Raw genomic sequence first — 72,089 nt, 5'->3', positions numbered from 1 at the left:
ATATATCAATTCAGGAAACTATACTCAATTGTATTTTGTATATTGAAACGTAGGGGACAATATTTAAGTCAGCCATGGCAGATTTCCTACTGTTGTTCTCCTAGCCTTTTCTTAAATGATTGCAAAGAAATTGGAAATTTATTGAACATCTCCTTTGGTAAGTTACTCCAATCCCTAACTCCTCTTCCGATAAACTAATATTTGCCCAAATTTGTCCTCTTGAATTCCAACGTTATCTTCATATTGTGATCTTTCCTAATTTTAAAGACACAATCCAAACTTATTCATCTACTGATGTCCTCCCACGCCATCTCTCCACTGACAGCTGGTAACATACCATTTAGTCGAGCAGCTTGTCTCCTTTCTCCCAAGTCCTCCCAGCCCAAACTTTGCAACATTTTTACACGCCACTCTTTTGTCGAAAATCGCCCAGAACAAATCGAGCTGCTTTTCTTTGGATTTTTTCCAGTTCCTGAATCAAGTAATCCTGGTAAGGGTCCCATACACTGGAACCATACTCTAGTTGGGGTCTCACCAGGGACAAATAAAGCTCTCTCCTTTACATCCTTACTACAACCCCTACATACTCTCATAACCATGTGCAGAGATCTGTACCCTTTATTTACAATCATATTTATGTGATTAGCCCAATGAAGATCTTTCCTTATATTAATACCTAGGTATTTACAATGATCCCCAAAAGGAACTTTCACCCCATCAATGCAGTAATTAAAACTCAGAGGACTTTTCCTATTTGTGAAACTCACAGCCTGACATTTATCCTGGTTTATCATCATACCATTGCCTACCGTCCATCTCACAACATTATCGAGGTCATTCTGCAGTTGCTCACAATCTTGTAACTTATTTATTACTCTGTACAGAATAATATCATCTGCAAAATCATTATCTCTGATTCCACTTCTTTACACATATCATTGATATATATAAGAAAACATAAAGGTCCAATCATACTGCCTTGAGGAATTCCCCTCTTAATTTTTACAGGGACAGATAAAGCTTCACCTACTCTAATTCTCTGAGTTCTGTTTTCATTTTTTTGCTAGGGGCTTTACGTCGCACCGACACAGATAGGTCTTATGGCGATGATGGGATAGGAAAGGCTTAGGAGTTGGAAGGAAGCGGCCGTGGCCTTAATTAAGGTACAGCCCAAGCATTTGCCTGGTGTGAAAAAGGGAAACCAAGGAAAACCATTTTCAGGGCTGCCGATAGTGGGATTTGAACCTACTATCTCCCGGATGCAAGCTCACAGCCGCGCGCCTCTACGCGCACGGCCAACTCGCCCGGTGTTCTGTTTTCTAGAAACAGAGCCACCCATTCAGTCATTCTTTTGTCAAGTCCAATTGCACTCATTTTTGCCAATAGTCTCCCATGATCTACCCTATCAAATGCCTTAGACAGATCAATTGCCATACACTCCAATTGACGTCCTGAATCCAGGATATCTGCTATATCTTGCTGGAATCCTACAAGTAGGGCTTCAGTAGAAAAACCTTTCCTAAACCCAAACTGCCTTCTATCAAACCAGTTATTAATTTTGCAAACATGTCTTATATAATCAGAAAGAATGCTTTCCCAAAACTTACATACAATGCACGTCAAACTGACTGACCTGTAATTTTCAGCTTTATGTCTATCACCCTTTCCTTTATATACAGGGGCTACTATAGCAACTCTCCATTCATTTGGTAAAGTTCCTTCATGCAACCAATAATCAAACAAGTACTTCAGATATGGTACTATATCCCAACCCATTGTCTTTAGTATATCCCCGAAACCTTATCAAATCCAGCTGCTTTTCTAGTTTTCAACTTTTGTATCTTACTGTAAATGTCATTGCTGTCATAGGTAAATTTTAATACTTCTTTAGTATTAGTAACCTTCTCTATCTGGACATTATCCTTGTAACCAACAATCTTTACATACTGCTGACTGAATACTTCTGCCTTTTGAAGATCCTTGCATACACACTCCCCTTGTTCATTAATGATTCCTGGAATTTCCTTCTTGGTACCTGTTTCTGCCTTAAAGTACATATACATACTCTTCCATTTTTCACTAAAATTAGTACGGCCACCAATTATGCTTGCCATCATGTTATCTTTTTTTTTTTTTTTTTGTTATTTGCTTTACGTCGCACCAGCACAGAAAGGTCTTATGGCGACGATGGGACAGGGAAGGGCTAGGAGTGGGAAGGAAGCGGCCGTGGCCTTAATTAAGGTACAGCCCCAGCATTTGCCTGGTGTGAAAATGGGAAACCACGGAAAACCATCTTCAGGGCTGCCGACAGTGGGGTTCGAACCCACGATCTCCCGAATACTGGATACTGACCGCAATTAAGCGACTGCAGCTATCGAGCTCAGTCATGTTATCCTTAGCTGACTTCTTTGCTAGATTCAATTTCCTAGTAAGTTCCTTCAATTTCTCCTTACATCCACAGCCATTTCTAACTTTATTTCTTTCCAACCTGCACCTCCTTCTTAGTCTGTTTACTTCCGTGTTATAATATAGTGGGTCTTTACCATTCCTTAACACCTTTAAAGGTACAAACCTATTTTCACATTCCTCAACAATTGCTTTAAACCCATCCCAGTGTCTGTTTACATTTTTATTTACCGTTCTCCACCGATCATAATTACTTATTAAAAATTCCCTCATGCCTGTTTTATCAGCCATATGGAACTGCCTAACAGTCCTAATTTTAATCTCTTCCTTTCTATCATATTTATTTTTAACTATGACAAAAACTGCTTCGTGATCACTAATACCATCTATTACTTTGGTTTCTCTATAGAGCTCATTTGGTTTTATCAGCACCACATCCAGAATATTCTTCCCTCTAGTTGGTTCCATTGCTTTCTGAATCAGGTGCCATTCCCATAATAACTTACTTGCCATTTGTTAGTCATGCTTCCTGTCGTTCGCATTACCTTCCCAATTGACATTTGGTAAATTGAGATCACCCGCTACAATCACGTTTCTTTCTTTATCGTTTCCCACATAGCTGATTATCTTATCAAATAATTCTGAATCAGCATCTGCGCTACCCTTTCCTGGTCTCTACACTCCAAAGACATCAAGTTGCCTATTATCTTTAGAAATGAGCCTTACCCCTAGAATATCATGCTTGTCATCTTTAACTTTTTCGTAGCTTACAAATTCTTCTTTCACGAGAATGAATACCCCCCTCCTACCATTCCTATCCGTGAGAAAATTTCTGCATTCATTATATCATTTCTCAGCCTTGATTCAACTCCTATTACAACATCTGGCAAGAATATATCTATTAAATTACTTAATTCTATTCCTTTCTTTACAATACTTCTACAGTTGAGCACTAACAGTTTTATGTCATTTTCACTCAATTTCCAGTTCCCTGTTCCTTTAACACCGCTCCTAGGCCACTCTGTTTCCCTGAATGTACCTCCCTATAACCCTTCTAAACAAATTTTCTAACTTATATGTACCACTGCGGTTTAAGTGAAGGCCATCTGAGCGCAGATCCCTATCTCCTATCCACCCATTAGGATCTAGAAATTTCACTCCCAGTTTCCCACATACCCACTCCATAGTCTCATTTAAATCCCCAATCACCCTCCAGTCAGTATCCCTCCTACACAGGATTCCACTGATAACAATCTCCGCTTTCTTAAATTTCATCCGTGCTGCATTTACCAGATCCCTCACATCCCCAAATATGTTGGTACTTATACCTACTTGTCTTACGTTGTTAGTACCAACGTGAAATATTACCACCTTCTCCTTCTCCTCCTCCCTCTCTTCTACTTTCCTCAACATCTGCCTTAACCTAATTCCTGGATAACACTCTACTCTGGTACCCTTTCCTCCACACACTTTCCCGACATGTCTAATGATAGAATCCCCCATGACCAGAGCCTCAACCTACCCACCTCATTTGATGCCCTCCCCTCCTGGTCAGTGCTATCTTTCCTGACAGCTGCAGAAGCTACTTCCTCCTCCCTTTCCTCCATCCCATGACCCTGTTCCACCTGTCTTATTCTGGCCATCACAGGTCATTTTATTAGTAGGCCTATATCATTGGTTTTATTTTCAAGTAACTACCTTTTACAGTTTCCACAGCCAAAATTTATTCCTGAAGATTGCTTTTCTATTCCTGCTAGCAGTTTAGTTTTGCACTAGGCCTAACAAGTTCTTGCTGATGCTTGTTGTTTAAAGGGGCCTAACATCGAAGGTCATCGGCCCGCTATCAAGTCCAAGGGAAAGGCATAAGATTAGATATGCAGCGGCATTAATTAAGGTTAATTAATGATAAAATGCGGAAACCACGTAAATGTTTCTCAGGGCTGCCGATCCTGGGATTCGACACCATGCTAACTCACCGCCACTCGCCCCTGAAGATTTTATACACCAGTAAACCATAGAATTACCTAAATCATCACGAATAAACATCGGATATATCTGTTGTGGGGTTATGATGTGATACAGAAGAATCTCTATAACAACACTGATATTACAAGATACAGATATCTTAAACGGAAACTTCTCATGATTTCGAACCGTACTACCATATGTCGCAGCCAACAATCACAGCGTCACTATAAAATTGCACACGGAGGTAAATAACACACCAAAACAATAATTAAAATTATATACTACGTACTGTAATTTCTTTCTGAAATTATCATCCGCATGTCTTCATCTGCGTAGCTCTTCAGAAAAAAATCCTCATTCCACTTACGATATATTGCTACTACACACGACTTGCCGACACTTGGAACGCAAAGGCTGGGAGATTTCAAACAAGCAAGCTAGTTATATTCGTATACACCTTTTATGCTTCATTAAAAATACAATTTAAGAAAATTAAAAATATGTAGAATGCTGAAACTGAGAAGGATTAGTATTAACTTCTTACCGTTCTCAACTGAGATCTACAAATTTCGCAAAAGTAATTTATTGAACTGCAAAATTACCGACAATAGGGTAGAGGTTACGGACACACGGTAAAATGACAGAAATAACTATTCCTCAATGAAGAAAATCCGAAACGCACTTAAAAAGATATACAACTGGCTAATACGCGCCATATATTACAACATACCAGCCACTTCGAAAAAAAACTGTATATTTGAATGTTGTTTAATCACTTATTGAACTCTTGAAGAATAAATTTTATTTGTAGGAGTCAGTAGAACAGACTGAATTTAAGAAAGGATAAATTACTAGTGACAACTACAGAGTATACGCCACTTACTGAAGAAAGCACTGGCGGCACTGGTTCTAATGTGTCGCTATATCTGGTTCAAAGGATATATAACAGAGAAGGAACCTCCCCGGGTGAGGAAAAGAAAAGTACGAGAGCAGGTCCATGAGTCTTAACGTATGTGGATAACCATGGAAGGAGGAATCAACTCACTGAACTTTACGATCCAATTCTTCGTATACTAAAGGAAATAAAATCGTAGGTACGGTTTTTATACATATATAGCCCACATGCAATTACCATTATAGTCCGTTATGCCTTTCGGCGTTCAGTCTACAAGCCTCTGTGAATTTACTATAACGGCACGTCGCCACAATCCCCTCTATTTGCAACTAGTGCTGTGGCCTCATTTTGTTCTATACCTCTTATCCGTAAATCGTTAGAAATGGAGTCTAACCATCGTCGTCTTGGTCTCCCTCAACTACTCTTACCCTCCATAAGAGAGTCCATTTTTCTCCTAAGTAACCTATCCTCCTCCATTCGTCTCACATGACCCTATCACCGAAGCCGGTTTATGCGTACAGCTTCATCCAATGAGTTAATTCCTAACTTATCCTTTATTTCCTAATTCCGAGAACTCTCCTGCCTTTCTTCCCACCTGTCTGTACCAGCAATCATTCTCGCTACTTTCATGTCTGTCACTTCTAACTTATGAATAAGATTATCCTGAGTCCACGCAGCTTTCGCTCCCGTAAAGCAAAGTTGGTCTGAAAACAGGTCGATGTAAAGATAGTTTCTTCTCAGAGTTGACTTCTTTCTAACAGAACACTGTTGATTGCAACTGCGAACTCACTGCATTAGCTTTACTACAACTTGAATCAATCTCACTTACTATATTACCATCCTGGGAGAACACACAACCTAAATACTTAAATTTATCTACCTGTTCCATCTTTGTATCACCTATCTGACATTCAATTCTGTTGAATTTCTTACCTACTGACATCAATTTAGTATTCGAGAGGCTAATTTTCATACCATACACATTGCACCTATCTTCAAGTTCCAAGATATTACAGTAGACTGCAGGTTTTCGGCACAATCTGCCATTAAGACTAAGTCGTCAGCATGGGCCAGACTGCGTACTGCAATTCCACCTAAATGAAACCATCCCTAACACTTTATACCATTCAGCACATGATCCATATAAACTCCGAACAACAAAGGTGAAAGATTATAGCCTTGTCTAACCCCTGTAAGTACCCCGAACCAAGAACTCATTCGACCATCAATTCTCACCGCAGCACAATTGTCAACATAAATGTCTTTGATTGCTTTTAATAATCTACCCTTAATACCATAGTCCGCCAGTATGGCGAAATCTTATCCCACGGTACCCTGTCATATGCTTTCTCTAATATCTACGAAACATGAACACAACTGTCCATTCATCTCGTAACATATTTCATTTACTGGTGCATACTGAAAATTGGATCCTGACAGCCCCTCTATGATCTGTGACCACACTGGCTTTCATCCAACTTCCTCTCAACCACTGATCGCACCCTAATTCCAAGATACCAGAGAATAATTTGCTTGGTATACTAATCAATAAGATACCTCGATAGTTGATGCAATCCTTCCAGTTCCCTTGCTTATAGATAGGTGCGATTACTGCTTTTGTCCAAACTGAAAGTACTTTACCAACATTCCATTCTAATCTTAATATTAAATGAAGCCATTCCATCCCTGCCTTCCAACTAGGCCTATACTTCATTGTTTCAGGTCTAATTTCATCTGTTCCTGCTGCCTTATGATAATGGAGTTTATTTACCACCCTTTCCACTTCCTGGAGCGTAATTTCACCAACATCACTTTATTCCTGCCCATGAGCTTGATGTTCGCGACACCACCAGGAGGATTTCCTTTTTACGTTGAGAAGATTTTCAAAATATTCCCTCCACCTGTCCAATATTTCCTGGGAGCTATTATGAGTTCACTTGAATTACCCAAAACACTGTTCATTTCCTTTTTCCTTTACTTCCTGAGATTCTTTATTACTGACAGAAAGGTTTCGCTGCTGCTTGACCTAGCTTTTCCAGGTTATTACCACAACCTTCCCAAGACTTTTTTTTTTTTTTGGATTCAAAAACTATTTGTTTCGCTCTGTTTCATTCATTTACGTACAATTCCCTGGCTGCATCAACCCTTGTTTGGAGCCATTTCTGATAAGCCTTCTTTTTACGTTTACAAGCTGCTGTCACTTCATTATTCCACCAAGATATTCACTTTCCCCACCTTTACACACAGTCGTTCCTAGGCATTCCCTTGCTGTTTCTACCTCAGCATCCCTGTATGCCACCTATTCTCTTTCTATATCCCGAACCGGCTTACTCTCCACTGTTCGAAACTTCTCGCTAATCATATCCATGTACTTCTGTCTAATTTCCTCTTCCTGGAGATTTTCTATTCTTATTCGTCTGTGGAAAGATTTCACTTTCTCTATCCTAGGACTACAGATCTGATAGTGGTCTGTATCACCTAAAAATCCCTGAAAAAATTATACATTCCTAACAGACTTCCTGACATCCAGACTTCCGGTTAAGATATAGTCTATTTTATAGATCTGGTACCCCTACCCCGAAATGTGAATAGCCTTATGCTTGAAGAATGTATTCGTAATTGCTTAACACAAACGAGCACAGAAGTCCAGCAAACGCTTCCCATTCCCATTAGCTTCCATGTCTTCCCCACATTCACCAATCACCCTTTGGAATCCGTCAGTTCTATTTGCAACTCTCGTATTGATATCGCCCATTAGCACTATTCTATCCTTGCTGTTGACCCTGACTACGACGTCACTCATTGTTTCATAAAATTTGTCAACTTCATCTTCATCTGCACCCTCACATGGTGAATACACTGAGACAATTCTCGTCCGAAGTCCTCCAACAGCCAAATCTACCCACACCATACGCTCATTTACGTGCCTAACAGAAACTATGTGCGAACAACAGTATTCCTGATAAACAGTCCTACCTCATAATCTGCCTTTCTCTTTTTAACACCCGTTAAGTACCCTCTATTATCTCCTGTCTCTTCCTCGTTATCTCTTCTTATCCGAATATCACTTACCCCTAGTACATCCAAATGCATTCTTTAGGCTGAATCAGCCAGTTCTAGTTTCTTTCTTCCAAAAGCCAAATTATTATTGATGGCTCCCCATCGAATTCCATTTCTTTCGCCAAGTTGTTTCCAAGGAGTCCCTTGCCTGTCACACGAGAGTGGGACTCCATTGTTCCTATAGGTCCGAGGCTTGCTTAAACGGATCTGAAATCGGTAAATTAATGAAGCAGGATGCTACCCTACTTACACTTATTCCAAGTGAGGATCTCTCCTCTAATGAGTGAGGGACCAACGGTGGATTGTGTAGTCCTAGCCGTCTAAGCACAAGAAGGGCCATTACACAGAATATGTCCGAGAACCAATACCAGTTCCATAACAACTGATATCGCGACCATCGGGACCACTTACTAGGTAACTCAGCCGTTGCCCACGGTTCACGAACTAGGACGTGACTGCAGTAACCCACACCATGAACCATCACTTATTATTATTATTATTATTATTATTATTATTATTATTATTATTATTATCATTATTATTATTATTATTATTATTATTATTACGGAGTTTTCCGTGGTAGTTAGAGGTGAAAGAAGGTGCGGGGTGGTGAAAAGGTCTCAAGCTACTAAAGTAAAATTAATTTAAAATTTAACAAGGTTATATTTTCTTTTCAAAATAAAGAAACAACAATCATGGCAGGTACACAGTAGCAAGGCAATAAAAATATGATTACAAAATGTACAGGATTTGGGCTTCGAGCCCCAGTCTCACAATCCTCGAGCAATTAGCTCAGTTTTACCCTAAACACAAGTTTTGACAGAGGGGCAGAAAACCCCATTCATACCTAGGAGCGCTTGCCCCAAAATTACACTGAAAAGCCTCCACGAGGCATACAACACTCAATTTCCGAAAAAGAGCCACTCGCTCTCAACTTTAAGCCTCTCAAAGGCCACACCAAACTCCACCTTCAAGTTGTCCTCACTGGACATATACACAGGGGTAAAATACCCAGCCTACTGAGGTCTATTAAATGAAAAGAAGGTTGATTACATGACCTCTAAAATAACAATTTGAGAGGAGGCGAACTAGCACTCCTAATACACTTTGTTTAAGACCTACTTGGCACTAGGCCGATAATACAAGGGCTAATCCCATACTAAAGAGGTGACTTAAAAAGAAACAATTTACATTACTTCAAGGAAGAATAGGTTGTGAAAACTAAGTTCACCTCAAAACAATATGAGTGGGAGCTCGAGAGGGTTAAGCACTCTCTATCCCAATATGTAGTTTCAAAGATAAAATAAATACGAAGAATCTTTACATTTTAAGGAAAGGTTACATAGTGAAACGCTTCGGACCCGCCCCGAGAGTTAAACTGCTGAGCAAACAAGAAAGGAAGATGTTAATCGGCCATTACCTGGTTGTTGAGTGCCGCCGAAGAAAGAGGCGCTTCCCGCCCCCTGCTATGTACTTTACACACAGAAAGATCGAACAGAAGTGGCCCGGAGACCCTAAAATCAGCAGTTTAAATACTCTCGCGGAAGGTTCTAGGCGTTAGGGGAATGAAAACACCCTCCCACAAATCCTTTATTGGGTAGGACCCAGCAACAGATTCAAGTTGGGGGAAGATACACCTGATTGGTCAGAAATTAATTTAATAAATTCGGGATTGGCTAGGTTCAACACAAGGGGAAGGAAGGGGTAAATATTGCCAACTTAAACAATGACTGAAAGAAATTTAACAAAGAACAAACTCTTGAAATTAAATTTTCTCCAAAAAACAGTTCTTTCACTTCGCACTAGAGTGCACCGTTGTTGATCTTCAGTAGTGTCCTCTAGAAGAGAAAGTTCACACTTCTTACTACAAGCAAAACAAAAATACGTCGAAAATGGCACAGTTCAAAACTCAAAAATTTCCACGTAGTGACATCTTCTGAGAAATTTGGAAATTAAGACCATAGATAAAGTTCAGACTTCCTCCAGAAGAGGAATTTCAACCGGCGCAACTTTTAAATAAACGGTGTGGAGGTGTACCGCCCGGTACAATTATTATTATTAATATTGTTACTATTATTATTCCTGTAATATCGTGGATCACAGAGGTGTAAGAAGGTGCACTAAATTTTTAAATTATTTCCTTCCTTCTTGTTTCACTTGTTTAAAATTTGGTAAACAGAAGATCTGAATGTACAATAACAATATAATAATGAACACGATAGCTCCGCATGATGTTATACGAGGGATGAGCATTTTCAGCTCTGAAACAGGTAGACTATTTTATAAGAGAGGGTTTGCTCCATTAACTTCCATAGCCTAAGTGTCTGAGCTCCAAGCTCTAATACAGTCCAGTTTCTCAGAGGCATGCATTACTTATGGCGCACAAGGTTATACAGTAGCAATCTTCAAATGACTCACTTCTGCTCAATTATTTTCACATTACTTTCCGGAAACATAAAGAGGGGCAATGAGCGCCCATACTGAATGGCCATAATTTAAGAAGGGAAAGGTTGATAATGATCGGCCAAAAACAAAATGCAGGGAGGCGGAAATCCTGCACTTTTTCTCGAAAACTTTTAAAACCTTAAGTGGGCTCATAGCCCCAAGATACTTGGGCTGAGGCTATTCTGCGCCAGGGTGATATATGATTAACATTAAATATCAACTGGCAGAAATCCTAAGGGGGTAAATTCCGGTACCTCGGCTTCTCGTGTTGTCAACATAGCAGGTTCGATCCTGGTTCAGCCCGGTAGTGCTCAAATACGTTTGCTTCGTGTCGGTAGAACTCTTGAGGGACTAAATTCCGGCACCTCGGCGTCTTCGAAAACAGAAGGTTCGATCCTGGCTCAGCCTGGTAGTGCTCCGTAGATTTACAAAGAACTCTTGAGGGACTAAATTCCGGCACCTCGGCGTCTTCGAAAACAGCAGGTTCGATCCTGTGGCTCAGTGCGGTAGTATTTAAAGGTGCTTGGTTAATTTACAAAGAACTCTTGAGGGACTAAATTCCGGCACCTCGGCGTCTTGTGTTGTTAACATAGCAGGTTCGATCTGGTAGGTGATACCGTAGACGATACGCCCTTTCTTTACGGCGCGTTGTTGTTAACTTAGAGTCGCTTCTTGTTAACAACCCTTCTTGGGATACCAACACGGGAAGGAAGAAGGGCTTTAGTTTACTGCTTACATTGAAGTCCTGTGTTTCCCCCAACCGCTTAGAAAGTCAGTGCATAAACTTTGGTTAGAATTGTACTGCAGACGTTTGCTTCGCTGCCTGGTAACATGTCGCAGTCCACCGGATGTAGTCTGTGTGAAACGCATGGCAGTTGCAGTTCCCCGTGTGTGTTGAGTGTGTGCATATAAGGAATTTACTCAATACCTGTACTTTGATTCAAGCTCATTTTCGTCCTCCGTCTAGTAGTACAACAAAAGGTAAGATTAATTCTTTGAATATTATTATAATTATTATTATTACTATTATTATTATTATTATTATTATTATTATTATTATTATTATTATTATTATTATTATTATTAATATTCGATGTTTTTACGACTTTTTCTTTGTTTTTAGAAAATCATCGTCTGCTCTCAACATTATCCCTGTAACCATTCTTCACTTTGCAGTCTTCAACTTCAGGAAAGCCTAAACTGTTGGTTATTGCTAGGCAGTTCTGTTAATAATCTAACTAACCTTCATGCTCTTTCCTTTCTTTTCCTTTCCTTTCCGTTCCGTTCCTTTCCTTTCCTTTCCTTTCAGGCAGTAATATCTCTATTAATAATTAGCTGTTCTCTTCAAACCTTAACCTGGTTACTGTATCTGACCGTTATTAATTGAATTTTCGTTTTTTCTAGTTTTTAACCTTGCGACTCGAGAGAAGGACATTGAGTTGTCACTTTTTAACAACAGCGGCAACACCCTGACCGATCATTATCTGCAAGAGTGTTTCTACTTTGTTAGGTATGGAACATTCATATCTCTGTTTACTTCTTCTAACTTTAAACTTACGATAATATCTAGCCTCTATCGGTAAAAACGTGGTCTCTTCCGGACTTTACAACTATCTGTGTCTCCGTTACTCTTACATTTAATCTTGTAACTTCAAACTCGGACAATGCCTGACCTCTATAGGTTGAAACTTGGTTTCTTCCGAACATCACAACTATACTTAACCCTTTACTCTTTTATCAAATCTCTATTGATAAATGGTTGTTCTATTTTCAGAATTTGTTGCATACGCTGTTCACCTAAACACATTATTCTACTATTAGCAGGGAGAGAGGGCACTATGTTCCCATGCGAGCAGTGTGAGGCTACGTTTACAAGATGGGATAACCTTGCACGTCATATTTAAATAAAACATTCTAACATAACATCTGCTTTATGTAAAGTTTGTAGAGAATAATTTGCTAATGTAGAGCAGTACCAAGCTCATTTACTAAAAGTACATCAGGTATCTACTTGCGACTATAACCCTACTATGTTCCCCTGCGGGCAGTGTGAGGCTACTTTTACAAGACGGGATAGCCTCGCACGCCATATTTAAACAAAACACCCTAGCATAACATCTGCTTTATGTGAAGTTTGTGGGATATATTTTGCTAATGTAGAACAATACCAGGCTCACTTAGTAGAAGTACATCAGGTATCTACTTGCGACTATAACCCTCAGGGTACGCAAAACATGCGTGTAAATACGGATGTAGATGTAGAAAGCTGTAGTAACAAAAACCAAGGAAAAATAATGTTAATGAAGAACTTCATACTATACACTGCGAAAACTGTAACACTAATGTACCATCTTCACATTTTGAGGGTCACTTACGAAGTAATGCACATAAAAACAATGCCTGTAGAAGTGCCAGTAATACAAACATCGAAGAAATTAATACTGCATTTCGAGGCAGGATTTTCAGTTGCAGAATTCGTACTAGTGAGAAGTTTCAAAACACCAAAAACTTCTTAGATTGCGTTACACCGGATGTGCAACAGCTTCTTAACAAAACTTTGTCTGATCATAATTTATTTAAAGTTAATTCTTAACTTTTTGCGTTGTATATTAAGAGACAGGTGAAAGTGAAATAACTGAAATTAAATCATTTAATACCAAGAATTGTGTAGTGAATGAGTCAACTAATTTCAGTCATGCATTTAGGGATATCTCGAAAGTTATTTCAACGAAGAGCGAGGAATTTCAGGAAAAAGAATCAGGGTGGGCTTTAGTTGAAATTTTGTATCTATAAGTTGACATTAATAAGTACAATCCCTAGCGAGGATCTTCATACATCGAGCTGCCGACATGGATTCAGATAAAAAAAGCTGTTGTCAACGTCCAAAGTGATGATGAGGCTTTTTTTGCATGGGCTTTGTCGCTTTAAATCCTGCGAAACGGAATGTAGCGAATAGTACGTCATCGTATCCTCACTATTCAACACAACTAAATTTAGATGGTATAGAATTTCCTATGCAGCTAAAGGACATTAACCCCTTTGAACAACTAAATAATATTAGCAGTAATGTGTATGGTCTAAACAAAAAGTCTGTAGTAGGTCCTCTGTATTAAAGATGTAATAAGAAGACTACTCATGTTAAATTACTCTATATCGAAAACAGTGAAAATAGTCACTTTTGTTGGATTAAAAATTTGAGTAGACTTGTTGGTAGTCAGTTGTCAAAACGTGATGGTAAAAAGTGGCTATGCAACGGATGCTTGCAGTATTTTAGAACTGAAGATCAGTTAACAAACCATTCTAAAAAAACTGCAATCCTGTATGTACAGAGATACTTACTACAGGCAATAATGTTTTGAAATTTACGAATTATAACAAGCATATGAGGGAGCCTTTTGTTATTTACGCAGACTTTGAAGCCATCCACAAACCATTCAGCACATGCGCGCCTAATCCAGACAAATCATTTACTAATACTACACACATGCATGTCCCATAAAGCTTCGCGTATTATATCAAGTGTAGTTATAATAGTACGTTTAACAAGTTAGAGCTGTATCAAGGACCTTATAATGCTAAAGTATTTTTAGAAAGACTTGAAAGTGATGCAGTACGACTTATCAGTATTCTAAATACTAGCATTTCCATGAAACCACTCACCAAAATTCAGTTACAAGAACATGAACGTGCTATAAAATGTAGTATTTGTGATCGCGAATTTTCCGAAAATGACCCTAACGTTTTCGATCATGACCATTTAACTGGCTTGTACAGATGGTCTGCTCATAATAGCTGTAATATTAAGTACAGAGTTCTAAAATTTATTCATGTAATTTTTTCATAACTTATCTAGTTACGACTCACATTTTATTATTTCACAATTTGGAGCTTCAGATGAAAAAATAGATATAATCCCTCAGAACAAAGAGCGGTACATTGCATTTACAAAGTGTGTGAAAGTAGATGAGGAGCATACTATAAAATTGAGATTTCTTGACTTGTTTCGCTTTATGGCGAGTAGCCTTGATAAACTTTCGAGTAATTTGCAACCAGAACAATTCACAGAAATTCGACGCATTTTTCCTGAAGATGAGAAGTTTAATTTAATTCAGCGTAAGGGTGTCTTATGTTATGAATATATTGACTGCTTAGTACGCCTCGAAGAACGCACCTTACCATCAAAACAATCATTTTACAGCTCGCTGAATTCAGCTGATATTATTGATGATGGCTATTTACATGCACAACGTATCTGGCAAAAATTCCACATTCAAACGTTAGGCGAATACTCCGACTTATATTTAAAGACGGATGTACTTTTGTTAGCTGATGTTTTCGAAAATTTTCGCTGTGTTTGCAAGAAAACCCACAGCCTTGATCCATGTCATATTTTACAGCGCCCGGGTGATGTTGGGATGCTATATTAGAATACACGCAAGTGAATTTGGAACTGCTAACAGATATCGATATGGTGCACTTTAAAAATCGCCTATTCGAGGTGGCCTAAGTCAGTGTAGTTGACGGTATTCTAAGGCAAATAATAAGTACATGCCGAGTTTTGACTCTAGTCAGGGATCTCAGTATATTGTTTTTCTTGTTGCTAATAATCAGTATGGGTGGGCGATGAGCCAGCATCTACAATTAAATAGCTTCCACTGGCTAACGCAGTGCGAAATTGACAATTTACAACTGCACACCCTAGACGATGAAGCTAAAAAAGTGTATTTGCTTGAATTTGACTTACTGTATCCTAAAGAGTAATAATTTACCGTTTTGCCCTGAAAATATGAAGTCTCCGTACATCACATCAACAATAAAGATGCTAATCGCTAATTTGTGTAACAAATCTAAGTATAAATGCTTACAATATAGTTATTATTTTAATCCACCTATTCAATACAAATTGGTTTTGTGCTGCTAGTTCATAATATTACAACATGAATTTACAGGGACATGTTTCGCTTTATTTGGAAGCATCTTCAGCCTACATACATGTCTAAAGGTTAAGACCTGTCATATTTGGATTGTTTTTACAAATTATTTTTCTTGAGTATAAATCCATGTTTAGTAAAAATATGTAAAAAACATAGGAATTATGTACACATTAAAAGTATGACAATATGAATTACAATGTTGAATTGAAGTAACCCTTAATTCTAAAATACATTGACGTCAAAACATAATAACTACAATTTGAAAATTTGGCTAAAATTGTTTTCACAATGCTGTGGTTGATTGAATCAACCGTAATATGGCTTTAAATTTGAATCATAAATATAAATTGAAAGTTAAAATATATAGGAGCCATTTTCTCTAAAATCCATTGATTTCTGGAACACAGTAATTTCCGTTATTGAGAATTTGGATAATAATTGTAATCTCCAATGCAATTATTTAAAAACAACTGTGATTTGACTCCATGTGTAATTTGAGTCTAAATGATATTCTAAAAATTAAAGTCTTGGAACCGTTGGAGACCAGCTTCTAGAATATTCGAGGCTTGCTGCAGTTTGGTGACTTGATCAGTGAAGTATTAGAATAATTAGTTCTTGTTTATTGCGATTTGAATATCATTGGTAGCAGATTGTATGTATTAATGTAGTTGTAGTAAAAAGGAGGGGCTTCTATTCAAATCTTGAATAGCAGTTTAGGTTTCTTTCGAGGTAATAGAATGACTGAAGCATCTGGAAAAAATGGAGATTAACTTGAATACTGTAATGTGTTGTTGTGCTTGTAATGTGAGTTTGATGTTATATTTTTTTCATTTACCCCTTTGACTGCTGCCACAAAGTCTTGTGGTCTTTCTTACGTTACTGTGACTAATGTCTGTTGTGGTTCTACTCCTTGTGTTGTACGTGTGGAGGGGCTGTTGTGAGGGGCAAGTATGGGGTTGAGGGGGATAGATGTTAGGCGGGGCGTTTGCTATTGGCGTACCATGTGGTGGGGAGTTCTTATCTGTTGTCGAGGTGGCGGTAGGGCACAGGTAAATCTAAATATGTGATTCATTAACAGATTTTAAAACAGTGTTTGCAGTATGGTTTGAATTAACCAAAATTCATCGCGTACTAGAATTCAATAAGTCACCGTGGCTAAAACCATATATCGATCTCAACAATGATTTAAGAACAAATGCAGTTAACGAGTTTGAGAAATATTTCTATAAGCTCATGAGTAACAGTGTGTTTGGTAAGACTATGGAAAATGTTGTCAAACGCGTTGATGTAAAATTGATTACAAACTGGGAAAATGTGAAGCAAAGGTATGGTGCTAACTATTTAATAAGTAAACCGAATTTCCATAGCTGTACTATCATACATGAAAATTTAGTTATTATACAGATGAATCGTGTTAAGGTTAATTACGACAAACCTACCTACGTTGGCTTTGCTGTACTTGAATTTGCTAAAACACTGATGTATGAATTCCATTATGATTTATGATGAAGAAGTACGCTCATAATGCGGAATTGCTCTACACAGATACAGATTAGTTTATTTACCAAATCAAAACTGATGACTATTACAATGATATAAAGCCAGACTTAGGTAGGTTTGATACTAGTAACTATCCTGAAAATAATGATTATAATCTACCACTAGTAAACAAAAAAGTTCTAGATAAAATGAAAGACGAATATGCTGGAAACATTCTCGACTCATTTGTAGGTACTAAATCCTAACCATATTGCTTAATGCTCTTAAATCAACTACAAATAAAGAGATTGAATTGAATTAAAAAGAATATAGTTCAGAATGAGCTAAGTTTAGAAAATTATAAAAATTGTATTAATAGAAATCCACCTATTTTACATAAGCAAAGGGCTGTTATTAGAAGCAAGAAGCATTAGGTGTACACTCATTTAATTAATAAGGTAGCCCTCAATAATCAAGACTACAAACAGTTTGTCATTCCAAATTCTACCAACACTCTAGCCTGGGGGCATAGTAAAATTAATACGTACTACTTCACATAAAGCAGATGTGTGTGTGTATAAATATTATGCTATAGCTGTGTATATTGTAATATATACGCTAAGCTGTCTTACTTCACATATAACTGTACATATTGTATAAAGATAGTAAGAAGGGAGAGGTACATTAAGAGTGTAGTACAGCGAATGATTCAAGTTTAAACTTGAACATATAAAAATTTGCAGAATTGCAGAATTGTAAGATGTACATATATGAAGCGGTAATGACTACAACAAATGATTTAAGATGAAACTTGTACATACAAGATGCAATAAATAATTGTAGAATTGGCATATTCTTTAATTTTAGATGAGGTATTACCTTCTCCTCCTCCCGCTCCTTCTTCTTAAATACTGGAAGAAGGAGAAGAAGTGTAAGTATGTCAAGAAAGAAGGTGTTCAGATTCGTAAGAATGTCATCGTCTTAGAAGATCAGCTTAGTAAGTATGTTGAGAAGGGAAAAGGTATCTCTCTAAACAGTGTTTAATTCTTGTCTTGCAACGCAGTGTTTTACAACATCGAACTATAGTATGCAATTTTGTGTTCTCAATACTTGTAAAATGTTTTGAACAGCAGTATGTGTTCAAGTCTAAACATGCACAATGATGTTATTATTGGAGCACGTGCACACACTTGTTTTGCAATACATGTTCGATAGAGATGTGCCTTGACAGAGGAGGAGGAAGAGCAGCTTAGTAAGTATGTTGAGAAGGATTTTTCTGAACAGTGTTTGATTCTAGTCTTGCAATGCAGTGTTAGCCTATGTATAACCGCCATCTAGTGTAGTAACCTCTCAGCTAGCTTCCTCCATAAGAGCCACCGCTGTCTTGCGCAATCGCACGATGCTCTGTTGATTAAAGGTGACAGCTGTTAAGAAGCACGTGGGTTTGTAAAGCACGTGGAATTTTTCAAATTGCCGCCACTACATTTCAAAGGTATGTAGCTAAAGATAGCAGCACGATGCTTTGTTGATTAAAGATGGTCGCAGCTGAACGTCGAATTTTTTTAATTGCCCGCTACTACGATAAAGATAGCAGCACGGTGCTCTGTTGATTTAAGATGGCAGCTTGTCCAAAAGCATGTAGAAATTGCCGCCACCACATTTCAAAGGTAGTAGCTAAAGATGGCAGCACGATGTTTGTTGTTTAAAGATGGCAACTGTCAAAAAGGCACGTAGATATTGCCGCCATCACATTTCAAAGGTAGTGACGTAAAGAGTGCAGCACTAAGGTTAGCGATGTAAGATGGCGGATGACAGCTTTCAGATAAGCACGTGGCTTTGTTTACTCTGTTAATTAAAAATGGCGGATATCAGCTGCCAAAAAAAGCACGTGGAAATTGTCACCACCACATTTCAAAGGTAGTGCCGTAAAGATGGCAGCACCAAGGTTAGCGATGCAAGATGGCGGATGACAGCTGTCATGAAAAGCACGTGGCTTCGTAAAGCATGTGGAATTTTTCAAATTGCCCGCTGTTGTGATTATTGGGATTTGATTATTTGGACTCGGAAGACGGCGATGAATTGTGTATGTAAAGTATTTATTCAATTGTTTGTTTTGGTTTCTCCTCAGTATGTGAATTTTGGAATTGTTTAATTTGCTTGAAGTCGATATGATTTTGAAATTATTTGATTGTCATGGTAATTCTGGTGCATCCTGTACCACACGCGCCACATCGGCGTGGGAGATTTCCGGTTTCGTAAAGTTGCATAAATTTCGTAATTTCTAGAGGCTTCCTAAATGTTCCTTGTCAGCACTATTTTTTCTGCGCTCCTATTGGAGAAAATAAAAGGAAATGTGATTGGTAGGTGAAGGAAATCATCGTACGCTCATTGGCCGTGGTAATATTTCATAATTTCCGGGGAGAAGCGTTGTCGCTGGAGCCTTGCTCTGCGAGGGCGTCTTTTCTGTCTGACCACTGAAGGGAGCGGTCACCTTCCAAGGTACGGGTCTTCTTGGCCCCACCATCCGGTAAGCACCGATTATTTTCTTTTTAACTTTTCAGGTATTCAGTTTCAGATGTAGTGTTTCATTTAATTTATCTTGCCGGAGCGTACCCGTGTTTCCTTCTGCTTCCAAATGTTATCATTATGACTTAGCCGTTTCGGTAGGTCACCTCACTTTGTTAAGAGATAGTTCGCGTTTATTGTTTTGTAAATTAAATGTTATACGCCTTTCGAAGTAATCTTTATAAGTAATTTTTTTTCCTCGGGACTATCTCATTCATTCCGCTTCATCGTGGATCATTCATCTTTAGGTCGGGTACCCTTTCTCAGAAGTGTTTTTGAGGGGGCTACCCACCGAAGATGCTCTGCTCCATGATTATACGTAAATATTTTTCTCCTTAGATGTATCTTTTCACTTTAGTATAACGTTACCTTCCTTTTATTTATTTCAAACTGTTTTGGGTTTTTAAAGGTAACGCCACGACAGTGGAACGTCATGTGTGATGTTCCGGTGTAAAATAAATTTAATAACTAAATGCTACCCTCATGTAAACTGTAAATTGTAATCGTTGTTGAAATTATGCCGTCAGTATTTTAATGGTATATTGGCTATTGTTTTATATATGAAATTGAATCTAAATTGTTAAGTAAAGTTTAGGATTACATTGACTTCGCTTCTTCAGTATTACCAATACCTTCCACCGCCTGGATATGGTTCCCAGCCGCTTCCCGGTTATCCTTTCTTAATAGTCATGTTGGTTAAACTGTTTGTTTATTTCCTGTGATTAATGTGCTTGCAAATTTAGTTTCGTACATGTTGACATGCCTAGTGTACTGTACTTTTGGTGAAAGCATTACGGTAGCAAACATTTTCTCTTCATTAATCCTATTAATTGTAACCTTACCCTTTGGAGAGGTTGCACCCGCCACCACGTGCCTAGGTGCGTAACTATAAGGTTTAGTCCCGTCAAGATGGCAGTACTGAGGTTAGCGATCCAAGATGACAGCTGTCAAAAGAGCACGTGGCCTTTATGAGGTTTAGCCCCGCCAAGATAGCGGCACTGAGGTTAGCGATGCGTTGTTGTTTAAAGATGGCGGATGCCAGCTTTCAAAAAAGCACGTGGCTTTGTTTACAAACAAGAGCACGTGGCTTGCGGAGAAGGCCTCTCCCGAGAGGCTGTGGAGGTGGAGGAGGCGTCTGTGGAGGGACGGTGGAGGTGGAGGAGGCAGAACTCTTCACTTATACTACTAGTAACATTACATTGACCATTGTTTGTTGTGATATTCTTCGTCTATTTTGGTGCCACTACTGCTGCGTACCGAGTAGAACAGCCTGCCCGAATATTGGCGGCAAGTAGCTCGGGAGTCAGATCTTTCTCTACTTTAACATGCCATTCCTCTGGTTCATATATTTTCTTATACTACTGGTATGTTACACACTGGTTCATCATAGCATTCCAGCTAATCAATCCCTACTCTGATGCACTGATTGGAATGAGCAGTGTACAAATTTAACGGAAAAATGGCAGGGTAACGTTCGCGGCTGCCTGCGGCCTGGTCATTCCAGTACTGGAACTATGGACTGTTCACCGTAGAACTGTTTATTCAAAGTGAGAAAAAGTGCGCTGTTCATTTGATCGAGTATTATTTTTGATAACATTGATATTAATCGCTACATTCCTACTCATGTCACTGTAATGACCTATGTTGACTGCAGTTGAGAAAACCACAAAAAACAGTCTTTCTGATAATTCCGTAGCGAAGCATGTGTACATCAGTTAGTAATTACATAAGTCCAAATTCATTCATGATGTACGCAGTGTTTTCCCCAGAAGTTTGGTTACCTGGGTGGCAGGAATGAGTAGCCGGGCAGGGAATACTACGTAAAAAATAAAAATGATAACATTTCGAATTATTCCCCTCCGGCCATTAACAATAATACTAGACAGGTAAACATTAACTGAAAAAATCAACTATTTTAGTGTTACCACGAAGAAGACGTAACAAAGTAGTTTGAACTTCTAGTGTTCTACTACTCGTTCATAATCACTCGGTTGTTGCGGAGAGCCAGACGGATTTGTTACGTCCCGCGGAATCGAGTGCTCGCATGCGATTCCACGCTAACCCAGACACCGCTCGCGCACGACACTACGTGATAAGATGAACTCCGATGTAACTCGCGCAATTGTGCTGACTATGATGAAGATTTTTCATTTAAATGAACAGTTTTACAGTGTTTACATTTTAATTTGGGACACATAATGACTGAAATATGTGTAGTCTCCGTAGCTCAGGCGGCAGTGCCCCAGCCCCTCACCACTGGGTTCCGTGGTTCAAATCGCTGTCGCTCCATGTTAGGTTTGTGCTAGACAAAGCGGAGGCGGGACAGGTTTTTTTCTTCGGGTACTCCGGTTTTCTCCGTCATCTTTCATTCCAGCAACACTCTCCACTATCATTTCACCTGTCAGTCATTAGTCATTGCCCCAGAGGAGTGCGGCAGGCTTCGGCTGTCGTTAAAATTCCTATCCTCACCACAAGATGGGGCCTCATTCATTTCATCCCTGACCCGGTCACTTACTGGAAACCAGTCTGTAGGTTTTCAATGACGGAAATATATATTAATATTACGTAAGCCGAGTGTGTTAGGAGCGCGCAGCTGTGAGCTTGCATTCGGGTAATAGTGTGTTCGAAGCCCACTCTCGGCAGCACTGAAGGTGATTTCCGTGGTTTCCCATTTTTACACCAGGTAAATGCTGAGGCTGTACCTTAATTAAGGTCATGGCCGCTTTCTTCTCACTCCTAGCACTTTCCTATCCCATAGTCGTCATAGGACCAAACTGTGTCGGTGCGACGTAAAGCAAATTGCAAATATTATGTAACCAGCACATATCTAGGTTATGATAGCCGGGTGGTGCGTGAATGGTCCTAGGGAGAACACTGTTTATGGGTTATATATTGTTGAAGACTTCAAATTCAACACTTTCAATTTGTACATTACTAATGATTGGGTTTTAACGTATATGATTTTGTATTACAAAACACCCAGCAAGTAGGCTACACAGTGTGGTCACGTATCTGTGGGATTGCGCTCGGGCAGTGGCGAGTTCGAACCCCAATATCCGCAACCTTGATGATGGTTTCACTTCTTTGCATTAGGCAGGCAGATACTAAGGCCGTGCCTTAATTAAGGCCACAGTTGCTTCATTCTCAGACCCATTCTATCGTTGCCATGAATCGGTGCTATACAAAACACATAGCCAAAAAATGAGACTTTATGAAGCCCATAGCATCATTTTAATTGCTCATAAAGGTGGAAAAGAAGTATGTTCAGTTCATGTTCAGTATTATAATTCAAAATATGCCAAACATATGCATGTTCCAGACTCCATTTGTCTTAATTGCATTCATAATGACTTTTATAAATTCCTGCCGTACAGTTGATGCATTATTATTATTATTATTATTATTATTATTATTACTATTATTATTATAGTTATAAGGAGATTAATTACAGGATTAAGCATATCTGCTGAATGGGAAGTGAAAATTGAAATGAGGAGTTATTTTCCAGTAGAGTGAACCTTTCAAACATATGGTTTAGTGTCCTCTTAGTCTGTTCCTTTATATGACCTTATCATTTCTGTAGAATTGTGTGATAAAATCAAATATTGAAGTGGAAGTGTCATGTGATATTGGGTGGATGAATTTTGTAAAGAAGTCATAGTTTTGGTTAAGCATCCATTTCTACCAAAGAGGTTTCACTGAAAATTGTGTATTTTGGAAACAATTTCTCATCAGAACACAGGAAATACGTTACTCTCTTCTCTCTTACTTACAGTTTGTATGCACATCCTCCTCTACAGAAGTATGTACTGGTATGTATTCAATGTCCAAGTAACCAAGTTAATATTTGTGAATTTCGTGTTGTTGGTACCGGTAACTGGTACATTTGATGTGATGGTAACAGTTATACAGACTTTCCTTATAATAGTTGTCCCCCCGTGGGTGGGGGCAGTAGAATAACATCCAAGACATACCGTGCCTGAAGAAAGAGGCGACTAAAATGGGTCCCTGGGAGCTTGGGTGAATCCTGGCATTGCTTCCGCGTACTTGTGCCAGGCTCCTCAATCAATCAACAGGGATCTGCGTTTAGGGCAGTCGCCCAGGTGGCAGATTGCCTATCTGTTGTTTTCCTAGTGTTTTCCTAAATGATTTCAAAGAAATTGGAATTTATTGAACATAGACGACAGTTCAAGAGATGCCTAGAAGTCTGTTCCTCTCCACATTCGCACAATGAGTCCCCATCATGCACGATGCCCCATTTCATATACATCATCCCTCTTCGTGACCAGGTGGCAACGTTTTTTCAATTTCAACACAATCAATCAATCAATCAATACTGATCTGCATTTAGATTTCATCTATACTATCCGGTCTACCTCGGTCACCACCTGTTCGTTTCTAACCCTGACCGTATTACATATGGAGGCCTAGGGAGTCTTATTTCCACGCCATAATACTGTACATAAATTAGTGACCAATTCCTTGGACGCAGCTATCTTGTGACGTGGCATGGGAATTTTTTGTGCTGGATTAGCTGCCAAGTAGTTGTACGTAAATTCTGATTCTACATATTCCTTTCCATTTATTGGGACTCCTGTCCTCGTATGGGCTGAAAGGAAGAATTATTTGTACCTCCTGCATGTTGTAACAGGGAACAATCACAGAATCTGTAATTGCTCTCTTGTCTTTTAAGCCCATAAACATATTTATAATTCTATCTTTTTCCGTGTAGCAGAGAAATTTAGATATATCCTACTGTCACATGAAATAAGACATTTTTATGTACTATAAATAGTGCAGAACAATAAATAGAAGGGATGCATAGAATTTGTAGCTTGACATTATTTATCATCTAAATGCAGATGATTGATTGAATGATATGTTGTGTTTTGGTGCAATATGTAGGACCAGGGTACGTGCTACCATGCCTTGGTTTCTTCAAACACTACTCTGACAGAGACTTGCAATCCTCTAGCAGGTACAAAAGAGGTATAAATCTCCATATTTCTCAGTGCGTAGCCCTAGGTGCCTCATTTGACAGACTGAAACATGTATCATAGAGTAAGGTCTTTGAGAAAATACAAATGGTGTTGCTGAAAACTTTTGACGTGTCAGTGCAATGTTAAACTGCAAAAAAGGAGGAAAGTATTATGTTGTAACTTGTCAGTTCCATTCCTTCTTTCATAAATGAATGATTTTGTATTTTTATTGTATTGTTTTCAGGATGATGATTATTAATTGATGATTAATACTACTGAATGTAATGTCATGAAATTATGATATACCATGATCACTGAAACCATGTGGAAATTTTTTCACAATTCTTATATCTGTAATACTGTGGATAGTAGGTAGAATATAGCTCCATAAATCAAACGATCATGTACCATTTCTGTTTACCTTTGAATCCTACAAACTTCCTCCTTAGCATATGAGTTTTCTTTAATCATTTTGGTTCCTGTGTATGGCTTTCTTTATTACATTGTATTTATACTTCATCTCCTGCATAAGTGGCATATCTTGATACGGTTCTATTGACTGTTGAGGTTGGCATGGATAGTGTTAAGAGGACTGATGTATGAGGTGATGTTAGTGTCTATTTCTGTCGTAGTTCTTAATCGGAGATAAAGATTGCCAATCGCACTCACCTTCTGGTCACTTCTTTCCTTCCTTCCTTCCTCCCTTCGTGAGTTAGCTTCTTTTTCCCTCAGCATAAAAAAAGAGCAGCACAGGCCAGGCCGGTCACTTTCTTCCTTCATGGCTTTGTACATTTGTACAAATAAAATTATAATAAGCAGCACAGGCTGGTGAACTTCTTTTCTCTAGCAAAATTTTGAAGTACAAATAAATAAAGTTTTGGTATTTCCACCTATTCAATACAAATGTTAAGATCTTACTAGAGCGTATGTTGCTTAGTTCAATATGGAATCTCAAACTGCCGTAGGACGAACCTCATGTTAGCCACACGCTATGACCGGCGAGACGACATGATCTTAAGAAGCCATCTGAATGTTTTCCACCTCATAAGCCTAGGATATAAACTAAAAATTGCAAGCTTTCACAACCTAAGATATTGCTGCATTATACACATGAATGAAGCACAGCATTTTATCAAGAACACAAATTCAAGAATATCGCAACCGGCTGTTTATAAAGAGACCTTAATGAACTGTTTTAACATATAACTGACTTGCAAGTTTTCACTTGTTAGAAATGTTTTTAATGTGTTAATATTTTCAAAGCAGTTTTAAATAGTCTTTCCACATCCTTTACTTTAAGTTTCATTATGAATTGTATGTATGCCTATTTTTCAATTACAGCTGAGGATGACACTATTATGTGTCGAAACTAGTTCTGTATAATTATGTAAATGTTGTAGTTGGATAGAGCATTAACATTTGTATTCAATAGGTAGAAATACCAAAACTTCATTTATTTGTAATTCTTAGTTCAATACGGAATAATGAAATTTCTTACGTTAAAAAAAAAATAATAATGAAGCACAGGCAAACCTCCAGGTGTATCAATTTTCCGAATGAAGTATTTCAGAAAATGGTAAGAGAAAGAAAGAAAAGGAAAAAGATATGAAAGATATGAATATATTTAAGAGTGGAGGGAGAATGAGATCCTGGGGACCTGACACACTAAACGATTTAAATCACCCGCCTGGTAATTTTAGTTCAGGCCTCCGACGGCCAGAAGCGCTAGCGTGCAATTCCCGGCAATCTTTGTGGCAGCTCCCGGCAGTCTCTGCGGCGGCCGTTGCGTACAGAAGTGAAAAATAGCGTTCAGAGTGGCCTCTTACTTATTCTTTTTGGCGCACAGTGAACTTTTAAATCTATTACCTACTACTTCCTTGTATCAACACGCAACCTACACTCGTCGGCATATTATCAATATCTTACGCCCTCGCTTTAATCATGCTCTTACACCACTATATAAATTTCGCTTTCGTTTACAACAGCATCCCCTATGTCATTGTGGATCCATAGATGCCGATATCAATCATCTCTTTTTTTTCAATGTCCGTTGTATAACTCCTCTAGACGCTGCCTGTACTCAAGCTTAACACATTTCAATTTTCCTCCGCCCACGTCAATTGCATGTCTGGTATACAAGCCCTCTCACACAATAATCAGTATATTAAATCAGTTCTTATGTCACTCTAATCCCTCATTCCCACAATACATTAACATCACTTATTTCATAATATTCTCATTTGACTCACGTCCTCCCTACCGCCTGCTTTTAAACCAGGCCACATGGCTACCGTATATTGTCATCTGTCCCTCTCCACCGATTGTGTGTACATTTTCATTGACGTCATATCATCACACTGTCACCCCTCTTAATTTTTTGTTTACGATCTCAATAACACTTTCCGCTCTCTAAATCCCCCATATACGTTGATCTGATATTAATTTCCCTCTGTCCAAAGTCCCACACTCTTACATATATTCACCCCTCCGTAGTTCCACTGCCCTCTCCTACTTTTCCCTTATATGTTGGCCCGGTGTTGTGTTTTGTAGAAGTCGCTGAGATCGGCCACTCTAGCGTGAAGATTAGTATACCTTGTGTCCCTGTGATTTTCTTATCTCTCCTAGTATTGTATACATAATTTACTCCCTCTCATTTGTTTAGGTGCTACGTCTTCTAATGAACTATTTCAAGTACTTTGAATCCATTTTGTGCGTCCGCTGCACGATCTACTTTACTCAATCTTCAAGTACTTCTCAATCAGAGAAAATTGCAAACTGCATTGGTGTTTTACTTTATCGGAATTGTGTGCGAGTGTAGAACTAGTACGAATATAATAAAGTATAGTGTCTGGGTGAAATAACGAGCCGAAATCAACTTCAAGAACAAGAACAAGAACAACTTTTAAATCAGTGTCGTATACTCTGGAGTTGTCACTGGTAATACATCCTATCCTAAATTCAGCCTGTTCTGCTGACTGATACAAATCAAATCCGTTCTTCAATAGTTTGTTTTAAGTGATTAATGTAGACTGCATTAAAATATCAGGTTTTGTCTCGAAGTGTGAGGTATGTTGTTGTATCAGAGGCGTATTAACCAGTTGTACAGCTTATGGCTTTCATTGTGTTGCAGATTTTCTTCATTGAGGAATTGTGATTTCTATCACTTTACACTGTTTGCCCAACCTCTAACATATTGTCGGTAATGTTCAAGTTTCGGTCATTTACTTTTGCCAAACTTATAGATCTCAATTAAGAACCATAAGAAGTTAATGCTAATGTTTCTCAGTTTCAGCATTCTACATATTTTTAATTTTCTTAATTTTATTTTTGCTTAACCTTTAATTACTCGCGCGGGGTCTTTGAGGCCCCACTCCCTTTTTAAATTGTTATATTTTCCCGAAGAGACAACGTGTGACCTTGACACATGCAATAGCTTCATGTAGTGGGGAGCGGAGCTCAGTTCAGTAGTTGGCTCATTGTTGCCAAGTAAGGTACTCAGTGGAGAGCAGTGACCAGGCCTGAAAGACCCCACGCGAGTAATTACGTATGAAAATAAAGTAAGGTATTTCTTTTTCTATTCTGGCACATATTGCTTATAACTAACTAATTATTTAGTTTTGATGATGTGAACGTGTAATACACATATTCTGGCCAGCATCTGAACCTCTTGTGATGTCTGGAAATTGTTAATATACAATAAGTAAGCCTATAACGTACAGTATAAGGAGCTTCTACTTTGACATGAGATGCAGTGCAGCAAATAGAGCGATGTGTTATTGATTTTCTCTCATATTTCCGGGTTACTTCGATTTGTATTTCGCTTTCAGATGAATATGGCTGGAAGACACAGTCGTCAAGTACAGGATATTAACAGTGACTTTTAGAGGAAGAAGAATATGATGATGATGATGTCCCACTTGCTTCTGATTCTGATCCAGACTGTGAAATATTCAGCAATCACAGAGCGGTAATACTGATCTCCAGCATGCATCATGACAGATATAGAAGAGGCTGAGAAGAAGAAATCGGAAATAGTTCTGTTCTATAACAGCACAAAAGGTGGTGTAGACACAAATGACAAGTTATGCCAAACTTACAACGTAGCACGACAAACCAACAGATGGACACTCGTTGTTTTCTATCATCTCTTCAATGTGGTTGGTATCAACGCTTTCGTTGTATAGAAAATCAATTCCAGCCATAAGAAAAGCATGCCAAGGAGAGTATTTTTGAAAGAGCTGGTGAAAGAACTCATTAAACCATGGCTGTTGTTGCGTGCTGCTATACCTAGCTTGCCTAAAATCTTAAGAAAAGACTATGTACAGATAATGGTGACACGGAAGATGTAGAGGAGCCAGACAATTCAAGAAAGAGATGCGTGATTTGCCCCAGGTCAAAGGACAGGAAAATAAAAACTAGATGTGAAAAAAGCAAGGAACGTGTCTGTGGAGACCACATGAAGAAAATATGTGAGAAGTGCGTGTAATGTGAGAAAAAGAACACTGTCATGAACTTAATGTTACTTTATGTGTAATGATTTCTTGTAAACATGCTTTTTAATGTGGTGCAGTGTTTGCAGTAAAATAAGATGCAATTGTATTGTAATTAGAGTATTTTTTCAATGCATACTGTCCCGGAGGCCTTAAAGACCCCACGCGAGTAATAAAGGAGGAAAACTGAGCGCGAGTAGCTAAAGGTTAAGCATTAACAATATATAAGTTTTCCTTTTGAAACTTCCTGGCCTTTGCGTTACAAGTACCGGCAAATCATGTGCTGTAGAAATATATCGGATATCAAAATTTATTGGAATGAGGATTTTTTCTGAAGGGCTACACAGATGAAGAATTGCGGATATTAGTTTCAGAAAGAAGTTACAAGATGTAGTGTATCGGTATAATTTTAATTTTTATGTTGATGTGTTATTTGCCTCTGTGTGCGATTTAAAAGTGACGCTATGAATATTTAGTTGTTCTTTACACTGTAGGCTGCGAAAGATTTTAGTACAGGTAGTGTTCGAAATCTTGAGAGTTGTTCCATGTAGGATATCTGTGAGAATATCTGCATATGTAGATTTCTTGGTATATCAGTGTTGTTATGGAGATTCTTCTGTATCACATCCTTACCCCATAGCAGCTATATCCGGTGTTTACTCCTGATGTTTTAGTTAAGAGTATAGGCTGCCTCTCTTTCGTAAGATATTTCCTGATTTATTGGCGTGTAAAAGATCTTCATGGGCGTGCGCGGTAAGTTTGCATGGGTTCAAATCCCAGGATAGGTAGCCCTGAAAATCGTTTCTGTGGTTTCCCCATTTTCTCGTTAATTAACCTTACTTTCCCTTCGACTTGTCAGGGCAATAATAAACCAGTAGCAGGAATAAAAGAAAAATCTTCAAATTATATTTTAGCTCTGGAAACTGTAAAAGGTAGTTACTTGAAAGTGAAATCAAGAATATATTCATAGAATAACCAGTGAAGGCCAGAACAAGTAGGGTCCCCTATGTTGCAAAATACAATTGATCATAGTCTCTTGAATAGATATGTGTTTCCATAGAAATCTGTTTCCTAGCAATGAGTAAGAATCGACTCAATTGGCCACAGGAACAAAGCTCGTGTTACATGTGTACATTATGTTACTTTTACAGTAAAATATCACAAAGTGAATAACAAACACTGTTATTGGCTGAAATGAATTCAGTGAGACACCACTCGAGGTATTCAACACAGACTAGTTTTGTACCATGTGGGGAAAAAACTGCCAAACATTTAAACCAGTTGTTTGACACAGAACTCCCTTCATGAGGTGCTGTGTTAAGCAACTGTCGGTTGTGTCATTAGACACGACATGCACAGACAAATAAAGAAAGTGCACTTAAGTAAAGGTTCAATGAAATGAGCTGGTAGAAGTGTTGAATAAATGTTTATCTTCAGTTCAACAGATTCCTCTTCATTTTGCAATTCGAGTCTTTTGGGTAGAGTTGTGAATTAAGGACCTCTTCAGTTTTCTATCTCTCCACAGCTCCATTCTTTCTTCCAATATTTTTTTCTGCTTTTACTCCTCTCTTCTCTGTACTCTCTTTCTCCGTATTCTTCCACCTCTTTCTGGGCATTCCCCGATGTCTTTCTCCTATTATTTTCTCTGTAATCACTATCTGAAACTCTACCCTCTCCCATTCTCATCATGTGTCCATACCATTTCAGCTTATTGGTCTCTATCTTGTCTTGCACTTTAGGGAATCCAATTCTTTCCCTGATTTCTATGTTTCTGACTTTATCCCTTCATATCCTCCCTATTATTCCTCTAAGGAATTTCATCTTGGCCTCTTGGATTCTGCTTTCATCATAGTTTGCTGTTGTCCATGTGCATGATGCTGCATATGTCAAAACTGGTATGTAATACATTGGGTGCAAAATTTTCTTTCGTTCCTTTTGGACGTCCCAGTTCCAGACTATAGATCTCACATATTGATAGAACCCATTGGCTTGTTCAATTCTATTTCCAATTTCTTAATTTATTTTCCCATCATCTGCCATTACTCTCTGCGAATACTTGAAGCTTTCCACAACTTCTAATGGTCTTCCATTTACTTCAATATTCCCACTTCCTTCTCTATTACCTCTCATCACCACTGCTATCATATACCTCTCCACACTTATGTGCATTCATATACTTCTAGCTCCTAAATCTGTACAATATCTTGTTCTTCTTCTTCCATTTCATCTTCTCTCCATACTACTATGTTGTCTGCAAAGAGCAAGGCCTTTGTCTCTTTGCTTTCCATTTTTTGTTTTATACTCTTGCGGATTTCATCCATGGTTGTAATGTAGAGTAGAGGGGATGATACACATCCTTGTTGAAGTCCTGTTTCTACTTCGAACCAGTTTGTTTGTCCTATCATAGTCTTCATACTACTTACTCACTTTTCGTTTATGGCTTTTATAATTGGTTCTTCTCCTCTCCCTCCCTCCCTTCTTTTTTAACAGTCTATCCAAGCCCGCTTGCCGTGTTACACTGTCATATGCCTTCTCAATATCTATAAATGTCATCACTAAATCCTACCTAAAATCCCATCATTTCTCCATCATGTTCTTTAGATTCAATGCATTGAAGAACTTAAAATTGATGTTACACTTAGTGTAGAGTACGGCACTGCATGGAAGTGAAACATGGATAATAACTGAAGCCTTTCAAATGCCGTGTTGAAGATCAAATGGATAGAACATCTTAGAACTAAAGAGATAATGAATCAGCTTGATGAGAGGACAACAGTTTGAGAGAATTGGATCCTAAGAAGGAAAATTTTGATAGAACAGATCTCAAGGCACTCTGATTTTGTTCAGTTAGTTTTGAAGCAAAGTGCAGAAGATAACAATTTTAGGAAGATTCCAAGATATGGACCCAGGTGATCATAATGATATGCAAATGGAATAGTCACTGAATTTTGAAGAAGTTTTGTGCATTTTGATCACAATCAATGTTCTTCGGTTTTTAACAAGAAAACCCATCTTGCTGTGGGTTCAGTTCCATATAAAACTGTATGTTATATAGCTATGAATGTGATATAAGGTGTCATGTAAAATTAGGGATCCTTTGACTATGATCTCGATATTGACAGCTATATTAACTTATATTTCCTATAGAAGTGATCACTGTATTTGAAGTCATGTAAAACTGGAGGTCCTTAGCTATGATCATAGTATCAGTTATAGAAAACTTGAGGTCCTATAGGTATGTTCACGAAGTCCACAGGCATGTTAAATTTTGGGACTTTTCGGTATGATCATAATATTGAGAGTCATGTAAAATTACAAGCTTGTTGCTTAGTCTGTTGACAAATAACCTAAGTAACATGAAGGTAATACATTTTTCTGGCCTGTGTTTCAGTGTAACAACATCGGAAGTAATCATAAACCCCAGTACCTTCTAACTACTGCACTTGCAGTGTGAAATGGACCTGCAAATAAAGATCAAGGAGGAACCAGCCTGGCTTGAAGGAACAACAAATGCATCACTTGTAAGTCTCATTCCACATAACTTTATAGAGGTCAGAATTTAACCCTTACCAGCTGAATAAGTTTGGCCGGGGCATAATTGGCTATGTGCTTCCCCAATATTAACAGCAGCGGTCACGTTTTGCTTCTTGGGCATCTAAGCGTGGTATGTCTTTGTTTTGTTTCTTTGTCTGAGATTATGCCACAGTGTGCTACACAATGCTGCCAACTCTTAGGAACTAGAAACAACAGTATTGATGTACATCTATGGGCCCAGGTAGTAACAAAAGCATTGTTCGTGGGACAAGGAAAGGGCTCCTGGTGGCATAAGTTCCCATATAAGGGCTGCCGAGTGGACAATTGGCCTCTAGCATTTACTAGGGAGATGGCAGTGCATTCTATGTTTAATAGTGGCATAAAGCTGAATTAATGTTGTAGGCTTGATAGTGAAGGAACCATGGTTAGGTGCATCTAGTGATGAAGTTATGATAGGCAGAGTCTCAAGATTGAGGCTTCGGGGCATTTCATGTGTTAGGTACCCTTTGACTGACTGTCTGTTGTAAGTTGATTATCTCTGTTGGTTATTTAAATGGATTTATGGAGGGTGTGTGGTAATGTCTTTATTCTGCTTGGTTTGGTAATGTAATCTTTGTGCGATTGACATAATTTCCTATCATATGTTAGCTATTTGCAGTGCTAGTAGTTGCTGAAGTGATGGAAAATGATGGGTGCTAGATTGATTAGGTTATGGCCAGTAGGTCCATTGCTCTCATGGTGAACATATTTTTCCTTCAATAGGAATTCCAGGTAAGATTTTTTTTTTTGCTAGGGGCTTTACGTCGCACCAGCACAGATAGGTCTTATGGCGACGATCGGATAGGAAAGGCCTAGGAGTTGGAAGGAAGCGGCCATGGCCTTAATTAAGGTACAGCCCCAGCATTTGCCTGGTGTGAAAATGGGAAACCACGGAAAACCATCTTCAGGGCTGCCGATAGTGGGATTCGAACCTACTATCTCCCGGATGCAAGCTCACAGCCGCGCGCCTCTACGCGCACGGCCAACTCGCCCGGTAGGTAAGATTTGCATCATTTAAATTTTTTAATATTGTCACTAATGTCGGGTGAGCATGGGTTAAAATTTTCCCTTGGCAGCTTACTGTCAGTATAGCTTGTCTAAAGCAGACACCCTGATGAAGGTGGAGATGCAGTGAAAATTTTTGAGAAGAAGCATGATTTTTCATCATATTTTCTTGCTCTGTCTGTTGCTACTCTAATCTCAGTCCATTGCAATCTTCTGAGTGTGTGACTTTCAGTTCAGTGGCTCTTCATCTGATAGCTCTGAGGGTTAACTGATGCATACTAATTTCATGTTGGTGAGTGTGATTCGCATTCAGTCTAGATGTATTTGAAGAAGCTATTTTATCCCAGTACATGTATGTAGTTATACTGGCATGAAAGTGAATTCCTCCACATCATTGTGGGACCTCAGGGTCTTTGAAAACCTTGAATGCTGGAAGAGAGATGTTCAATGAATAACTGTGACTTGACAGTAATAATCTATTGCAAACAGTGTGAATTGCTAATTTATAGATGAGATATTGCCCAAGAGTTGCTTAAAGCTAAAATTCTGCAATTAATGCATGTTGCTCTCAGAATAAATGTGTGCTTGTTGAGTTCTTCTTTTTCCTCTCTATCCCCTGTGGTTTGGGATGCAGATGAAGAATACATTCATAGTATCCCCTGCCTGTCGTAAGAGGTGACTAAAAGGGGCAACCAAGGGATGATTGAGTTAGAACCATGAACTACTTGTGATTAGTAACATCACCTGGGGAAAGCTATTGGTCTCCTTTACTTGCAAGTTCTACCAATATGTTAGGTACACAATAGGTTTGTGATTAGTAGCAGAGAGTGGTTCATTGTGGGTTTCCAGGGCCTGTGATTAGTAGCACTATATGCAGAACTTAACAGGGTTATGTTGCCTGTGATTTGTAGCATTATGTGGGAAACACCGCGGGTCAGGGCATCGCCTATGATTAGTACAACTTCATGAACATCACTGTTGGTCAACATTGCCTGTGATTTGTACCCATTATTTGAGGAACACCAGAGGATAGTACTAGTCCCTGTGATTAGTACACCTATGTGAGGTGCACCATGGGTTTGCTTTGCTTATGAGTGGCGCCATTATGTGAGAAACACCGTAGGTCTATTTTACCTGTACGACGTACATTACTTGTAAGTACAGTAAAACCTCGTTAATTCGAAGTCGTTGGGACTCAAAAATCGTACTTCGAATTACGTGATTTCGAATTAACCGCCAATTCGCACTTCAGAAGTATCAACCCTTGCCGCGTTACAAAATATTCTAAGGCCCGTTACTGCATGCATTTAACCTTGATTCACAGTTTATACCTTTCAAGTGCCATGGAAAAAACTATTTCCGAAATGTATCCAACAAGGTGCATTTACAATGTTCAAATAATTCACTTGGATAAATCACTGACAAAGATAACCTCACGCAACAAAAGAAAAAAAAATCGCACAATTCAAAGATGAGGATAAATTATGGCGGTTCCCCTGTGCAAATGCATTATTTGTTTGGATTTCTTTACTGTTTGCATTTTTATTATAGATGATTTGTACTGGCATGGAAAGTGCCCGACGCTCTTAAAACATTGTGGCTTATCGAAGTTTCCTATGACGAGGGGATAAAGTATCTATCTTCCATGAGCATTGCAACGCACTACTATGACCCCTATCCCTCACACTGTACGATTTCCCGGCTGGCAATTTCTCCTTTGAAACCATAAGACCGTTTGGGCTCGCATTAAAATAAAGCAATGCAGTTTCACCTGCAATGTCAATATTGTTCGGTGCCTACGAATTTATTATATTTGCCACATTTTTTCGTCAACTGTCGACATCGCCAGTGTTCGCAGATTCTGTTTTCCCGCACACTGCATGTTGCGTGATATTACGGCGTTCCTTAAAAAGTTGAATTCCGATTTCATTCAACTTGGCAGAAGCGCACTGTAGACCCACCGAAGTGAGTGTAAATGCGGAAAGGTACCCCTCCACGTTCCGGAACGCGCGTTCTATGACGCGGAGTGGATACATTTCTAGTTGAAATTACTCTGTAACATACTATTGTTTTAAAATGTAAAGGCAGTTTCGAATTAAGTCTGAATTTCGGTAATGGGGCCGACATTGTACTTCGAATTACGAATTATCCGTATTTCGAATTAAACAATTGGAATAACATGCAAAACTGTATCTCATGTTTCCGGGAACGAGAGCTTCTTCAAATTAGGCGGGATTTTGAAATAACCGATTTCGAATTATCGAGGTTCTACTGTAGTACCATAATTCTTTGGAACACCATGAGTTTACACTACCTTTGATTAGTACTGCAACTTGAGAAATGCTATCGTTCTACTTTACTAGCATTAAATGCCATTATGTGGGACCGTTGACTTCGATATAGAACCCCTTTAGACAACAAGCATCATTGATTCAGGATTGTGCTTTGGAAGCAGTCCCTTGGTTGGTAATATAGTTTCTGGGAAGGTGAGCCATTGCGGGTCGGATCCACTGACTGTTTTAAATTCATATTCATCCATTTGTTCTTCATCACATTTTGAATTCTGGTCAGTGGGTGATTATTGTACTTTTAAATTGTAATTTCATTTCGTACCATTAGGGGCCAATGACCTAAATGTTATGCCCTTTAAACAACAAGCATCATCATCATCATCAAACCAGTCTACTAAACAGAGTGTTGGGCTGATGACCTTTGATGTTAGGCCCCTTAAAACAAGAAGCATCATCAAACAGAATGTCAACACAGGTGTGATTACTCTCGGTTACTCTCACATCCACAATCTGCTGGAAGCTATGTGTGTTAAGGAAAGAGCAGATTTGCCTATGGCATATGAGAGATAAAATAGCTGAAAATCTGAATGTAATTTCTCTCATAATAAGTATTTTGCTCAGACTTTGAATTCATTGAGAAAGGCAGAATAGTGATTAGCTTATTTTATTTCTCACATTCAGGTCTGTGTCTATGTTACTTATAGAACCCTGCATAAATCTAGAATACATGATTTTTCAAGAAAATTTTCTTTAATATGACTCTTCTTAGAGGGTTCTAACACTTTGAGGATGTAAGGCACATAAAAAATTAACTTTTCTCTCCTCTTTGTCATTATTTCACTTTGTTAATTTGTGCATCATTTTACTTCCTTTCCTTAGTTCAGCTGCTGTTCTCTTTCTTCTATATTGAATGGGTTAAGTCGGTATATTCTAGAATTGTGTAACATACTATAATTCATTTTTATTAGTAAATGAACGTATATTAGAACGTCCCTCGCCCACACCTTTATTGCCGACGAGGTTTTATGAATCCAAGTGAGAAATTTTAAGATCTCATTGTAGATCTTGAAAGAGCTCCTGAAACTGCTGATGTACACTCCAACATTGCTGACTCTCTACTGATGGTGTTCTCATCCCCACAGTTCTTCACACAACACAACATAACATCCCCTTAGTAGTACAATGTTTTATTTGTAGTTGCATTGAGTTTGGGCTACATCTTTCCCTGGCATATGACTGTAAAAAGTCTGCTTCTTAAATGTTTTTTTTTTTTCTTTTTACACTTGGAAGCATTGAAATATGCTGTTTGAAACAGAACTGTCTCAATGCTTTATGTAGCCTCTGTGAGTTCGGCAAAAACAGATTCAAAAATTTCAAATTTTTTAAATCTCTATGTGAACGGACTCAATGCTGAGAAGAAAAAAATGATTTAGAACAGTTTTAACACATGGAAGTGGTTTAAACAACCTCTAAGATTTGATTGATATGATTGGACATATGACAACAGTTCATACGATTTAGTGTTTATGTCTGTGGCAGCTTACTTCCAAATTCTATGCGAGATGGCCTCAATTCCATAAGCCAGTACGATATCTTCTGGTATGCTAGGAAATGTTTCACATTTTATATTTGTTTCTCAGGTTCATCCTTTTTTCTGACATAAGGAGTGATCAAGGATATTAACACCATTTTCAGTACAGCCCTTGGTTTTGACAATCCTCTGCTGGTAAAAACCTTCCTTAAAGATTATTGAAATTTTGAATGTAACTGTCAGGTAATGCTTTACCATACTCATTTGTTGGTGACTAGATTAGTAGATGTCTCTTAAGTGCATACCTAATATATCTATCTTTCCACAGGAAAATATTGAACACGTATCAGGAGTGATAGCTCTGAAGAAAGAAGCCAAATCAGAGTTAACAGAGCCAGGGCCAACACAGGAAAGCTCTCTTGAGGTAATGTGCATAATTTGATAACCCATTGTCAGGTAAGGTAAATACCATATTTACGCGAATAATCCCCGCACCCTAACTTTAGGAAGAATCATTTTGAAAAAATGAAATGAACTAAAATTCCTTGCATTAAAAGGGTAACATACGCATAAACAAAATTTTATATCACTCCTCGAGTTCCACGTGGTTTTTGTGCAAATATGAACATGAATATGCCTGAACATATTACAGGTGATAAATGTGCATAATAACTGCTATAAAATGTATATGTCAAGAAAATTAGCATGTAGGGCTTCTTTCGTGACAAGGATTTAATTAATCTGAACTTGCAATGGGGTTGATTTGCTGTAGATTGGAAGATTCTTTGTCTCTTCCTAAATTACAAAGTAAAAAACAATTGTTACATCAACTTTTCTGCATCCCTAATGAATCTACAAGATCTTACTAACATTCATATACACTTCAATTATATTAACTTGTATTATATATTTTCATGACTGAAGCTTTTACAGGCTTGTTCTTTAAGCAATTCGCTGTGTTTCGTCGGCATTAATAAGCACAGTGCCGGACATTGCATATGTTGCGCTGATCTTCAGGAGCTAGCATCTTACTTTATTTAAGCAACTTGTCTTCGACTTCTACACAATTTTGGGACTTTAAATTTATTAAATCATGTTGTGACTTCACGCCTGGCAGTGTTTGCGGGCTTGTTCAAAGAACTGTTCACCTCTTCTAGTAAACATTTTAAGGCACAGTGCTGGACATTGTTGCGTTGTGCTACTCTTCAGGGAGATGCGCCTTGCTACATATAAGTGACTGATCATTGAATTCTTCTTGTTTTTATGATTTAAAATTGTGCACTGCTAATCCCTATTTTCTTATATTGCTTCTTGAGCTGCTTTTGTGAAAGGCTTATCCTTTAATTTTTGGTTTTCCTATGCATTGTTTTTGTATATTTAATCGGCTGATGGTGACCCAGATTGGTGGTCGAAACTGGTACCGCTTTTAACCAAATAAGAATGTAACACTACTTTTCTTATTTACTTGTATTGAATCAGTTGAACCACGGACAGCGACGGTGTGTTGGACGAAAGGTACACACCTCATTAGTTGTGATGTCCCATCACCTCTGCTGCTCTCTTCATACTGACGTCCCCTCCAGGGTCGCCCCGGCCTTTATAGTAGGTCCGGGTGCGTATTTATATATTGAAGCACGTCCCTGGAGGGGGCATCAGCAGGGTTGGCTGCAGAGGAGATGGGGCACCACGAGAGGGTAATACGCCTCTCAGTTGCTATCTTTATTAGTTGTATGTACATTGTCAATAAATACAAAAGCGATGGAGCACAGGGCCCCGGCCTGATCTTAATGTCCATAACACCACGGAGCTGTCCGTATAGATGTCGACATGGTTGGGTCCATGAGGGATGTCGCGCACTGCCCAGGTTGCTGCCATTACTGCTGCTGAAGTCTCCGCCGCGTGGATTGGGGCTGGATGTTCGAAGGCCTGGGCCCACCCCATCTGGTAGGCTGGTGCTACCGCTGCAGTGGAGTTGGGTGTTGCATCGGAGTAAATGACGATGGAATACTGTGGATGTGCCATTGTACGTGGCATTGCAATGAATTCTGGAGTCGACAGTCGCCGTATCCAAAAGTTCTCATCTGAGAGTGCATGCTTCAGTAAAAAATATGGCCATTTCATTACATATGCTAACCAAGACAGATACCCGGCTATCTGCTGCCGTTCATGTTCTGTGGCTATGGGTATTAAGGGTATGAGCTGCAGGGTTCATTCCTGTGTGGTTGAACCACTTCATTTCTTTTTCAATTTCATTGTGATGCAGTTCAATATGGAACATTATGAAATTTTTATGTTTAAATACTTCTACAGTTGATCACTAACATTTTTTGTCATCCCTATAGGACATCCCTTTTCCTGTACCCGTATCACCGCTCCCTAGGCCACCCCGTTTCCCTGAATGTACCTTTCTATAGCACTTCTAAACAAATATCCTAACTTATATGTACCACTGCGATTTAAGTGAAGGCCACCTGAGTGCAGATCCCTATCTCCTACCCACCCATTAGGATCTAGAAATATCACTCCCAATTTCCCACTTACCCTTCTTCATTGTCTCATTTAAATCCCCAATCACCTTTCAGTCAGTATCCTTCCTGCACAGTAATCCACTGATAACAATCTCCGCTTCCTTAAACTTCACCCATGCTGCATTTACCAGATCCCACACATCCCCAACTATGTTGGTACTTATACCTGCTTGTCTTATGTTGTTAGTACCTGCTTTCCCTCTTCCTTCTCTTCTACTTTCCTCAACATCTGCCTCAACCTAATTTCTGGATAATGCTCTACCCTGGTTCCCTTTCCTCTGCACACTTTCCCCACATGTCCAACCATGGTGTTCCCCTTGACCAGAACTTCAACCCTACCCACCTCATTTGATCTCCTCCCCTCCTAGTCAGCACTATCTTCTCTCACTGCTGCAGAAGCTACTCCCTTCTCCCTTTTCTCTCTCCCATGAACCTGTTCCACCTGTCTTTTCCTATCCACTGCTCCATATTTTCCTTTCCTACCTTTTTCCTTCCTGCTACTGCCATACTTCTCAGCAGCAGTTCCCTGTTCCTCATCTTCCCTCGGTTGTTCTACCTGCAGTGACTTGTACCGATTTCTCAGACACCTGTCCTGAATTCTGATCCTGAATAGAGCCCTTAGCCTGCAGTCTCCTTTCCCTTAAAACATTAGTCCACCTGTCTTCTACAATTCCCCCTTTTCCTCCCTGTCCCTCTTTTACACCTACTGTATCCTGTACATTTTTTGAGAGAGGCCTACTTTCCTTCCTGTCCTCTGAGAGAATCCTAATTATCTCCCTCAAATTCTCCAACTACTCCCTCATACCCCTTAATGCCTGGCCATACCCACAGTTCCTACACTTGCACTCCTTATCCATTATTTACAGAATAATGAGAAGAAGAGGAGAAATAAGATAACTTATTCTGTGCAAAATAAAAATGAGAGGGAAAAATATTGTGTATAAAAATGAAAGGAAAGGAATATTGTCAAGGATAGTTCACAAAGATCACAAAACAAGGTAATTAATATAAGCTACTACTACACTACAATACTACTTAGTTGTATATTTTTTTCTACTGTACCAGCCATACAATTGATTTCTGATACAAGTAACACATTAACAAGAGATAGCAAATACCCTTAAAAATCATGAAAAAATTAACAGCAAAATACTCACCAAACTTGTGAAGCTACTGGGCACAATCCAGAGAGAACTTGGATCGAAAGAAATGTTTGGATCGAAAGAAATGTTTTGGCATGCTAAGAAATAAACAGAAGTTTTGAATGAACAACACAAGTATATCTCCTTTAAACCAATAATAATTTTATTAATAATTCATTTGAAAGTACGTTACATTTGATTGAGGGAAGAACTACTATTCTTTAAAACCTATGGTGCACCTTTTAAGGAAAATTAAATTAACTAAGACAATAATTAATTAAGTAAATTAAGACTGAAATAAAGTCCAAAAACAGTTTCCACTGAAATGAAGGACATCCTCCAAATTAAAATGACAATAAAAATTAATGAATTAATAAATTACCACTGGCTGAAGGCCCAATAATTAACAGTTCTTCCTGCAGATAGTTACACCTGAAATGATAATTAAGTGCAAAATTTTTGCAGGATTTCCTTCTTTTAGTTTATTACAAAATTTAGTAATGAAAAGCCATGAGATTCTTTCGAAGGAACCAGATCTCAGAGGCGACTACAGGAATTTAATGTAGACCAAACACCAGTCCAAAAGCAGAAATGGGACATATGGTTAACATGAAATAGGTCACCAAGACGACCCAAAAATTCACAACACTTCACTAAAAGAACCAAGCAACTCAAATAATAGGGGACAAGCCCACACAAATGAATCATCAAACACCAAGATTTAGGAGTAAATCCACTCAAGCACAAGGGCCACACCCACTTCAAATCAATTATAGATCAGTAATACAGAGCAAATGCACTCCAATTACTAGGGCCATGCCCACTTCAGATCAATTATATATCAATAATACAGAGCAAATGCACTGCAATTACAAAGACCACGCCCACTTCAGATCAATTATATATCAATAATACAGAGCAAATGCACTCCAATTACAAAGGCCATGCCCACTTCAGATCAATTATATATCAATAATACAGAGCACATGCACTCCAATTACAAGGGCCACGCCCACTTCAGATCAATTAATAAACAAGAAGAAGTAAGAGCAAATTAGCTCAAAACTTAAGGGCACGCCGAAGTCAACTAAGAATTTTTTCAATAATCCAAACAGTCATCCCCATGGACGATAGTTGCCATGGAGACAACATGTACAAGAGCATAAAAGAAGAAAAAATTACATTACGGAAAAGAAATATCAGAGAAAGAAAATTTAAAGGAATAAAGGGATTCCAATTCCCGGAGAAAATCTCGTGGTCTCAATCTTTTTAGTGGATGACTTCACATTATCAATACTATGTCATCCCTTATTAATAACATATCATTAAAATAATGTTCACAACACTTAAACCTTTTTCTTGATCTGAAACACAAATAACATTAATACGAAGAAACAACTCGCTGAAAATTTAAAAACATAAACAGTTTTTGGAGATTTCTTCCTCCCATATGGAGGTTTAAACAGTACTGTCAGTAAGCCAACAACTCTTTCATGCTTGGCAATTTTAAATTTCAAAACCTGAAAACCTGAAGATCAAACACACTTGATTTCCACAGGATGCGTCTTGGTAGGTGTGCTAGGTACCAACTGATGAGCCCAGCCTAGCACACGGGGGCGAAACGCTGGTAACCAAGAATGAATTGGTTGGAAAATTTATAATTTCCAATAACGGACCATTTATATTGGTGTTATGATAGTTTTTATCTGTAGAAACTATTCATACACTACTTCAGGATTTATATTGAATGCGATCTATCATCGTAGGTATCGATTCCTCGCTATGCACAAGCGTATCAATGTTGAGCAGGCCTGAGTCTCACAACTCTGACTGGTGTACTAAACATTGGGATAACATGTTTTTGCTATAAGTGCAATGACAGCAGTTGTTAACTCCTTAGAAATAAAAGCTGAAGTAAATGATTGCTTAATATCAATACTACGTACTGAAATAGGAATGTGATACTTCTCCCTTTCAAAATACAGTGGTGTGCATAACTAATTTCAGAGGTTAGGTTATGTACTTTGACGTTTTGTTAAATTTCAGAAAGGCTGTTCCCGTGTAAATTTATAGTAAAATTATCATTATTCTATAGGGAGCTTGAAATATGTTTTCATAATACGTGTGCATAAACCTAGGTTAGGAGATGCCGTTTGAAATAAGAAAATGGAAATATTTGCCACAATCCTCTGGATTGATGCTATTACAGTTCTTCAGAATGAAACGGAATATGCATTTTCAGATTATTGGAATTCGAAAATAGTGCCAATGAATAAACCAATTTTTTTGGAAAACATCTGCAGAAATGTTTAAGGAAACTGATTGCAGTTTCATACCAATTTTAAAAGTGTCTTTGTGCAAGTTTGTTATCTTTCCCGACTTCTATGGAAAATCATGTAAAACATTATAAGCAAAACCTTAAACTGAAGTGGTTTGCATTCACTGTCATAAATATGTCAAAATGAAGAACAAGCTGTAACTACGGTAGAGTGTGTGGGGTAGACATCTCCTTCTCATATTGCTGTCATTGTCTAAGTAAATTATGATGGTAAAATTTATGTTAATACGGGCAAGGATCTCTGGAAATGGTGTGCTTCCTACTGAAACCTCAATTTCGAGTAAATCCTCATTTAAGGTTAAAAAATCAGGTCCCTGTAAAAACGTAACATAGGGGTTCTACTGTTTATGTTGAACATACCTTACACGTGATTGTCAGTAGGGTTGCTTTCTACATTCCTTCCATTTGGAGATATGTACACTTCTTCTTGTACAGAGAATATCTCATCGTGTAGTTCATTATCGGATACTTGGAGCTTAATACCAATATAAATGGTCTGTTATTGGACATTATAAATTTTCCAGCTAACTCATTCCCGGTTGCCAGCGTTTCGCCCTCGTGTGCTGGGCTGGGCTCATCGGTTGGTACGTAGCACACCTACCAAGACGCTGGCTAGTGCATACCTTGGAGGCCACGACGTAGGCTAATTGTAGCCACCGGCAATGCCATTGCACTATGAGACACTTCGTCTCATTATCAAAAATTGATGCCTGCTTGGCCATCAGATGATATAGATGTTGATTCACATAGGGAATCTGAAATATTTGTTCCGAATGAGTAAATTTATAATACCAATATAAATGGTCCGTTATTGGACATTATAAATTTTCTAGCTAACTCATTCCCGGTTGCCAGCGTTTCGCCCTCATGTGCTAGGCTGGGCTCATCAGTTGGTACCTAGCACACCTACCAAGACGCTGGTTAGTGCATACCTTGGAGGCCACTGCGTAGGCTAATTGTAGCCACCGGCAGTGCCAATGCACTATGAGACACTTCGTCTCATTATAAAAAATTGATGCCTGTTTGGCCATCAGATGATATAGATGTTGATTCCCATAGGGAATCTGAAATATTTGTTCCGAATGAGTAAATTTATAATACCAATAAAATGGTCCGTTATTGGACATTATAAATTTTCCAGCTAACTCATTCCCGGTTGCCAGCATGCTAGCCTAGCACACGAGGGCGAAACGCAGGCAACCGGGAATGAGTTAGCTGGAAAATTTATAATGTCCAATAACGGACCATTTATATTGGTATTATAAATTTACTCATTCGGAACAAATATTTCAGATTCCCTATGGGAATCAACATCTATATTACTTGGAGCTTGTCATTTTCCTCTACATCGAGAGAAACATGATCCTCATCATCAGATTTTTGGGATCAGTCAATGTGTCATCAGCTTCCTATTATGTTTACTCTCACTAATTTCATACAATATATTTCTCACATGACTGCTGATGGCCAGCCATATTTGAACATCGAAACAATGAACAAATTATTACATTCTTTACTGCAGCACTCCCTAGTCGTGGAGGTAGTTGAACGTTGTTTCTGTAGTGACTGGTAGGTAGGGCAACATTGAAATTGGACACATTCATTATATATGTAAGTTATTGAGCAGGTAGTCAGCAAGAAAAAAAATATTTTTAATTCATCTCAGTAACTACTTAACGAGAAGAACAAATACACAAAGTTTTGGGCATATACAGTCTATATTTTATCAGTTAAAGCAATTGAAAATTAAATCTGGGCCGATTAGCCCATTATGTGTAGAAGGGGTAAACGGGGTAGATACGAACCCTAGTGAACATGTCCATATGAAGATGATATTTTGTGACTTCATTATAATGCTACAGGTGGAGCACAGCTCATTTGTGGATTCAAGGATATGCTTCACATACTCCATTGCAATCAGCTTAGGGCAGTGATAGCAGTTATGAATTAAGTTGTATAGTATGGTGACATAGGGTTTGATTGTGGCAATGTGTTTGTATGGTTTTCTTTGTCTAAACTTTCAGGGACAAAGTGATATATTGAAATTTTTTATTCCAATTAGACCTTAATTTTTAGTGATCATAATTTTAAAAGTGCCCTTGAAATATTGTCACAACATTATGTCTCCACCGAAACTTGGTAATTTCATTTTTGGAATCCAGACCTTTGTCATATTCACTTATTCTGTTGATTTAAATAGTTCCTTGCTTCAGTTATACTGGATTTATGGAGGTTTGCCATTTTTTCTTCCGGTAAGTCTTAAAGATCTTCAGAGCATTTTTAATGTAGTCATGTCAATGTCAGTGAGACACCCCTTCTTTTAGAGGGTGGTTTTGTAGTTGTACTTTCTCTTAAAAATCATTTACTACTACTACCACACCCCTTATTTTTAAGCATTAAGTCTGAAGTTCCTTAGAAACGTTGTAGTTATACAAATATTCTCATTTTCTTCAGGTAGTCCCTATGTCTTCCACAGAGTACTGTAATGCACTCCTAGGTGTTGTGTGACGTCTGGCTTTGTTCCAAGGCCTTACAACAGCTGTTTCTGTTCCAAGATTCTTTGCAATATATATCATGTGTGGCAGTTGGTATCATTGTTACTTGCAGTATATTACAGGAATTATCCATTTCAAACTGTGGCTTGTTGCTAGGACAATAGTGTGAATTTTGTACAAGTTGTTCTTTCTGCCTTTGCTGTTATGAATTGGGGGAGTAATCTTCACTATATAAAATTTCTTGTACTAATCGGTACATACCCGGACTTCCCTATCATGTAGTCATCTGACAAGGAACTGCTTGGGTTGTACCAGACCGAATGCAATGGAAACTGTTAGGATTATCACTGAAGAGAGTAATCCTGGAAGTACTTAATATTAGTGACTTTTAACTGTAACCTTGAGTATCAAAGATATTGATTGTATTAAAACTTGGTAACATACTCAGTGGACACATCAAGACATCACCTAACTCCTGTAATTGTTGCACAGTTATCCACAGCAGCACAAAATGAAAGATTTTGAATACTACTTGTGTTATTTGTATTAATGAAATATTATCCTTATAGCTTGCATGTTTATATATTGCCCCCAAACTACTCTGCACCCAATTGCTGAACACAGGGAATCCAGAGCTGGACCATTTGTGTTGGCAACACTTAAATATTCCAGGCATTTTTAGATGTGGTGGGACTTGGGACACGTCCGGCAAATGAAACAAATTACAACAGGAGGCTACATTTATTTTAAAACATAACTGCTAAAAAATCACAAGAATTACAAAAATTAAGTCTTCCTGATGTTGTTCAATATTAAAGTCTTTTTGAATTGAAAATCAACACTCACAAATTTCTGCAGTATAAGTATTTAATACCTTTGAAGTTATTCTTCACTGTCCATGGAAGGTATGGAACGTGGTTTAAGTAACACTGAAAGAAGAAGATATTAGTAGATGCTATTCACATGTTTGCCGGCCACTGTTACCACACGTCCCTGGGAAAGGCCTCCACCACACGGAATGTGCTTTATAAGAGTGCATACTTAAACTCACAACCTTACCTGGCTGGAGATTTGAAACATAGGGCTTGGCAAAGAGTTAAAGCTTAAACTAACAGGCACAGATTTGACTTTAGGCCTATCCTCACAGGCACTGGATTCAACTGTAGGCATAACCTTACAAGGGTGTTTTCTTTACAGACTCAAGTTTGATGCCAAGAGTGCTAGCTGAACCCAACTGCCAATGTGATCAGGGACATGGGTGCACACTTAAGCTAACAAGCACGAATTTGATGCCCATCTTAACCTTACAAAGGCATTACAGATTCGAGTTTCAGATTCGATCTCAGGCATAAGCTAACTAGACAAGATGAGACATGGCCCAGGGGCTTTTAGATCTGTTCTTGGAACAAGATGGCGGCTACACACATTGTATTAATAGGGCTAGGGAAATGGTAGAATGGTTAATACATCTGCTTTATTCATAGGGCCATAACATTGAGAGGTGGCCTTAGGTCATGGAGCTGAGAAAGTGCCAAAAAGGCCAAAGGACTAAAGGGCAAAAGGATTAAATGGCTGTAGGACAAAAGGGCTAAATGGCTTAAGGGCAGGAGGGCTAAATAGAATGAGCTATGGTGTAGGGCTCAGAGCTAAACTTGAAACAAGATGGTGTTATGGGGCTAGGGAGATGGTGAAGGGTTTAATATATGTGCATTATTCATAGAGGAATACCTGTATAAAGCTACTTCAAGGTCTTGAGAAGCCGAGCGGCTGCAGAATCACAGACACTAACACATGAGCTGAAGCATAACATGCTGTTGGTTTTTAGTGTTTGGAACTCTAAATTTTACATTCTAATAATTAGAGCTTATAGATTAGAACTCTAGGGATTTATAGTTGCTTATAATATTGCTGTCATCAGTTAGAAATCTAGAAAGATTTAAAAACTTGCTACATCATTTTAAAAGTTAATTTAAGAAGGAACATCACATATAATTTCAATGGCCAGTATTTCACTCAGAGTTTTGAAAGAGGTTTTGGATTGATGCTCCAAACAGTTTTATCCCACATTTCAAGACTCGATGAACTTTCATCAAGAGCACTTTCACTCTGTATAAGAAAATGGTGCTATATTTTCTGCACAGAAAACTTTTAAGGTAGTGTTATAAGACATTGTTTCAGGATCATGTTTTAATCACGTCAATTTCTACCAATTATCCATAAGGTTAGTGTACTCTCATATTTATTACGCATTATTTTGTAACCTTAAGTAGGTTATTGTCTGTTTTCAAGTTTATAGCTGAAGATTATGCATACATGCATCGAAACCGGTCTCATTAATAATAATAAAATAGTTAATCTTATAACATTGTATTGTATTGAATAGGTGGACACTACTATTTTGATCCCATTTTATTATTGGTTCAATACAGATTTAAAATGAAGTTCAGCCAGGCCGAGTGGCTCAGACGGTTAAGGCGCTGGCCTTCTAACCCCAACTTGGCAGGTTCGATCCTGGCTCAGTCCGGTGGTTTTGAAGGTGCTCAAATATGACAGCCCCGTGTCGGTAGATTTACTGGCACGTAAATGAACTCCTGCGGGACCAAATTCCGGCACCTCGGCGTCTCCGAAGACCTTAAAAGTTAGTTAGTGGGACGTAAAGCAAATAACATTATTATTATTATTAAAATGCAGTTCTTAAACTTGATTGTCTAGTTAGGTTAAGCTTGGGATCGAATCTCAAACTCGAGTGTGTAATGCCCTTGTAAGGTTGAGCTGGGCAGCAAATCTGTGCCTGTTAGCTTAAGCCAGCACTCGTGGATGTCAAACATGAGTCTGTAAAGCTAATGACCTTGTAAGGTTATGCCTAGGGTTGAATCCAGGGCCTGTGATGATAGGTCTCGAGTCAAATCCGTGCCTGTTAGGTTAAGCTTGCACTCATGGCCAATCCCTACTTTTCAAATCCCCCTCAATAAGAATCATGATTGAATAACTAAAATAATGATCACTTTAGGACATTAAGAAGATTTGTCATTCTATCTTCGCACATTATAGAAAACCGTCTAATAATGGTTTAAAATTTCAATCAATTAGGTACGTTTCTTTAATTAGACACGCTTGGGGCTGTTGAGTGTGCACAGAGAGTGATCATTATCTTAAACTGAGCTGGTCGCCTCACGTGCTCGGTACTATACTCTCCATAATGCAATATTCGTTGCTACTTCCTCAGTGTTCATAAATATGAAATATCATCCCATTCTGTTACTTCACAAGGCTAGGCTGTTTCCATTGAGCGCTATCTGCCTTCTTAAATAGAGCATCCTAGGTCATTAAAACCTATTATTAACAGTCAATCATTTACATCGACGTTCACTACTTTTAATATAACCTATTTTTATATAATAAGTGTAGTCCCTAATGTACATGAATAACATTTAGGTGACAGTTTATACTTCATTGATGAAATTAAGCAAGATAAGGTGTTATATTCTATGAAAATTCACAAAAGAATGCACCGTATCCATCCCAGTTATATTCTTTTAGGTTTGAAGTTAAACAAATTGGTCTATGGTTTTAAACACTTGATTGTTAGTATACTACGCTGTTAACGAATTTCCAATAATTGAAGACTTACAATATCAACACATTTCAACCTATAGAACTACACTCATATTCATAAAAAGAGAACACCTTGAAAGACTAGAGATAGGAAGTTCATATTCACAAGACATGTTCATTAGTTGGCTATGTCCGCAGAAACGATTAGAATTTCAGTTAACCAGGTTCGGCATGTGCCCTATTGTTTAGTAGGCACTGGGTCCTCCAGGGGCACTGATAACTTATTCCATGTGTGATGGCATGGACAAGTATAAGGCGCGAGTCGTGTCCTGGGGTATAGCCATCCATGCTGCATTCATCTGGTTCCACAGTTCATCTTTGGTGGTTGTCATTGTGTCACAGCGCCGCACCCGTCCTTACACCATAACCCACACATTTTCAATTGGCGACATGTCGGGTGATCAGGTGGGGCAGGGCAACAGTCTGACATCATGTGGCAACAAGAAGACATGTATTCATGCAGCAACATGTTGTCGCGCATTGTTGTGCTGAAGTATGGCGTCTGGGATTTCGTGCAGAAAGGGTATGGTTACTGGTCGCAGGATGTCATTTACATGCATCAAACTGGGAACAGTGACCTGGATATTCACCAGCTGTGATTTGTGGTTGTACCCAATAGCACTCCACACCATAAAGCCTTGAGTTGTTTCTGTATGTCTTGTGCGAATGCAGTCAGTGTGATGCCTCTCCCCTCTCTGCGGCAAACCAAAATGCGGCCATCATTTTCAAACAAACAGAACCTGGATTCGTCCTAAAACATTATCTGCTGCCATTCCTATCCCTAGTAATGTCGTTCCATACACCATCGCAGTCTAGCACGTTTATGCACATTAGTCAAAGGTAGGCGGAGAAGTGGACGACGCGCCGGTAACGCTGATCATAATAAACAGGGACGGACTGTCATTCCTGATAGTGTACGATGTGTTACTCTGTTCCACTGTTGTACCAGAGCCAAGGAGGACGCAGATCTGTCCTGCAATGCCATTCGGGTGAGGTGTCAAACTACTCCGGGGGCGTGGTCTGGGAGGTGCAACCAGACCCATCTCGTCGTGTTCTGCGGCCGTTTGTGAGTGTTCTGTACACACCCATTGAACTGCCGACATACTTCCCCGCACACGAGCAGCAATTTCCTGGATAGATGTATCACGTTCTCTCATGCCAATAATGTGCCCTCTTTCAAACTCACTCATTTGACAGTATTTTTCTTGCACACATCTGCAAGGCATCCTGCATGTCTGCTCATGTCACACTGATCCGTTACCTTCGGTTTATAGTGACAACAATAGCCGCAGGCACAAAATACCAGTCGGTGGTGGTGGGCAGAGATATTAATGTGGACCTTGAACCTGAGGGTCGACATGGTTAAAATGCTAATCATTTCTTCAGAACATACTAGTGCACATGTCCCGTGAATATGAACTTCCTATCTCTAGTCTTTCAAGGTGTTCTGGATTTTATGGACGTCAGTGTATTTCAATCATTCACCAATAAGTAGATCAGAATCACTAAGAATCTGTAACAACACAAAATAATAGAAACTATTAGTGTATGAATATTTTAATCTATTTTCCTTCTGAAAAGAAAATTAATATTTAAAAAAGGTACTTACTTTTTTTAAGATGGAAGTTGAAAAAGGCCTAGCTGGCAATGTCTCACGATTGGTTCCGTTAGAACCCTTTTAGGGTGTGGTGGGTTCTCCCATTTTAGTAGCCCATTCCGGAAGGAATATCCCGTGCAAGGTGCACCATGATGAAAGTTGAGATTCCTCTTGCAAGCAGCATAATGATTCCCCTGGTTCCTTGTCTTGCAGGCTTCTTGTAACTGTAGGCTTCCTCTCTCTCTCACACGCACACAGACACCCACCCACCCACCCACACACACACACACACTGAAACCTAAACTGCACATTAATATGTGCACCAACCATGCCTATTTAAATGTCAGTCGACACTTAACTTGCGTGTTCAGATGATTTATGCATACCACACGTGTTCTGAAATTAATATTGTAGTGGTCATGTCTTGCAGAAGACAAAATAAAGTGTTCCCTTTGTAACACATTACGGTGAATAAACGTCGCTTGGCGTAGAATATCTTGTAGAATTGTAGTGGGAAAGCGAAGAGAAGATGTGCTCTAAAGTAGAGCAGAATGAAAGCAGTAGATTAAGAGATGAGTGAGTGGAGCGTTGATTACACACTGCCTTTATCAGTTCTCAGCCTAGAAGGTGTGATTATTTGGAAACCAATCATAAATTTCCTTTATGTCTTCTTAAAATATCATGGTTCGAAACTGGTTTTGTGAAGAGTTCTGAAAACGTGCTAGGAGGTGCTAGCCTTGAAAATATTAACTATTCATATCTGTCGCATGCTAGGCTCCTGACGAATAAGACAAAAGGAACAGATTCCCACATGGCCATGCAGCTATGAGCTTAAAGGCGACTTGCTCCAAGGTTATCTGATCCTGGATTTCATCACAGCTGCTATAAATGAACCACTGACCGAATTAAATTAGGCTTTGCTTTGAGGCAGTCTCAATTTTAACTCCAATTATGCCAAAATGTACAGGTACAATGTGTTGTAGATGATATATATCTTTCAACAGTATATACTATTGTATAAATGATACAGAAGTATTAAAAATGTAATATTTTGATATATTGATGTTGAAGTGAATGAACATGTCATCACCTTTTGTAAGGTTTTATTAAACTTAAGATGACCAACTGGTGCATAAACAAATTCAGTGGCAACAGTAACATCTGACAAGACAGTGTCAGGGAAAATATACAAATAAGGCAACTTTAAAACTGAATTAAGAAATGTCAAAGAGATCACACAAATAAGTTATATCATTTACCCCACCTAGATAATAGTCTTTAACGTGGGCAGGACGGCGACGGATTCTTGTGCTCCGTCTCGGTAGCTGGTGTGGGGTGGGATAGCCGGTTGGAACCCTCTCTTCTGACCTTGATGAGTCAGGAGATTCTGTCTCACATGGAACTGTATCTGAAGATCTGGGCGATGAGGCAGCGTGTGGCAATGTTCTGGGCTTCCATGGGAATGATGTCCATCTATTACTCCTCCGGCATCTTCTTCCCCCCTTTCTTCAGAAATCCCTATTTCAGAAGGAGAAGGCAATGATGCCCGGTTTCTAGTCGAAACAGTAGTTTCCCTTTCATCTTGATGTTGTATATGAGCATACTCGGGATTTGCTTCAAGAAGAGTAACTACTTCCACAAGTGGGCCCTACTTAGATTGCCTGACATACTTCCTTAGGAGTTTCATTGGTAGTAATTAATAGCAGTGATCTGATGGCATGGAGGGCATCATGTACAACTTCCTCCCATTGTTGGATATCCATTCCCCTTGTTTTCTACGCGAGTTGTATATTTTTCCACACAACTCCAACATATTTTTCTGCGTGGCCATTGCCTCTTGGATTGTATGGAGTCGTCCTGCTTGTCGCCGCACCAGAAGCCATGAAGAATGTCTTAAGTTCTGAGCCTCGATCGGAGTGAACATTTGAAGGTAATCCAAATTTTCAGAAAAGTTGCTTAAGTTTAGAAATGCAGTGGACGATGTGACATCTGGACAAGTAAGGGCAAAGGGAAATCTGGAATATTCATCAACTAATATGAGGAGATAGCGGTTTCTAGATTTGGATGGTAGAGGTCCCTTGAAGTCCATGTTGATGCGCTCAAAGAGACGGATAGCTTTGACGAGATAATCCTCATGTCTTATGGATCTAGGTTTCAATTCGGCACACATTTTTCAAGCTGATATGACCTTCTTTACATATCTTCTAGTGAATAAGGCAAGTTCTTCGACTTAATAAAGTGATTAAGCCATGTTATACCGGGATGACTTAAAGCTTCATGGAGGATCTTCAGTTTAGGACCGCAACACTGAATAGCCAGATGCTGGAGAAGGTATCTGCAGCTTCATTATGTTATCCTGGTCTGTAAACTATTTCATAATCAAAAGACGAGAGTTCAAGTCTCCAGCGCAGTATCTTCTCATTCTTCACCTTATCAAGATGTCTAGTATCAAACATAAAGTCTACTGACTTCTGGTCAGTGATGAGTCGAAAATATCTTCCTAGCAGATAATGTCTCCATCTTTTCACGGATTCAATGATAGCCTGCGCTTCTTTTTCTACAGGTGAATGTCGATTGAGAGTGCGAGAGAAGAAAGCAATGGGGCGTCCATTTTGTGTTAGTGTTGCTCCAGTGGTGTGTTCTGAAGCATCAGTCTCTACAGTAAACGTAGCTTTATCATCTATAGCTGAAACTAGTGCATTTTTCACATCATCGTTCAGCGCTTTGAATGCTTCAATAGCTTTGTCATTTAATAGAAAACTACCACTTGAAGGGTTATGTATTTTCTGGGAGAACCTTGGGATGAAGTTGGCAAAATGAGCGAAGATGCCCATCGATCTTCGAAGAGAAGCAGTGTCAGTTGATAATGGGAGCTCTTGTAAAGGTGTCAGTCGGTCGGGATCTGGACGAATTTCATGATTGGAGATGACATAACCCAGTAGCTTTATTTTTTGACCGGATAAACACTCTTCTTCTCGTTTATCGTGAATTCATACTTTACTATGGCTTTCAGGATCTTCTTCAAATTGAAGTCATGTTCTTCCTTGTTCTTGCCACGCACAATGATATCGTCTAGGTAAGCAGTAACCCCACTAAGTCTTTCATTTTTGATAATCGTATCTATTCTTTAGAAACAAGGTACTCCATTTGTGGGGCCAAATGGAATCCGTTTGTACTGGCACAGTTTACCGCATGCTTCGAATGCTGTATAAGGGCGATCCTCCTCACAGATGGGGATCTGATGGTAGGCGTTTTTCAAATCAACTGAACTGAACACTTCATAATTTCCTACCTTGTTGACTATATCCTCGATACGTGGGAGTGGGTAAGCATCTAGCTCGGTATACTGATTTATTGTTGTTGAATAGTCAACTGCCATACGGCGCTTGTGCTGATTGGGTAACAAGAACCTGAGCACGCCATAGAAAGAAGCTTTCTTCTATAACATCCTCATTCAAAAGTCGCTGAACTTCTTCCTTGTTTTTGCCACCCACAATGATATCATCTAGGTAAACAGTAACCCCATTAAATCTTTCATTTTTGATAACGTATCTATTCTTTGGAAACAAGGTACTCCATTTGTGACGCCAAATGGAATCCGTTTGTACTGGCACAGTTTACCGCATGCTTCGAATGCTGTATAAGGGCGATCCTCCTCACAGATGGGGATCTAGTGGTGGGCGTTTTTCAAATCAACTGAACTGAACACTTCGTAATTTGCTATCTTGTTGACTATATCCTCGATACGTGGGAGTGAGTAAGCATCTAGCTCGGTATACTGATTTATTGTTCGTGAATAGTCAACTACCATACGGCGCTTGTGCTGATTGGGTAACAAGAACCTGAGCACGCTATGGAGAGAAGCTTTCTTCTATAATATCCTCATTCAAAAGTCGCTGAACTTCTTGATCAATGAATTTCGTATCAGTTGTTGTGTGGCATCAGGACTTTATGGCGATTGTCTTGCAACCTGGAGGTATATTTCGGAAAAGTCGAACAGGTTCGACCTTCGCGACTGTTAATCCGCCGATACTGAGACGTTCTCTAGAACCCCAAACCCAATCTCTACAGATGAATGACGGCCAAGGATATCATGTCCTAAAATGACGTCAGAGCAGGTCTGTCAAGATGTTTAGTTCAACACATGGTTTTATGTTTTTATATCTACAGAACAGGCTCCTTTCACTAAAGAGCTAAGCGACATTGAAGCCATAGCGACTTTGAGGCCACTAGCAGAAATAGTTATTTTGAGCTTTCGGACCAGCTTCTCGGAAATAAAACTTGTTGAACTGCCCATATCAGCAAGAGCGTTTGTCTTCATTCTATTCAAACGGATGGGTATTATAGCTTTATATAAATAAACCTTTGGAGGAATAGAAGCTAAATATATGACAATGGCAAGATTTGGCAGAGCTTGAAGATTTTGAGCTCTTACACACCTTTGGGTAGTGGCTGATTTTTGAGCAGGCACGGCAAGTGGCCTCCCTTGCTGGACAAGAGTTCCTGTTGTGATAATTAAGTCCACAGAAGTAGCATTTCTTTGTTGTTGCAGCAACAGCCTTACCTGATATTTCACTACCCGCCGAGTTACATTAATGTCTTTCGCTGAGTGAGTGAGATGAACTAAAAATGCTCCTGGACAGTATTGATTAAATCAGGTCCTTGGTATTGAATAGATTGTTCCAGTGCCGACTCTAAAGCCTTTGCTTTAATTGAAGCCTCCTCGAGAGTAAGATTAGGATTCTCCAATAACCTCTGACGAATTCTTGAGTCGAGAAGACCGGCAATAAAAGCATCGCGAATACAATCGTCCCTCTTCACTTTTGCCATCACAGCTTTAAAATCAAAATACTTGCTCAGAAGCTTTCAATATTGTATATATATCGATACAGTTTCGCTAGATAGCTGCTTGCAAATATCTCGTTCACAGGTCTGGAAAAAATACTAACCAAGATACTAATGGCGTCATTATAAGTTTTGGCTTCCTTCATATATTCGTAAACGGTAGGTGAAACATGGTTGATCAATATGCGTAATTTGTCAGTGTCACTTACTTGATACGCCAAAAAAATGAAGTTCTTGAACGTGCTGTACCAATGTTTCCATTCTTGTTGAGCGTTACTGGATTCTGGATCAATGCTTAAACGTTCCAGACAAAGTAATTCTTCATTATCTTGCTTTCTTCTTTAGTTTAATAAATTGAAGTGAATGAACACGTAATCACCTTTTATAAGGTTTTATTAAACTTAAGACGACCAACAGGTTCATAAACAAATTCAGTGGCTACAGTAACTTCTAACTAGAAAGTGTCAGGGAAAATTTACAAATAAGGCAACTTTAAAACTGGATTAAGAAATGTCAAAGAGATCACACAAATAAGTTACATCAGATGTGTTGTTGTATTAGTAAAATGGGTTTGTAGAAATCCTATGTGTGGTGTGTAAATATCATTTTCAATATAAATTGTTGTGTAGAACTTTAAAGTGAAACTACCTGTAGACTTTACAGTGCTTATGCAGTGTCATTCTACATTATTAACAGTTAATTTTTCTGAGATACCCAGCTATCTTTTAGCAGTTAATTTTAATACTATAATTGGTTTTATGGTAAATAATGATAATCATTAAATTTACTATTTATTAAGTGATAATTCATCCAAGTGTCATTGAATTGTGTTTGATCCAACCCACTCTCTTCCCTTTGGAGATAAACAGACCCATGAGCGCTTCTCTATGCCCAGATACATTTGATCCATGATTCTCTTTTACAGCATATACCCTGCAATTTACTAGTGTTTTTTTTACATTTCACTGAGTATTAACTTCCCAATATTCTATGGGATAATTCTGGACGTCGGTTTATCTTCAAACAAGTGTATACCTTGCTTCTTAATATGGATAGATCTGTGTTGATATAGGACAGTCTAAGTTCATAGAACTATTCGATAAACCTATTTGTTGATTGTTGTCCCTCTTTCTCTGTCCCTCAGTGTACAATTTTTTTCTTGTACCGTGTGGTACTGATTGTTCACATTGTCAACAAATGTTAGTTGAAGTGAATTGTATTTGAGTGTTTTACACCAACTGAAGTTCTGTTAGGATCAACTTGCGTTAGCTTGATCACCTCAAGAGTCATATATTGGCAGTTTTTCTGAGTAGGGTACTTTCATGCAGTTACTTCAGACTGTGGTGCAAGAATATAAGCATAAACTTTGAAGCTTGGTCTATCGTAATTACAATGCCGATATGCTTGATAAATCCCTAACTGAGCCCCAGAGCTGCAGTCGCTTAAGTATTCGGGAGATAGTGGTTTCGAACCCCACTGTCGGCAGCCCTGAAGATCGCTTTCCGTGGTTTCCCATTTACACACCAAGCAAATACTGGGGCTGTACCTCAATTAAGACCACGGACGCTTCCTTCCCACTCCTAACCCTTTCCTGTCCCATCGTCGCCATAAGACCTATCTGTGTCGGTGCCACGTAAAGCAAATTGCGAAAAAAGGTAAATCTCTTAAAAGGATTCTTGGTGGAAGACATACGGAGAAGCTGCGAACATGTAAGGGCTACCTCGATCCTAGAACCGAAGAGCATAGGTAGGCAGCCCATGTTGGCTTCAAGGGAGGAAAGCATGCTCTGCATGTAATTTTGAAAGATGTGCATTTGGAGTAGAATTTTGGACATGTATATGAAAACTTATGTCCGAAGGTGCATGTAAATCTGGGTAACTGTGAACACTGAATATTTAAATTAAAAACTGACTTCTTAAAATATTGTTTGAAATTACGTATTAGGATAAAAAATAATGTGAGAGAAAATCTCATATAGCGACCACTCGCGGGTTAAGATACTCTCACAGTAAGTATTGGAAGAGGAGGAATTCAAGCAATTGCTTCATTATGGTACTGAAGGACTGGCCGTGTAACTATCAACCTGCATTTGGGAGATGCTGGTTTCAAACCCACCGTCGACAGCCCTGAAGTCCATATTTTCCATGATTTCACATTTTCACACCAAGCAAATTGTGGGGCTGTCCATTAATTAAGGTCACAGTTGCTTCCTTCCCACTCCTAGCCATTTTCTAGCTCGTCATCGCCATACGATATATCTATGTCGGTGTGATGTAAAACAGTAGTAAGAAACAGTTCTTTGGTGGAAGAGAAATAGCAGAAATCATAAAAAAACGCAATATGCCGTAGGTTATGTTTAATTAACTTTCGTTAGTAAAGCGTAAAGCCGCTGTTCTTTGACTGATAATTGCATTCACACTTTTCACCTTTTGTCTCTTTCAGAGATGAAGGAAACTAAATGTTATGTACATAATAAATGATAATTTGCAGGCCCATAACTTCCATAGATTCATAGTTTAAGAATATTTGTTGTTACAGTTAAACTATTGTAATTTGGATACATCTAAATGTGGCTTAGATTATTGTTGTGTAATTATTTTATTAGTAAATGTTATGCTTGATTTATTATTACATAATCTTTTAATTGTTGGGGAGATATCTTCCTAGAGATTTAGTTCTCACTAAAATTGTATTGTTTCATTTAACCTGTTGTAATTAGGATAATGTAAGACCGTTTTAGAATTGAAGTGTAGCTTTGTAAATTAGATAGTAAGTTGCTTGCTTTGGAAAGGCCAGAAAACTCATGACATCAGATATGCCTATGAACCTATCTACCAGGGTACATCCAGCAGAATGGTGTTGACTTAATTGTTTGCACAAGTCCTCAAGAATGAGTTGCTGAGGTTCAGCGCTATTCAGACGGCCTTATGTCAATTACAGTCGACATTGCATCCTCTCGAACGTGTGTTTTCTCTGTAACAGTCTGGCTGTGATGACGTAGATAAGGAACAGCGTTGGCAGGAGCTACGAGATCATGTTTCAGCGTGTCCTGGAGATGAGTTCCCACTTCTCTGTGGTGATATTAATGCGCATGTTGGTCACATTGAAAATTGTTATAGCTGCCATGGTGGTATTACCTACGGTATCTGATATGATTTAGGAACTCATATTTTAGATTTCACCGAGGCAAATGACTTGGTTTCTGGTAATACGTTCTTCAAAAGTGCATCAATTACCTCATCACGTACACTTGTGACTGCAGCAACCAAATTGACCTTATCGTTCGGCTCCGTGATCTCCGAATAATATGACTGTATACCACCTCAGCATAAGGTAGTCATAGCGGATTGAATGCATCTAGAGGTGGATGGAAAAATGCCCCCGAGAATATCAAGTGGTGGAAGTTTAAATACTAGAAGGAGACCTTAGCGGACAGCATAAATTTTCCTGTCATTGACCTGAATGCAATGACAACATGTAGACACATTCTACAGATCTTCCACTGCAACCTTCACAATAAACTTGGGTACAACATAACCTAGTTCCTACTTAATTGAAAATCAAACGTTTTTATGGATGATTCCAGTCCACGAAAAGGTGTAGGAAAAGACAAAGACATACTGTATATAAACTGGGTTTCACAAAAGACTTCAGAACACAGGGAAAGAATTGTCTTTGCCGAACGTGTGACTAAGAAATCTGTCGTTGAATCGAGGCGCACTCACTGTACTGACCTGCATACTAGATGTATCAGAACTATACTGAGAAAGGAATCAGACACGCTCTTCGTGTGATGTTGTGAATGATGGTGCAGTCGGATTGCCGGGGAAATGTTTCTTTGAGGAAATGAAGTGACCTTGTTACTTCAGGGTGTGCAGATCAAATTGACGAACTTGCTGTATTTGCTATGCCAGAGAGCCAGCCGCTGTGCATCAGAAGAGGGAAGGGAGGGGAAATGAAAAGTTAGAGCCAGAGGTAATGCTCGATGCAAATGCACAAGTTCATTTCGCATAGTCGCCTCCGGGCTCCGGTAGGAGTGCACAGTTTGTTCTACACAAATTGACTACTATGTGAACCCCATAGGAGGAGAAGACATACTTGTACCAAGAACACAGGCAGCTTTCCAAGCCGTTCGCCACACACTACACGTCCTGGACAGAGTCCAAAGTCACTCACTACTACACCACTGTGAACTATGCACCAAAGTAGGAGGGGGCCGCATTGAACATCTGCTGTAATCAAACCACCAGGCGTATTGATTCCTTCGTTCATTGATTCATTGAATTTACAATGTTGTGAGTGAAGACCGGCCCCGCCGTGTGGGGTGCCACGCGTCCGCCTGTCACCCGGGGCCCGGGTCAGGAATTTTTAATTGTAAATGATTAACAGCCCAGGCCTGGAGACTGGGTGTTTGTGTCGTCCTGAACGTTTCTTTTCTCACATTCAACACTCTACACTTCCGCAATTCCAATTACACGCAGGTTCATATCATATGGTGTAAGTAGTGGCAAAAGATTTCTAGAGGTCGACGCCACGAAAAATATCATTATTTAAAGAAAATGCTGTGTGTGAAGGAATACACAATCGCGACGCATCAGCATTGCTTCTTCGAGCATGTTAATTAATATAGAATATTACTGCGACAAACAGAGGAGAGGAGAAACAATCAGGTGCTTTCCTTGACCGACAAGTGTGTCTAAAATACAGCGTGTTCTTTGACTGTGTGTGCAGTTACGGCTATTAAATAAATGAACTGTGAATATTGCCTGTTAGAGACAATCCTACCGAAGTCATGTGAGGAAACTGCATCATACACTCCACAGCCCCTTCCTACCCTTGTCTTCCGTGAAACACGGCAGCAGCTCATCAGTTTGAATCGTGCACCCGCAAGTAACAATTTAAACTTATTTTTCTCAAAAAGAATAGTTTTCCCCGCCAGCCTGATTGAACCATTATTCCTAACATAACACGAAGGGCATACTTGTTTTTGTCTGTATAGTTCCGATAAACACTGTACACCACTGAACTGAAAGGAAGGAGAAAAGAACTATTTTCTAGGTGACCAAAATTGACTTATGTAGTGAGCACTCTGTGTGCATTAGAGGCAAAGATGACCAGTGATTACAGGACAAACAAGAAATCCTCTAACATTGCCAAAAACATTTGTAGAATTTTGCCGCACTGAATTCCCACATCACCCTATTATAGATGGTTAGTCCCATCTTATCCATCATGTCAAAGGAAGTCGACAGTGCCATTAGGAATATGAAGAACCAGAAAGCGCCAGGACCAGATGACCATCCAGCATACTTCTGGAAGTTGTAGCAATTTAAAGAACTCGTTATCAACTGGCTGGCAGGCTTGTTCAGTGCTAGGCTTGACTCTGGCTCTGTTCCCAGTCATTGGGCTACAAACACCCTTGTGCCTATTTTAAGCAAAATGACGATCCAGGAGAATGTGCACATTACCGTTCAATTTTCTCCCAATTGTACACGAGAAGATCTTTGAAAGTATCCTTCATTATTGACTGGGTGAAATCGTCGGCATTATTGCTAACCAGTGCATCTTCATTAAGGGTGCTGGAACAACTCATGCAATTTCACTTCCAGAATGCTAATTGAAAAGCACTGAGAGCAGCAGCAGGCAGTGTACATTGCCTTTCTTGATCTTGAAATGACTTTCGACCGTGTTCCACACCGGTTGATCTGGTCTGCTCTCGTGACCATGGTGTACCAGAAATGCTTATAATTTGGATGTAGGTGCTATACACGAACACCAGAGGTTGTGCATGTTGCATTGTCAACGTCTCGGAGAGCTTCTCAGTGAAAGTTAGTGTGTACACCAATGTTCCACTCTGTCCCCATTGCCCTTTGTCCTCAACATGGATACCACCACATGGGACCTGCAAAAGAGTGTTCTTAAGACTCTCTTATATGCAGATGATGTTGCACTTGCTGATAGACCCAGAATGGGACTGCGGCATCAAGATGAAGATTGGTATACCTGTTTCTTACAATACAACCTTAGCATGAACAAAGATAAGAGTGAATACCCGGAGTCATCCGAACCATCCATCTAATGGTTCCATCCAAGTTGATTCAGGTATCTAGGATCTTGCTTACAGACTGATGGTGGGGTAGTTGTTGAAGTGCGAATTATGATAAAGTCAGCATGGATGAGATGAGGGGAATTCACAGGCACACTCAGTGACTGAAGAATACCACTACATCTAAAGTCCAGAATATACATCATGGTACTGTGTCTTTTTGCTTTTTACGTTGTTGAATGTCAACAGACTGAAAAAGGTATGGAGTAGCAATTACACAACATGGGAATGTGTATACTCCCTTAGTCGATGGGCATCGCAGTCCTGCATCACATAAAGAAGACACTGTTCACAAGTAAATGAGCATCGCACCCGTCAATCATGAGGCATAAGATATGTCACAAATGGTATGGTCATGTCCTTCTGCAGTACCTGACACAGTTGACAATATCACCCAATCTTTTGAAATTACGAGTACTTTGCAATATCCAAATGTACCTACAGTAAAAATTATACATTGAAAATAAGATACAAAAATTTAAAAGTAGAAATGCTGCTGGGATTGGTAAAATTTCTTGGCATATACGAAAGTCAATTCGTTGAGATATAGAACCAGATGTGTAGTACTTAATTGATTAGTGTATGTATGAAGCAGCTATACCAGATGAATGAAGGATTAGTGAGTTAGCACCCTGTGTATAAAAATGTGATAAACATAAAGCCAATAATTACACACTAGACATCTTGACTGGTGTTGCATATCAGCACTTGGAATGCATTCTTTCTGATTATATTATACACATTTACGAAATGACCAACTGGTTCGATAGAATGTAGTTCAGGTTTAGGAATCATTATTCCACTGAAGCTCATCTGGTGCATTCCAGCAAGATATATTAGATTCACGAGGTCAAATGTATCACGATTCACATATCTAAGGCTTTTGATAGGGTAGATCTTGGGAGACTACTGACGAAAATGAGTGCAGTTGGGCTAGATAAAATAGTGACTAAATGAGTGGCTATAAATTTGTGGCCAAATTATTAGAGTAAACACTAAAAAATTGAGGATGGAACACATAATATGTTACCAATTTTTAAGTTTATGACTTTAGTACTTGGTATGCATCGCCTTAGCTTTCATGAGTGACTTGATTCGTATTCTACACTGATTCTTAAAATCGTCATCATGAAACGAGATTTGACCGAGCTTCTCAATCAAGCCAAATTTTGTCGTCGTATTCGTTTTTTTTATTTGCTGTCGTCCAAGTATTTTATACGGGGTTCATGACTGGACTGTTTCTAGGCCAATCAAGCAGTTTTACATAGTTTTCCTTTAAACATTCCATTACTTTTTTGGCTTTGTGGAAAAATAAATTCACTTTGGCCAAACCACTCTTGCACCTGAGTTAGCAGACGGGTTCTTAATACTATACTGTTCACGTCTCATAGTTCCTTCGACAATATGTTGTTGTCCTCAGCTGTACCAAGAAAACACACTCCAGATCGTCACTGAAGTTGGATGCTTCACTCTCTGCTTCACACAATCTGGATGGAATGCTCCTTCTTTTCTGCTGACATATTGACTTGTCTCTTCTTCGACAGTAAATACTGATTCGTCACCAACACAAACCTGAAATAAATAAAAGAAATAAGCCTAGCATTATATGCAAGAAGCTGTACAGTTTCATAGAAATAAAATTATACTTGTATCACACTGTATGGTTACATCAGTTAGATTGGGTTAAAATTGAATTAATGAGTTTTTGGGTACCTACCTCCTCGAGTGATAATTTATGAATTAACATTTTTCTCATGCACTTGCCTTTTTCCAGTCATCAGATGACCAGTTCTGGAGATTCTTGGCCTACTGAAACCTCTTTGCAGCCATAGCAGGAGTAAGCTTTGCTTTTATTCAATGTTGCCTCGCTTTCATTCCAGCATTAAACAGTTCTCGTCGCACAGTCCTGGCTGATACGAATGACCCATACTCTTCTAATTTCTTACGTAAATCCGAACTAGTAGACTTTCGATTGTTAACTGACAAATTAATCAGTTTTTGCTTACTCCTTGGGGTTAGTTTCTTCTTTTGCCCACAGTAACCAACACGTTGTTGACAGTTTGTCTTCCTCTTATCTTCACATTTTATAATTCTACTAACAGATTGCTGACATATTTGCAATCTAGAAGTTATCTCTTGCTGTGAATAACATTACTCAACAAGTAGTTCCCTTTCTTGGCGAAAAGGCCTTTCGTCTCCCCAAAACATCAAAATTTGACAGTTCTCTAGAACCACTCTTAAAAAATATCAGCTGAACTTCTAAATAGCATCAATAATGCATGTAAGTTACAGAATGCACAGTCTTAACAATCCGTCACATTATTTACTTCCATACAGCAGCAATATGCAGATATTAACGATAAACAACAGAACATGAGCACTAACAAGAATGACACAAAACCGTCTGAATAATGAAATGATATTGTGAGAAATACATTAGTGACGACAGGGATATCCCAAGGGGTAACCTTACAACCAAACATGTTCAAGGATTAGGCTATAAAAGCCAATAATTTACATAAAGAGAGAAATATACTTTTTACCCTAATAATTTTTCCACATCCGGTATATTTCTAGAAAATAGAACTCAGAGCATTAGAGGAGGTGAACCTTATTTGATCCTGTAACAATTATGGATTGGGTCCCACAGGGCAGTATTATGAGACCTTTCTGATATATACTATGTGATCAAAAGTATCCGCACATCCCCTAAGAGATACGTTTTTCATCTTAGGTGCATTGTGCTGCCACCTACGGCCAGGTACTCCATAGCAGCGACCTCAGTAGTCATTAGACATCGTGAGAGAACAGAATGGGGCGCTCTGCGGAACCTACGGACTTCGAACGTGGTTAGGTGATTGGGTGTCACTTGTGTCAGAAGTCTGTACGCTAGACTTCCACACTCCTAAACAACCCTAGGTCCGCTGTTTCTGATGTGATAGTGAAGTGGAAACGTGAAGGGACACGTACAGCACGAAAGTGTACAGGCCGACCACGTTTGTTGACTGACAGAGACCGCCGACAGTTGAAGAGGGTCGTAAAGTTTAATAGGCAAGCATCTATCCAGACCCTTACACAGGAATTCCAAACTGCATCAGGATCCACTCCAAGTACTATGACAGTTCAGCGGTTCGGCGGGAGATGCGAAAATTTGGATCAAGGTCGATCGGCTGCCCATAAGCCACACATTACGCAGGTCAATGCCAAACGACGCCTCGCTTGGTGTAAGGAACGTAAGCATTGGACAACTGAACAGTGGAAAAACGTTGTGTGGAGTGGCGAATCACGGTACACAATGTGGCGATCCGATGGCAGGGTGTGTGTATGGCGAATGCCCGGTGAACGTCATCTGCAAGCGTGAATAGTGCCAACAGTAAAACTCGGAGGCGGTGGTGTTATGGTGTAGTCATGCTTTTCATGGAGGGGGCTTGCGCCCCTTGTTGTTTTGCGTGGCACTATCACAGCACAGCCCTACATTGATGTTTTAAGCACCTTCTTGCTTCCCACTTTTGAAGAGCACTTCAGGGATGGCAATTGCATCTTTCAACACGTTCGAGCACCTGTTCATAATGCACGGCCTGTGGCGGAGTGGTTACACGACAATAACATCCCGACAATAACAGTCCCGATCTGAATCCTATAGAGCACCTTTGGGATGGTTTGGAACGCCGACTTTGTGCTAGGCCTCACCGACCGACATCGCTACCTCTCCTCAGTGAACGCGCTGCGTAAAGAATGGCCTGCCGTTCCCCAAGCAACCTTCTAGCACCTGATTGAACGTATGCCTGCGAGAGTGGAAGCTGTCATCAAGCCTAAGGGTGGGCCAACACCATATTGAATTCCAGCATTACCGATGGACGGCGCCGCGAACTTGTACGTCATGTTCAACCAGGTGTCCGGATACTTTTGATCACATAGTGTATATGGATAATATGAATAATGAACTGCAATTAGAGATAAGGCTCTTTGTAAAAACTAAGTTTGAGGATTGTGAGTGACTGCAAAAACCTTGACAATATTATAAGATGGGAATGTTTTGATGGTAAACGGGGTGAAAAGTCAGGTTGTCTGTTTCACAAATAGGAAGAGTCCTCTCTGGTTTAATTACTGTGGTGATGGGGTGAAAGTTCCTCATGCGGATCTCTGTAAGTATCTAGGTACTCATAATAAGGATAAGGATGTGGTAGTCACATAAACAGGATTGAAAATAAAATTTACAGTTCTCTTAATGTGATTATGAGGTTATTTACGGGTTGTAAAGGAGAGGGCATATAAATCTCCAGCAAGGCCACAATGAGAATATGAGACCGTCACCAGTATTACTTGATTAGAGAACAGGAAAGATGAAAAAGTTGCGGTATAGAGATGTTGCAAAGTTTCGGCTGGGATGACTTGGAGAAAGGAGAAAAGCTGTTCGATTAAACAGTATATTCTGAGATGTCATTGGAGAGATGGCATGGAATGACATTAGTTGATGAATAAATTTACGTTATGTTCTGTATTAGAAGTTGGAAAGTTCACAACATGAAGATAAGTTGGAATTCAAGCGGACAAATTTAGGTAAATATTCACTTATACGAAGATGATTTAGTGAATGAAATAATTTGCCAAGGGAGTTGTTTGATACATTTCCACAATCCTTTTCAACATAAACAACCGACAGACATAAATGCTGTTGATTGATTGATTGATTGATTGATTGATTGATTGATTGATTGATTGATTGATTGATTGATTGATTGATTCATTCATTCATTCATTCATTCATTGATTGCAACGTTGATTATTTTTTGTTTTTTGGTCTTAATGTGATGTACAGAGGGGGATGATGGGTATTTTAATGGTTATGATATAAGCATTTTATACTTTTCGGGAAGGTGCTAGGAATAATGTGGGATTATTTGACATTACCTTGAAATGTTTTGGGAAAGAAAGCATATAGGAACATGGAAATGAGCAAAGAGGTGACAAGTCAAGTCATGTATAGAAAGATGGGAACAGGGGAATGTAAATATAAGAGGATGAAGAAAATAGCTAGTCTTTGTGGAAATAGGGATCACAGAAAGAGAAACAGAAGCAAGGAATAGTATTGGGTAATATTTGGAGATAGTGTTTATTATTATTTATTTTCCTTAAACTGTACATGTACACAGACACAGTTGTGCCTATATCCCCACATGCATGTGTACATTTATACTCTGCTGAATATTCACAAATCTGTAGGCAATTTTTAGTTTTCATATTTACAAAAGTTCCTCCTTTTCTATTGCTACCTTGTCTACTGCTATCCTACAGTGTGTTCCTTTTCACATTCTTATCTCTGTTATCAGTTGTCTGAAAAGCGGTGGGGAAAGGGACTCGTGTTAAGATGCAGCAGGTCGTTATACAAGTTGGGTTCCAAAAAGGGTAAAAAATATAATTAAAAAATGCAGTGCAAATTTTATTCTAATAGCAATTATATAGTATTATTTGAAGTAATTCCACATGTTGTATATGAGTTGATTATGTTTGTAAATACAGAAGGTATTATGAGTAGAATTTTGTAAATAACATAAATTCATAAAGAATGAGCTGTGTGTTTTGTAGAAAAAACTTAATGTTTATTGTTTAATGCTCTATTTTAGGAAATTGTCATCTTCTCTGTTCATTTAATATTTAGTGCTTGATAATAAAGTATTTTTGTGTGCCATTTGCCACCAAGGCATACACCTCCTTTGCATTTAAAGTAATTTTGATTTGATTGTTTCTTTCCATTCTTATATTTTCAAAATGGGAGATTAATTAATTATACTCTTCTTGTGCCACTATGAAATTTATTTTCTCAGCTGTTTCATGTTTAGGCATATATATTTTTATTCCCTTCTTTATTCTTACTTATAGCCTTCTGAAGATATTAAGGAGGAAATATTCATAGAAGAACATACTGATGATCAGCTGTTGCCATACATCAAAGAAGAAACAAAGTACGTACACTACAAATCCTATACAGTATGGAATAATTTGTACCTACTCATAGTACTGTTCAGTAGTGGTTGGTTTATCTCCAAAACGTGGCCATATTCATCAGTTTAATCCTCTTTTACAAGGAACACTAATATCTTTAAATTCTACTGGTTAAAATGATCTAATTTGAAGTTCATATTTAGTGTTTCATCATGTAGTTTTATTGAATATATATCTGCAAAAAGAATCTTTGGTAATGCTAGATATTTTTGAAGTGTATTTGTTTACAATACCTTTAAGCAACTATGAAAATTTGTTCCTTCTTTCACTGTCACTGCATCATTTGTTCATCACATTCTTATCATCTGAAATTTTCTCTGCATCTATTAACTCCAGATATTGTCAGTAATTTTGTACATTCATACGAACAGTGACACACAGAAAAAGCAATGTATGTAGACTAAATCTACAAATACAAAAATGTTAGGTATTATGTACATTGTAAACAATATAATAATTTCAATCTAACATAATTAGGTTCACTGATCAGTATAATGATGGCTGAGTTAAATAGTGTGATAACTCCAAAGAATGTCATATTTAAATTATTTATTTGGTTAGTTTTTTTAAAGCATCTTTTCTCTTCTCTTGTGTGTTAAGTCAGATTCCTCCATTTGTGTTGTAGAAATGAAATGTGCAGATCAGTAGTGCTACATCTTACATATCATAGTTTTCAAATAAATGTTCCACATTTTTGTAAGCATTAAAAATATCATGGTATTGAATTTTTGTTTGTTCCAGTGTTGTGGTCACACTTGCTGATTGTCGCTAATTTCCACTATTCATTTTGGTGCTCATTGTCAGTCAAGTGCTTGTAGTGTGTTGATTGCAAACGCATTTACACAATTAGTATAAACTAATAAAATGGACAGCTAATAATGTTTTTAATTTGTGCAGGTTGCCTAAAAAAATTTCAGATTTTGTCAAGTAAGTGAATTTATTATCTTGTAAGAGTAAGTAAATAAGAATGTAATGAAATGAAATGAAATGTCGGGTGGCTTTTAGTGCCGGGATATCCCAGGAAGGGTTCGGCTCGCCAGGTACAGGTCTTTCTATTTGACGCCCGCTGGCTATCTGCGCGTCGTGATGACGATGAAATGATGATAAAGATCACACATACACCCAGCCCCCGTGCCACTGGAATTAACCAATTAAGTTTAAAATCCCCGACCCGGCCGGGAATCGAACCCGGGACCCTCTGGACCGAAGGCCAGTACGTCGACAGTTCAGGCAAGGAGTCGGACATAATGTAATGATATAAAATTATTTCAAAATTGTAATTTAAATCACTGACATTAGAAAGGAGCACAGGTGTATGTCCTGTTTTCAAACATGTAGTGTAGTAATGGTTTTTGAACTGTAGGTGTGCCATTGGACTACTTGCTAATTAATTTTTTGCTCTCACACGTTTGTTGGTTACTGTGTAAAACGATCATTGATAATCCCTGGGAAATGATTGTATAATCTCGGATTGGTGCTCTCAACCGAGCCCTTGTGTCGGCAGGTCCTGCAATGACTAGTCATAGCCTAAGGTTTGACTTCAAACCAGATTAGTGATGGAAACTATGAATTCTGAAAGGTTTATCTGATTTTGTGGGTGGTTAGAGTCTTCTCAACTGTTATCTGACGCATTGACTTGTTCCTACTGTACATTCACAACTAGTGGCAAGAAATATTCATTTCAGTCCTCAGAACTGCCCAGTACCAGCGTACACTCTGCAATTAGTCTGAATAGAACCATGCACACATCTAAGGACCGCCCAAATACGTCAACTTTTAGATGTTCAAATTGTGCTGTTGCTTTGTAATTCTTGTGTAGCAGGACAAAATAGGCTATGTTAGAGAACAATCTTGTGTTATGACCACCAATAAAAATGTTGCTTATGACTACTTTTCACACACAAAATGCACATTTTTTAAACATATCTTGCACAGAGGCACTCTCGAACCAGCAAAGCAACAGGATTTCTGTGTGTTTTCGTTTTCTTTGTTATACAAGGCAGAGGACTTTCCATTGTCTTTATAGCATAGTCCGTTGTGTATCGTAGATTTTAGATGCTTCTTAAGGATTCAGTCGACCGGATCTTATCTACTGCTTCCCACTTTGTTTTATATCTTACCTCATGTGCTATGTTATCCGGACTCTCATTTCAGCAGTCTACAAATATCATTCAGCAATTGAAATGACCTCTTATAAAATGTCTAAAAGATTTGCCATGTTAATTTGGTACTGAGTTACATAAGAACAGGTTTAAAGATTCAGAAAACTTCTAATCGCTGACTTGTGGAAAGACACATACTTCTGAGCTTACCAATTAGTGATGAGATTACCTTACATTACTGGAGAGGCACATCGCCCTGAGCTATATAATTAGTGATAAGGCTAACTTCTGTTTGGGTAGGGACACATGGTCTTGAGCTAACCACTTAGTGATGCCGTTTCCTTCCACTTGTAGAGTGTCGAGTGTCACATGGCCCTGAGCTGATCACTTTGTGCCACTCCTCCATGGTCTTCATATTTATAGACTTGATTGGGGTGAAAATAACGAATTGATTATTCTGATCGTCTGCTATCTACGACGGATGTATGCAGAAATATGAATTACAAAATTCCATTCAGGCTAGAATTAACTGATGGACTCCCCTCTTGTTGGTACTCATAGAATTTCTCTTTATATTCAAACTGTCACTCCTGATTAATACAGCTAATCCTGAAATTTTGATTTTGTTGAGTTATATATATTTTTCTTTATGATGCATTTATAGGAGTCACTTATGCACAAAATCGAGAAGCGTTCGGTCATTCGAACATTACTATATTTTGTGACAATAAGTCTTTTTAGATATTGGACATAGGCTTAAGGGGAGAGAATTACAACATACTCAGTTGAATGATAGGATGTGTTCGGTCATTCGTACATTACTGTATTTTGTGACAATAAGTCTTTTTAGATATTGGACATAGGCTTAAGGGGAGAGAATTACAACATACTCAGTTGAATGATAGGATGTGTAAAATATCCATTGTAACCCATTTTTATAACAGAAAATTCATCAATCTGCTTCTTGTTATTCTGCTTCTTTAGTGTTAGTCCTGCCTGGTGGCAGGGTCCGGTGTTGTGATGCTTTCCCTCCAGTTCGGTTTCGGGCCATGTATATATGTAGTTTCACAGCTTCCAGGTCGTTGTGCACTTTATCTGTCCTATGCTGTCTTGTTCGTCGCTTGCACCTCTTTTCACCGACTTTCTGTGTATACGCTGACTTTCCCAATATATCGTCCTCTGCACGCAACACATGCCCAGACCAGCGCACATGCCATTCCTCAAATGCCAAAACGTTTTCTAATACTCCAGAACCTCGATAATTCGAAATCGGTTAATTCAAAGTCCCGCCTAATTCAAAGCATGTCCCTTTCCCAGAAACATGAGGTGCGGTTTTGCATGTTATTTAAACTCTTAATTCGAAATACGGAAAATTCGTAATTCGAAGAACAGTGTCGTTCCCCATTACCGAAATTCAGACTTTTAATTCAAAACTGCCTCAACATTTACAAACGTTAGTATTTTTCAGATTATTTTAAATTCAAAATTTATCCCGGTCATGATAGAATGCGTCTTCCTGTATCTGCTGGAGTAGCTTTCCATACGTTCACTCACTTCGGTGTGTTCACAGTGTGCTTCATATTAGCTAAGTTTGAGTAAAATCGTAATTCTTTTGTATTCAGCGTTTTAAGGAACGCTACAATATCACGTAGCAGGCAGTGTGCGGAAAAGTAGAATCCGCGAACACTGGCGGTGCT

This window comes from Anabrus simplex, chromosome X, assembly GCF_040414725.1.
Source record: "Anabrus simplex isolate iqAnaSimp1 chromosome X, ASM4041472v1, whole genome shotgun sequence".
Classification (NCBI taxonomy): domain Eukaryota; kingdom Metazoa; phylum Arthropoda; class Insecta; order Orthoptera; family Tettigoniidae; genus Anabrus; species Anabrus simplex.
The sequence above is the reverse complement of the archived record's forward strand: the minus strand, read 5'-3'. Positions refer to the sequence as shown.